Consider the following 53,008-nt stretch of genomic DNA (forward strand, 5'->3'; position numbering starts at 1 on the left):
CTTAATATGCTGTGAGTAGGGATGAGCGCCGGTGTGTTCGCATGCTCCACGTGCAGAGGTTGCCAGGAAGTCGGCGCAGCACTGCGCTAATCACAGGCAGTGAGACATTGCCCCGATGTGTGGCTGCAGAGATCGGGCAATGTCTCACTGCCTGTGATTAGCGCAGCACTACGCCGACTTCCTGGCGGGCTCTGCACGTGGAGTATGTGAACACGCCGGAGCTCAGCCCTAGTTGTGAGATGCATGATATTAAAGTAATTGGAATGGAAAAAAATGGTATTTAAAACAAATCCACAAACATGTCGTACTTTCAAAACATAGAGAGAGAGCAGCGCCATGTAAGTGCAGCAATGTGATGACATTTATTGCAAAGATGACAATTGAAAACTCGCAGGATAAAAAGGTAAGAGCGCAAGTGGAGTTGTATGATGGTTCCTCCACTCCTGGGGAGGACAAGCTGCAATCAGAAGACACAGTCACTGGTTCCATCTATGCTGGTGGTTTCCAGCTAGGGTTGCCACCTCATCCCTTTAAACCCGAACACATATGAATTACACAGATTCTGGGGCTAATTTAATGCAGATGAGGCACCACGTGAGTTTAATTACCACCTTAATCAGCCACAGAACCTGTGTAATTAATATTTGTTTGGTTATAAAGGGATGAGGTGGCAACCCTACTCCCAGGGCTTCCAGGGACTCAGATGAGCTCAGATGCAGTCGCTGACGTCTCATCCGGATGGATGGTGGAGTGGGGAGGTGCGCACATTCGGAGCATGCATTATCCTTCATCAGGCAGTCTGACTCCTAACACACACACCTCCCCACTGCATCCGGATGTGACGTCAGCGACTGCATCTGAGCTCATCTGAGTCCCTGGAAGCCACCAGCGTAGACGGAACCAGTGACTGTCTCTTCTCCTGATTGCAGCTTGTCCTCCCCGGGATTGGATGAACCACCATACAACTCCACGTGTGCTCTTACCTTTTTATCCTGTGAATTTTTAATTGTCATCTTTGGAATAAATGTCATCACATTGCTACACTTAGATGGTGCTGCTCTCTCTTTGTTTTGCATTTTCACAGATTTCCTTCTAGCTTGTATCCGAGCCTGCAGCCGTCCAATGTCGGCACCCCCTGGGATTGCCACTTGGTCCGGATTTGCATAAACCTCTATTTTACGGATTTTTTGTGACAGAGAGTTTAATTGCCCACTCTCTTTCCACTCAGCTGACAGTGCGCAAATGAGTGTTTGTTATTGCTAACATGTCATACTTACCTGCTCTGTGCAGTGGTTTTGCACAGAGCAGACATGATCTTTCTCTTCTCTGGTCCCCCCCCCCCCCACCAGCACTCTGGGCCCCTCCCCCTTGCTGAGAGCCCCATTGCAATCCGATTGCTGTGGGGGCACCGGTGCAAGCTCACTCCGAATTCGGCTCTTTGCATCCATAAAACACAGCGAGCATGGCTCAGCCCTGCGCCCCCCCGTCCCAGTCCCCCCTCATTGGCTGTGATTGACAGCAGCAGGAGCCATTAGCATCTCAGCCAGTCAGGAGGGAGAGACCTTGGGTCTCGTGCACATCAAGCTGGATCGAGATTGGGCTCAGATAAAAATTAGGGGGACTGAAGGGGGAGCTGCACACTCAAGGTTTTTTACCTTCATGCATAGAATGCATGAAGGTAAAAAAAAAAAAAAAAAACCCTCAGCCTTTACAGCCACTTTAAATAGCAATAAGACCCCATCCCAGCCAAAACTTTTTTCCTGGTTCTGAATAGAATGGGAAAAGTTAAAACCCCTGTTGGGCTTTTATTGATGTCTGTGTCTCCACTGGTAGGATTTTCTGTCACTTCCTGGGTGGTCATGAACAGCTATTTTTTTTTTTCTGGCAGTGGAAAAGTTGGAACAATTGTTTTATTGCGGTTTGTGGCTGTATCGTAAAGGTCCCCCATACATGTGTTTTTTTTTTTTTTTTTTTGTCAAAGCCTAATTGAATGAACAGAAGTTAGAAGCTGATTGGCTACCATGCACAGCTACACCAGATTTTGCACTCTAGAAAATCAACCCCACAGTTTGCCCTAACACTGTCTCAGAACCCTCACTCTTTTGCTCTAACAAAGTGGGCTTTCAGATGTGGGGAAGAATGCTCCAGAGCACTGTCACATGGGAGACAAATTTAACTTGGCATGTCGAGTATCACATGCAGCACCGCCTGTCAAACCTAGCCATTGAGGTCAATTGGACTACATAGCAACCACAAGCCAAGTACTTGGCTTGCAGTTGCAGTGCGATATTTCAATGCAAAATCCCACTTCAGCCAAGAAAAATAAAACAGCCAAAAAAAAAAAACTGGCATTCAGGAGGCAGCAGTATCACCTTCTGAATGCCTGCAAACTGTCTCTGAAAAGTCATCCACCATTGATGACTTTTCAGAGAGATGGTAGGGACGGCTGGTCGCGTGAAAGAGGCCTTAGGCTGGATTCACACCTATGCATTTTTTGTGCTTTTTTGCATTTTGCAGATTTGCACTACAGTCCATTTAACATGGTTTCCTATGGAACACGTTCTGTAGTGCAAATCTGCAAAATGCAAAAAGCACTAAAAATGCATAGGTGTGAATCCAGCCTTAGTGTAAGCTCTGACACTACCCGACACTGGAGCTTGCCCAGGGTGAATTCCTACAACAGGCAGCTAGAGGGAATAGGTAGGTGAGTATACTTGGTGCTGGTAAGGGTATGCATTATCAAGAGAAACTGTCACTATGCCCTAACAAGGCAGATGGCAATGGGGGTTATTTACTAAAGGCAAATCCACATTGCACTGCAAGTGCACTTGAAAGTACAATGAAAGTGAACTTGGAAGTAAAGTCGCTGTAGATCCGAGGGGGACATGCAAGGAAAATAAAAACCAGCATTTTAGCTTGCACATGATTGGATGATAAAATCAGCAGAGCTTCCATTCATTTCAGATCTACCCCTTAGATCAGGGATATGCAATTAGCGGACCTCCAGCTGTTGCAGAACTACAATTCCCATGAGACATAGCAAGACACTGACAGCCACAAGCATGACACCCAGAGGCAGAGGCATGATGGGACTTGTAGTTTTGCAACAGCTGGAGGTCCGCTAATTGCATATCCCTGCCTTAGATTAAAGCTACTTTCACACTGAGGCGTTGGGCGTGCTTTCAGTAAAGTGGCGCTATATTTAGTGGCGCTTTACCGTCGTTTTAGCTGTGCTTTTCGGCCGCTAGCGGGCAGTTTTACCCCCCGATAGCGGCCAAAAAAGGGGAAGGGGCGTTTTAGGAGCGGTAAATATACCGCTCCTACAGCGCTCCAAAGATGCAGCTTGCAGGAAATTTTTCAGCGTCCTGCAAGCGCACCACTCCAGTGTGAAAGCCCTCGGGCTTTCACACTGGAGATACAGCAGCGGCTGTTTGAAGGCGCTTTGCAGGCGCTATTTTTAGCACTCTAGCGCCTGCAAAGCACCTCAGTGTGAAAGGGGCACTTTCAAGTGCACTTGCAGTGCAAAGTGGATTTACCTTTCATAAATAACCCCCAATGTCTATTAAGTTACTTTAGCAGAGGTAGCAAACACCTGTTGTGGCTGCTGTAGCAACATGTACACGAAAGGGCTCGAAGCGCATACACTTAAGGGTTTGTGCCTGTGCACTAGAGATACAGCGCTTCCAGCCCTTTGTATGCATGTTGCTACAGTAGTGGTAGCAGAAGTTTGCTACCCCTGTTATAGCAACTTCACTCAAAGGGCTATAGAGATGTCTGCTGTTATTCTTAGGGGCTAAATAGATCCAAAGAAAATAATTCCTCCTTTCGCTGGACAAAATTCTCTCCTCTCTGGATGAATGCACATGGATCCTCACATGTCTCCTATCGCCGTCCTCATCCGGCCCACTTCAGTCCTACAGCCCTCCTTGGCTCTCCTGTGACTTGTCAGCCCACCTCCACACTCCCTGCCCTTCCTCCCCAGAGGGCAAACTAACAAAAGTGAGAAAAAAAATGTATGACTCCTGGGATACCTGACGAATATATCTTAGGCGTCCGCGTGAAGGAAGGAGACCATGTCATTCACCTGGGCATATTACAAGCAATTACATTTTTGCTTTTCAATGATAACACAGCAAGGGCAGAAGTTTTAATAGAAGAAAAGATAAAAAAAAAATAAGGTATAAGTAATGCCTTCAAAGTTTCTAGGGTTTTCTCTAGGGCAGGATCCCAAACCTTTGGTTAAGAAATGATGGAGCTCCCAGTACTGTATCTCCCCACAGTTCCATGTGACATCACTGAAGGTGTCTTCCCACAATTCCCTGTGACATCACTGAAGGTGTCTTCCCACAGTTCCCTGTGACATCACTAGCTGTAAGTCCATGTTTGGTACTAGTCCAAATATGGAGAGCATACCCTGCAACTCTAAAACCATTGTATGGCCATGATTGCCTTTCACTTTTCGTGTGTTCGGATCCTGCACTGAGCAAGACTCATGGTTGAAGGACATTTGATCCTGCTAAGTGTAAAGGATGAGTTAAAGCAGATGTTGCTTAAAAAAGCAAGGTTTGATTTGCTGATAGTTCCCACCCATCCCCGAAATAAAAAATGCTATCACCACAAGTCACTTCCAAAAAGACACCTGCTGTAAACATAAAAGACACTATTCTCACCTTTCAAGCATCTTGTGTCTTAAGATGCCATCATATAACTGCTTTCCAGCTGCAGCAGGTATTAACCTAGCCACGGGTCGAATACCTTCTAACTCTCCCCCCTTCTCATCTTGCACACAATTGTTCCTACCACCAGTGTGTACGCCCCATAGTGAAGTGCAAGTTGGCGGGTGGAGAAGGTATCCACCTGGAAATGTGCAATCTGTAAGCTGTAAACTATGGTTTCTTGCATGAAAATTTTAGCAAAAATAAAAGCTTTTGGTGAGTATGGTTTTAAGAATAACATACAATAATCCTCTTCTGTTCCTTTAGGATTATATTAAAGGACTATGCACCCCAGAGTTAACTGAGGACTTTAACTACCCACGTGAGATGCACTGCATCTTTGTTGGGGCTGGGGGTCTCTTCCTTGACTGCCTAATTAGAGCTACTTCAGCATGCGTCAAACCTCAAAGTCATGGACTGATTACAATCTCTGGCTTGGCCGAGGGAGTAGTAATGGCCCAAAGTCAAATTCATGCATTTTTAGATGTTTGTAACACCAAGCCAGAAGACCAAGAAACCTCTATTAAAAGGAATTTTAAGGCTTTGGTAGAAGAACATAATGACTTACATGCACTGGATCTTCTTATTCTTCCAACTTCCACCAAGGAACAGTTACTAGCTCTTGTAGAGGAGGACAAAGAGAGTAGACAGAAACAATCCACAAGCCACCAGAGGGAATGTGCTGCAACGAGAAAGCTTCCTCCCCTTCCTGCAGCAATGGAATATCCAAACCAGAGACTTGACAAACCTGTAATATCACAGCCAGTAGATATAACAAAGACTAGGCCCGTTAAAGGAGTTTTGCGTGAGAGGGCTTCTGAACCTCGTGAGCCAGGTAGGAACAAAATATGGGATCTGAAAAAACAGCCAGTACCACTTGGTGTACAGGAAAGTCCAGTGATGGGGTTAGATGAATGTGAGTCTTCAGGTTCTTATCTGAATGAAGAAACTGAACTGAATCAAAGGATGGAACCGCTAGTAAAAGATGATGAGGAATTCCAGCAAATATCTGGACTACTGGATACTATTATGAGGTGGGATGATGGAGAACCAGGCTCTCATCACAATTTTTCTTTAGCAACACAAAAAGAGTTTAACATGCTTTTAGACTTTTTCAAGACAATGGGTTATCAGGAATCTATTGTGCTTAAGGTGTTGTCAGAAAATGGGATCCAGGAGCCTTCTCAGATTCTGGACAAAGTTAAACAGGAACAATCTAGTCATAACCATAGTGACAGTAGCCAAGTACAAAGGCCTTCTACGCTTAAAAGTATGTCACGTGTTCTTTCTATTAATGATGATGACTACCTTTTAGAAGTAATGAAATCAGCTGCCAAAAATTGTGGCTATTCTCCCAGTGAAATTGTGGACATCGGAGATGGTTCTGTGGCTGGATTCCTAAGGAAACTCAATGAAAAAAATGATTCTGAAGATATTTTTCAAAGTGGGCCACAAAGAAAAGGACACGAAGAGAATGATTTGCAAATTCTGGAAAATCTTGTTCTAGAAAGGCCTGAGATAAACATTGTTAACCCAACTATGGGAATGGGTGATCTGCCGAGGAACAAACTAGTGGGTAATAATCACCCAGTTGAGGATATATTTCATGGTGGCCTCGAGCCAGAAAATATGAGCATAGAACAACCCAAAGGAACAACTGGTAAGGAAGAATCCAATGTACCTATTGTGACTGGAGCGCAGCGATTTAATGAAGCAATGCAGACTCCTTTCCAGCTTAACCTAAGAAATGAAAAAGGAAATGACCAACTGAGACATATCATTATAGATGGAAGTAATGTGGCCATGATGTAAGTAATGATTTCAATTCCAGTTCAATTCTATAAAATAAACATATATAATTGGGCGGATGTGTACTCAAGGCACCACATCCCTTATTTCTATAGAGAACCAAATGGTACAGTAAAATTTTGTATATGGGACTTTTTCGGTGCCTGGAAATCAAAAAGCAACATGTTTTTTTTGAATGTGCATAAATATAAGGTACCTTATTTGCAAATACTGTGGATACTGTATATGAAAAAGTTCATATAAATTATTAGGATTTTATCAGTTGTGGTAAACCTACATGTAGATGGGTTTTAATTGCCATAATACCTCCAAGCACTACATCATTTACAACCTGTGAAAAATTTCCATATGCATGTTTTTATGTGTAGCACTACCCCCAAAGAAGCTGCTTTGTAATTTGGGTTCTCCGTTTTGTGCCTCGAATTCAAGAACAGCCTCAGCCCCTCTGACACACTTGGTTGAATGAAAGTCACTGCAAGCACTTATAAGAACATGAGATACCTTTAATTTGGCTGTGAGTTAGTACCATGAAATAGACACAAGACTGTTTAGTGATAAATTATCTCAATGGAGGGCCATCTTAATAGCATCATGGGCCCCTGGGCAAAGTAATGCTCTGAGGCCCCCACAATGGAGACAGCGCAGGTAAACAGACATCAAATAGGTAAGAGGCAAACAAGTAGAGCATCCCCTTTTGGGTGGAGCTCTGCATTAACTACACGAACAAGGATTCTGAACAGCAAACAATCAGTGGGAAAATACTACATACAATCATGGCCGAAATTGTTGGCATCCTAAAAGTTTTTCCAGAAAATCAAGTATTTCTCCCAGAAATGTATTGCAGTAACATATGTTTTGCTATGCACATGTTTATTCCCTTTGTGTGTATTGAAACAAAACAAAAAAGGGAGGAAAAAAAGCAAATTGGACATAATGTCACACAAAACTCCAAAAATGGGCTGGTCAAAATTCTTGGCACCCTTAACTTATTATTTGGTTGCACACCCTTTGGAAAAAATAACTTAATCTGTCGCTTCCTATAACCATCAATAAGCTTCTTACACCTCTCATCCGGAATTTTGGACCACTCTTCCTTTGCAACCTGCTCCAGGTCTCTCTTATTGGAAGGGTGCCTTTTCCCAACAGCAATTTTAAGATCTTTCCACAGGTGTTCAATGGGATTTAGATCTGGGCTCATTGGTGGCCACTTTAGAACTCTCCAGCGATTTGTTGCCATCCATTTCTGGGTGCTTATTGATGTATGTTTGGGGTCATTGTCCTGCTGGAAGACCCAAAATCTCGGACGCAAACCCAGCTTTCTGACACTGGGCTCTACAGTACGACCCAAAATCCTTTGGTAATCCTCAGATTTCATGATGCCTTGCACACATTCAAGGCACCCAGTGCCAGAGGCAGCAAAACAACCCCAAAGCATCATTGAACCTCCACCATGTTTCACTATAGGTACTGTGTTCTTTTCTTTGTAGGCCTCATTCCGTTCTCGGTAAACAGTAGAATGATGTGCTTTACCGAAAAGCTCTATCTTGGTTTCATCTGTCCACAAGACGTTTTCCCAGAAGGATTTTGGCTTACTCAAGTACATTTTGGCAAGCACTGGTCTTGCTTTTATGTCTCTGTGTCAGCAGTGGGGTCTTCCTGGGTCTCCTGCCATAGCGTTTCATTTCATTTAAATGTCGACGGATAGTTCGCGTTGGCACTGATGCTCCCTGAGTCTGCAGGACAGCTTGAATTTCTTTGGAACTTGTTTGGGGCTGCTTATCCACCATCCGGACTATCCTGCGTTGCAACCTTTCATCAATTTATCTCTTCCATCCATGCCCAGAGAGATTAGCTACAGTGCCATGGGTTGCAAACTTCTTGATAATTTTGCACACTGTGGACAAAGGCAAATCTAGATCTCTGGAGATGTACTTGTAACCTTGAGATTGTTGATATTTTGCCACAATTTTGTTTCTCAAGTCCTCAGACAGTTCTCTTCTCCTCTTTCTGTTGCCCATGCTTAGTGTGGCACACACAGACACACAATGCAAAGACTAAGTGAACTTCTCTCCTTTTTATCTGCTTTCAGGTGTGATTTCTATATTGCCCACACCTGTTACTTGCCCCAGGTGAGTTTAAAGGAGCATCACATGCTTAAAACATCTTATGAATCCACAATTTTGAAAGGGTGCCAAGAATTTTGACCAGCCTATTTTTGGAATTTTGTTTGACATTATGTCCAATTTGCTTGTTTTCCTCCCTTTTTTGTTTTGTTTCAATACACACAAAGGGAATAAACATGTGTATAGCAAAATATGTGTTACTACAATACTTTTCTGTGAGAAATACTTGATTTTTTGGAAAAATCTCTGGGGTGCCAACAATTTAGGCCATGACTGTACATAAAGTAACAAAGCTGTCCTGAGCATATATCTGCTAGATTGATGCCTCCCCGGCAATATGGCCCCTCTATACCCTAGATATCCCCCCAGCACTCTGACCCCTCTACACCCCAAATATCCCCCCAGCACTCTGACTCCTCTACATCCCAGATATCCCCTCAGCACTCTGACCCCTCTACACCCTAGATATTCCCCCCAGCACTGTTATCATATATACCATGAGATACAACTTGTACTGTGACCCCACTACATCCCTGATATCCTCTACACTGTGGCCTCTCTACATCCCTGATACCTTTAGCACTATAGCCACCCAAGATACCCCAGATCCCCCCTCAGCATTATTTTCCCCCATACACCCTTGATATCTCCCAGCACCATTATTCCATCCATGTAGTACCACCTTTTCCAGTTGAGATACAGCGCATGTAAACTATGTGCCCACCTCCAGCACTGGACTTGCCTATACCGATCAAGCAGGCAGAAGGAGGGGCAAAAGGGGGGGGAGCATCCCTCCGGGCATTCCAAGCCCTTTGGTGCAAACAGTGCTGGACAGCTGGGTTCACTATGACACCATCCACAATGCTACTTACGCAGGCGGGCTCTCAGTGCTGCATACTCGGCAGCTCCCACTCCAGCTCCAACCCACAGCCTTCACGTCCCAAGCATTCAAACTGCATGGGGGGGGGGGGGGGTCAGAGCATCACTGGCGCTCCGGCCCTGCCCCTCCCTGCTAGCTGTGAAATAATGGGTATCGTTCTGCAGGGCACACCGCTGACAGCCTGCCTCCCCTGTGTATCCATCACTCTCAGTGCCATAATTGGGCCCCCAATTTTGGGGCAACTTGGGCCCTTTGGGGAATGTGCAGGGCCCCCCATGCAGCTGGAGCCCCTAGGCAGTGCCCAGGTGTGCTCACTCATTAAGACAGCTCTGACTCAATGGATTGGTAAATGGTGGCTTGAACATAAATGAACACACAGAAGGGTTTACAACCACTTTAACTTGTGAATCAGCAAAGTCTGAAATAGTGCATAAAAGCCTCAACTGCAATGTAAATAATAGTACTATAACTGGTGCAGCGTGCACTCTAAGAGAATGGCTAGGTTAGAGTGCAATGTCCCATGAGAGGTACCTCTTAGCATAGGCAATAGGTAGCGGTCTCTGTGTAGCACCTGTACAGGGGCAGGCTTTAGTCCTAACTCTTCAGCTGGCTAAGATTGGGGTCCCAGTTGTACTGTTGGTGCATGTGAGAATAGTCCCAGTCGAGCTTGCAGGCAGCAATAAGGCTACTAAATTACTGTATGGTCAGTTGCTAAAGGGCTCAGTCTCTCTAGCGGCAGATAGTAAATCTGCACAGCAGCAGCTTACCAGGCCCAACCAATACTGCAGCTTACCATCCATCTTGAGGCCTTCCTATTGGTTCAGGACTTTGAGTGCTGGCTGTCAGCACACCTGAACTCAGCACTCGAGTTCCTGCTCAGGCCACCATTATGCAATAAAATAGGCCACCCAGGCAAATACACCATACAAATAAAACCAGCGCTTATAAAGTCCTTAGTAGAATATTAATGCTTGTAAACTTGTTTTCCCGATTGTATATTAAAAATGCGGGTCAAAATAAAGCTCTGTTTCCAGATCGATTATGGTGCCTATTTTTTTATTTATTTAGTATCGTTCTTCACATCTCCAAGTTGGTAACCCAAAAGTGAAAGAAAAACTAGTGTAGTATGCACAAAGTCACCACATAATCAAAACGTTATAAAGTATTATGATCACATATATATGAAAGTACATGCCATACATCACCTGGTGCTCTATTCCTCCCACATGTCAATGTACTCTTACCAAACTATGTTATGTTCCTATCATTTATCAATTAAACATTGCTCTTCCTCCACTTTCAATAAATTCTCAGTGTTCCAATCCTTGTGATGCATGTATCCAAAGCAAAATAATTTTTAATAGTGTAATACAGTTACAACAAATATCACATTTCTAAAATAAATAACCTTGTGCATTCCTGTTCGCATAAGTCAACCCTCATGCCGATTGTCCTACGTCTCCACAAACTCCCTCAATTCCCTCAAATCTTTCTTTTGTTGGATACAAGGTATTCATATAAAAAATAAATATAAGTGACCATAATGCAGCAGAATTACATAAAAAGACATTTATTACAACACAGAGTGCTACCATGTAGTAAGACACATACTGTTGGATCAACTACTTCATCCCTTGATCAAGTCGAATGACGAAACACGTCAGTTGTGATGTCAGGCGCAGAGTGGTCGCATATCTGCGTGCATTAGTGCAAATACAACTGTGCCGAGAGCGTGCACCCTGCATGCTCCCAGCACAGTTATCGGCAACTAACGGAAAGCTCCCGATTGCTGCTTGCAATCGGGAGCTTTCCGATCATGTGACTGCTGTGACAGCTAATCATGGCAGTCACATGATCATAAAACCCGCCCCGCCTCCCAGCATCCTAAACCCCTAAAGGGTCAGGAGGAGCCAGCTCCAAGGGGTTAAAAGGATATCTAGATATGGAAGCTTACTGCAGTTGATGAAATCTTAATCATATGAACTTTCAAATGTTTTAATATATATTTGTACAATAAAGTACCATGAAAATGTGTCGCTCTTTGATGCCCAGGCACCCATATACAAATAATATTTGGTATAACAGTTAAATTCTGTGCTATGCTTTGTTCACCACAGAACTTATCATCTTACAAATAGTTTTCTTGGTCTTTACATTATCCAAACAATTTAAAATTGTATAAAATTTTTATGGCATAATATGATGAAAAGATAGGTTATCTAAAGATTTCAGTCTTTATCAGAAAGTAAACTGAATGCACTAAAATATATCTGACACGTACTGTGGGATGAAGAAATTGCACCAACATGCATTGTTTCTCCCTTCTTAGCGGAAGTGAACACTGATGGCTCTAGATAAGCCAATGAGCAACTGATGTTAATACAGTACAAAGCATCAAGGTCCAGTGCTTATAATGTGATTGTATGCCAGAAGCATAGATCCTAACACTATATTGCAGAATATTAAAGTTATATAAATGAACGCACTTGGATCATGCATACTAAAGCATTGACATATAAAACACACTTTCTAGCAAGCCCTCAGGGTTGCCACTTTTTCGTCAAGCCAAACCCGAACAATTTAGCGGCACCCAGCAAATTTTTTTTCTTCTAGTATACACTATGGGATTGTAACTGGGACACCTTTGGGCGCTCCAAAGAGAATAGTTATGCGGCACACATAGTGCCCCCTCAACCTCGTGTCAGGCCCTGTTTTGAGCCACATTCCTGTCTGAATAATGTGTCCGGGTTTGAAGTGGAGTAAAAGATGTACACATGATTCAAAAGCCGTACTGTCCGGGTGAATCCCAGACAGGTGGCAACCCTAGCCCTCATTCATCTCTGTATCTGTAAGCATTGTGGAAATATTTAATTTTCAGATCAGTTACCAACACAGTTAGGCTCCATTCATACTTTTGCATAGGGGGTCAAGCAATCCTGATTTTGTTGATTTTGTTGATCAGATGCACACAATTTTGCGTCTCATATAGGGCCAGCCTATTCCCTTAAATGGGCTGCCTTATGCACCGTTGTCGCCCGAAAAGAAGCTCCTGCTTCTTTTCAGGCGACAAACTTCACACGATTTTGAAAGGCAAGATTGACAACATTCACTGCATAATCACATCATGTTTGCGGTGCTATTAGAGGATAATGGCACCCAAATGCATGTTAAGCATTGTGCAACAATCACACACGATTTGGAATTGTGGGCAGAATTCTTCCCGCATTTTCAAATCGCAATATGTGAATGGAGCCTAAGGCCTCATGCATATGGACGTTTGCAGGCATTTGTGAATGCAAAACTTCTGCATTTAGGAAAATACATTGTGCGTAGGTAAATGCTGATGCACAAAAGCATCGGCATTTACATGAGTACAGAGTTATACAGTGATTTGCTTCTATGGCCGGCTGTATGGCCCACCTGCACCTTCCCTGGTGTGGGAAAAGGCACGTCACATATCCCAGGAGGCATAATGCTTCATTCCAAAAGAAGCAGGGGGCGTGCCTAGTGCCACATCATCGTGAGGCGTGCCTAGTGCCGCATCATCGGGAGGCGTGCCTAATGCTGCATCATCGGGAGGCGTGCCTAATGCCGCACCATCGGGAGGCGCGCCTAATGCCGCACCATCGGGAGGCGCGCCTAGTGCCACATCATTGGGAGGCGTGCCTAGTGCCACATCATTGGGAGGCATGCCTAGTGCCGCATCATCAGGAGAAGTGCCGGTTGAACTGGATAGAGTTTGAAGGCCTCACAATGATGTCACAATCAACATGGTGGTGCAGGACAGAGAGGTGGCAGAATACAAGAGGATCTCAGCTGGACAATGCTAGATTCCCTGGGTGGGGGAGTATGATATATGTGGGAGGCAATAATTTTACAATTTTGTGTGCCACATCCGAAATTGTAAACCAAAATTTTGGAATACCCCTAGTGGTGGACTTTTGAGGCACGTACAATAGATATCAGATTTTAAAGGTATAAAAAAAAATGTTTTATACCTTTTTAAAATCTGATATCTATTGTACGTGCCTCAAAATTCCACCACTAGGGGTATTCCAAAATTTTGGGTGGCCGAGTGTCGGAAATGTGCACAACAGAATGCCGGGTAAACAGGGGAAAAAGAAAGGGGGGGACGAAGATCCAGTGTATGTTAAGCCAAAAGCTTTTTTAGTGCTACATGGGGCTCTGTTGAAGAGATCCCACTTTGTATGCTGTTGACAATGGCTTCACCAGACAAGAAGTGAGGGAAAATCTACAACACTGACACAGACAGGAATAAAAAGCTGATGTCTGTGTATCTGTCCCCCTCATCACCATCATCAATCAAGCATAGTAACTCCAAGCCATATTCCTTCTTGGTAATGGGATTGTTTACATCTGACTGCTGAAAAATCTGCTACCTCAGCACTTTGTGTGCAGAGATGAAGCGTTCTTGGATTCCTATGACTGCATTCTTTGTCAATCATACCTAAACTGCTGCATGTACCTACAAGTCGGCGGACACACAGGGGGAGTTCAGTAAAGCCAAAGCTCCCAACTGTCCCTGATTTCGAGGGACTGTCTTTTATGCGACAAAGTCCCTCTTTCCTCCTCATTTGTCCCTCATTTTGGTCTGATCTATGTAATTGTATATAAAATGCACTATTTATCTATTAAAAAGTGTTTCCCTGCGCTAAACATTTCATCCAATTTCTAAATTGCTGCATTTGTTAATTCCAAAAGCAAACATAAAGCTATAGTAGTGGTGAAAAAAAGCACTTGTAGGTTTAACGGCAATTCTACTTTAAGGGGGGGGGTGTCCTATGCCTACATACTTTTGCTAATGGATGTCTATCATTCGCATCTTAGAAAGTTGGGAGGTATGGCAAAGCATAGCATGTGGTCTCTTAAAAAAAAACTTGCGCCTAAATCAGGAAAGCTTTGCGACTATTTTGTTATGGTTTCCACAGAATGAGGTTGCAACAGATTCAAAAAGAACTATCGCTAGTTTCTTAGATTAAGAACATTTTGTCATGACAAGTCAAGTGACAGTTTCCCCACACAGGGCTTGTGCGTTGCAAGGATGATAGCTGCCACTGGTGTCCTAGCAACCAATGACTCATTCCCTTCTGCCAGGGTTGCTAGGATAACAGCAGCCGCTGGTGTCATAGCAACCAGTGACTTATCTTCAGCAATAGCCATTTTTGTATAATGACAAGAATCTCTTGACCAACAACTGAATAAACCAGGGGTGAGTCATTAGTTATGTCACATTGACCGTGGATGAAGCCTGATGGGGGAACTTTGAATGAATAGTTCCCCATCAGGATCCCCTTGGCTTGTTAGTTATGACAGTGGGTGGATTCAATAACTGCTATTTAGTTTAATATTGACTATGGCATCCGTCCACTGTCTTCTGCTGTCAATCACAAGGGAGGCTCACATGATGGGGAAGTAGTCTGAGTTCCCTATCAGGCGCTGCTCCCATCAGAGAAAAACCTCTGTGATTTTATCAGACTCAGTGTCCGTGAGCTGTACTGAGGACAGGTGTCCAGTATCAACACTCTGGCCTCTGTGTCGGCCACCTCCTGCCATAAATGAATGTACTTGTTCTGGACAGGTACATGAATCTGTCAACATTTGTGATGTGGAGGTGCAAGGATTTCTGAAGAGTCTACAACAATTTATGAATTCAACCAACCATCAGAGAGCACTGCACATAACCGCATAGATTTCACAATGAATGGAATGTTCCAGTACTTGTTAATGGTTATCATGTAGTGCAAATTTGCATTTAATTGCTCACATCCGAAATAGAGTCGGTGGTCGTCAGTAGCTTTTGTCTTTTGGGTTGAGGAGATATTAGAGAATTTTCTAGACAGGTGCATATAGATTACATTACATACATACATACCTCCCAACATTTTGAGATGGGATTGAGGGACACCTACCAGCAAATGTATGTAAGCATAGGACACACCCCCTTAAAGGAGAATTAACAACAAAAAAAAGATGAAATAAATCCACAAGGACTCTTTTACCACTACCATTCCTTTATATTGGCTTTTAAAATGTACAAATGCAGCAATTTAGAAATAGAATGAAAGGTTTAGGACTGGGAAACACTTTTTGAAAGATAAAAAGTGCGTTTTATATACAACTATTTACATCAGACCAAAATGAGGGACAAATGAGGTGGAATGAGGGACAGAGGGACATTGCTCCAAATCAGGGACAGTTGGAAGCTATGTACATATGAATACAAAATGTTAGCAAAGCAGTTTTAGACATTTCCTGCCTTCGTCTTCCTTTCTCCCTAGAGCTAACCTAGTTCAGGCATTATCTAGGACAACATATTTGTCTTTCTATAAAAAGATGCTGTCCCTGACCTTTATATACAGGTTGTCACACAGAACTCAGTCCTTATGCTGTGGTCTCTCACTTTATGACAAATTTTAAAACTGAAAGGTCACAGTTACACACAGCTCAGTTCTTTTGCTGCCTCATACTAAGGCCCCTTTCACACTGGGGCGGTGGGTGCGTTGGGGGTAAAGCGGCGCTTTACCGTCAATCTTTTGCGGTGCTATTCAGCTGCTAACAGGGTGCTTTTACCCTCCGGTAGTGGCCGGGAAAGGGTTAAAACCACCGCAAAGCGTTGCTGCAGCAGCGGTATGCCGGCGGTATAGCCGTACTGCCCCACTGATTTCAATGGGCAGGAGCAGTTTAGGAGCGGTGTATACGCCGCTCCTTCACCGTTCTAAAGATGCTTCTTGCAGGAGTGTTTTTAATGTCCTGCATGTGCACCGTTCCAGTGTGAAAGCCTGAGTGCTGAGAGACAGGAGCGGCTCTTTACGGGAGCTATGCAGGCGCTATTTTTAGTGTTGTAGCGCCTGTAAAGCTCCCCAGTGTAAAAGGGGCCTATGTGGTCTGCTAGAAAATAATGAACATTCAGACCCTCGGAGGAAAGACTGAGGCCTGGAACCTAGGGTGGCTTTTTAACCATTTGCTGATTGCCCTATAGCAGTTTTACTGCTACAGGGTGGCGGCGCTGCGCAAGCTCACATATGTAGTGGTACCTCTGTAGGGGCTGCTGGATATTGTGGTCCACCTGTCACCCTGATCAGTCCGGCATTCACTACCCAGTCACTGTTGAAACAATGAACAGTTTGTATGTTTGTTTTGTGTTTTTATTAAGGTGTTTTGAACTTGGATAGGGTAAGGGGAAAATTATGGGATGGTCAGAATCAATTATGGAATTAATAAGATGATCAGTTGGAACCTCTATTTACACTTCCAGTCGAACTCCAGTACAACGCTTATTTGTAGACTTGTTTGTCTCTCTCCTGTACAATACTTGGTTCCTGGTACAGCTAGCACATGGTTAGGGCTGACTCTGGTTCCAGCCAGGCCTTAGCAACTGCCATTTGCAGGCAGAGACCTTGGGCCCCTTTAGTGTCGCAGCAAAAATAGGAAAGTCTGGACAGAGCAGGCACAGTCTCTCTGCTCCATCGATCACCCCGAGGGCCAATCCCCCGTGAGACTCCAGTCAGAAACCGGTGTCCACCAGTGTCCTTTCCTGCATCTCAGGCAACCACGTTAAGGTGGGTAGCAGCCAACCAGGGGCATTGCTAGGTCTGCAAACGATCTGGGGCTAGAGCCTAAAGCAGCAGTCACCAACCTTTTTTCTGGGACGGGGGTTGGCATACGGATGGTAAGCAATTTTTTGCTGGCAATGGCTGGTGTTGACGCTTCAATCATCACGGCATCATGGTTGATACGGTGTTAGGGAGCGCATTACTTCTATTGTTACATTGTAATATATAATGAAGAGGTTCAACTCACCATGCAGAATCAGGAGTAGCCCTTGGCGTGCCACTTGCACATCTCCTGCCACCAGATGTGGATTGTCACTTGCCACTGTCACCTGCCACCAGATGTGGATGATCGCTTGCCACATCACCTGCCACTATTTGCAAACTGTCACTTACCACCAGATGTGGATTGTCACTTGGCACTGTCACTTGCCACCGTCACCTGCCACGTGATGTGGATTGTCACTTGCCACTGTCACCTGCCACCATTTGCAAATTGTCACTTGCCACCGTCACCTGCCTCCAGATGTGGATGATTGATTGCCACGTCACCTGCCACTATTTGCAGATTGTCACTTGCCATGCCAGCGCCACCAAATGTGCATTATCGCTGCATTGGTGGCAGGCTGGCAGCACTTGCCCATTTAGCAGAGGCAGGTGCAGCTGTCGGTTCTGAGTGAGGGCAGGGGAACGCTGATGGGCAGGCAGTGAAAGATGATGTCATCTCTCTGCTCCCAGCAACACCTCTGACATTGGAGAGGCCCGTGCTGTGAGGGCAGAAGAGCGGTGATCTGGGGCGGGCAGAGAGACAGATGATGTAATCTCTGCTCGTCCGTCTGCTCGATTCTTCTCTCTTCTGCCTGCCTGGCTCTCTCATGCAGTCCGCCCGCCACACCCATGGCCCACCTGCAGAGAGGCCACGGCCCACTGGTTAGGCAGGGACCACTGTGGCAAGAGACTCAAGGCTATAGCCACCCCCTAGCGATGCCACTGCAGCTGGCTACCTTCCGCCATCTTCCTCTGCCTCGTGGTGTCTGCTGCTAGCAGGAAACTTTCGGTCTCCTCCAGGGTGTGACACCGCTCCCTTGCTTCCAAAATGGGCTGGCGCCTGTGGAACTGATAGGCAGACTCCTCCCTGGGCACGCTGCTGTAACCCCTTGTTAGACGTACTGAAGTTTTTAGGCATACTGATTCTAGCAGGACTTGTCCAGGCATGTCGCTCAGCACCGACTGTGCCCGAGCAACTGGGAATTGCTGACCTCTGACTTTTTCTGTGGTTGCTGGTAGCAACAATAAAGTTTGTAACCAATGTCTCACTGAAGGGTACTATCTGAGCACACTCCCACCCGCAGGTTGACCTCGATCACCATGGGCAACAGTAGACCCTTCCAGGCACACTTTACTGAATAATGCAGGAATTTGGAGCAAATGCAAAAGTCCATGGGTTGGACTTGTGTCTTTTTTCAACCCCACCCACCTCTTCTGTACAATACTTGGTTCCTGGTACAGCTAGCACATGGTTCCAGCTAGGCCTTAGCAACTGCCATTTGTAGGCAGGGACAGCGGGCCCCTTTAGTGTAGCAACAAAAATAGGAAAATCTTTGGTGCTAGCTGACCTTGGTGAACTACTGCTCCCAGTCAGTCCTCTTATCTTCAGGCCCTGCCACCCTCCCAGTTGCAGCTGCCCAACTCCACTGCCCATGACATCACAGTCTCTCCTGCTGGCTTTACATCCATCTCAGACTGCACACTCTCAGTCCGCTCTGACATGCCTTTCCAGGTCTCCCAACTGTGCCTGTTGCTTACCAGCCCTCCTGGCTGCACAACGGTAGATCCTTCCTGGAGACTTGCCTGGCAACACTAGCTCCCACTGTCTTTCTCAGTTCCTCTTTGTGCCTCTTGTCCAGAACCTGCTTATTTTTCTCAGCAAGGCTCAGACTTGCACCCAAACCCCTCAGCCCCAAGGTCACCTTCCCCAGACTGGGGAGTGACTGGGGAGTGCCTCAAAGGCCCTGGTGTTCCATCTTCAGCTTCTTCCACCCGACAACTCCTCCCCAGCTAGACTGACTCCAGGTATTTAAGGAGGCCTACCCCCTGCCAATCCAGGTTGGAGATTGGTCAGGGCTCCTTAGAACACCCCAGACAACTCCACCTCTCTTCCCCTTTTTCCTTCTAGAATCCTCTAGAAGTAGAAGGGAGGTAACTGAAATGATGCTATCTGTGAGTCACCAGCCTACTCTGAACCACTCCCAGCCCACACAGATAAAAACAAACAGGCTGATTAAATGTACCTGTACTTACAAAAACCTACTTCTCGCACTTACCAAAGGTAGATGTTGCTACACGTGTATATATATACATGATCCTGCATTTGTGGGGGGGGGGGGGGGGGGGGGGAGTGCAAGTGCATGTCACTGGCAGGTCCCTCCTGCTGTGATTCCACACAGACCCGATGTCTGCTGGCACCCACTGTTTGTTCAGGACACAGGCTGACCGACATTCTGCCTATGTAAACAGGACAGATTGCCATTTTGTCAGTAAAGAAAGCATGGATCCTGTGTTCCTGCAAAGCAGGGACATGAAGCCATGCCTTCCCCTAGTAAAAGCACCTTTCCCACAGTAGGAAAACACCAGCTAGGCAAACAATTAACCCCTTGATCGCCCCTGATGTTAACCCGTTCCCAACCAGTGTCATTAGTACAGTGAGAGTGTATATTTTTAGCACGATCACTGTATTAGTGTCACTGGTCCCCACAAAAGTGTCAATTAGTGTCCAATTTGTGTGCAGCAATATCGCAGTCCTGCTATAAGTCGCTGATCACTGCCATTACTAGTAATAAAAAAAATAAAAATGAAAAAAATCCATAAATATACCCTATAGTTTGTAGGTGCAAACCAATCAATATACGCTTATTGGGATTTTTTTTTTACCAAAAATATGTTATACAAACACAAAATGTTACTTATTTTTTTTTTTTTGGATATGATTTATAGCAGAAAGTAAAACTTTTTTTTTCACAATTGTCGGTTGTTTTTTGTTCAAAGTGCAAAAAATAAAAACCGCAGAGGTGATCAAATACCACTAAAAGAAAGCTCTATTTGTATGAAAAAAGGACAAAAATGTTATGTGTCGCACGACCGCACAATTGTCAAAGTAACACAGTGCTCTATCACAAAAAAATGGCCTGGTCAGGAAGGGGGCTAAATCTTCCGGAGGTCAGATGCTACACACCAGGAGGAGGAAGCCTGGCTACACACTGTCATGTTGGTGCTTTGAATGGTCCTGAAAGTGTTATTAGGCGTTACTATTTCCTCTAAAAAGAGGGAAGAAGTGATTTAGATACTGTTCTCTTTGTGTATTCTATATAAAGCAGCAGGCTTCCTCCACCTGGTGTGTAAAAGATGCTATATAGACTTCCCTTTCTGAATGCTTATTAAAACGCTGCCAATTTTCTGTTCTATCACTGCTGATCTGACACTTTAGAGTGTGTCGAACATTAACCACTTGCTTACCGGGCACTTAAACCCCCTTCCTGCCCAGACCAATTTTCAGCTTTCAGGACTGTCACTCTTGGAATGACAATTGTGCAGTCATGCTACAGTTTACCAAAATCAAAACGTTTATCTTTTTTTTTTTCACACAGATAGTGCATTCTTTTGGTGGTATTTAATTGCTGCTGGGTTTTTTATTTTTTGCCAAACAAAACAAAAAGGGACCGAAATAAAAAAAAAAAAAAATCCATCTGTGATGGATCAGAACACTGACAGGCAGCTCTACCATCCCCTAATCATTAAATATCTCCTTCCTTGCTCCTTCCATCCACCCCATCCATCCACCCACTCCATCCCATCCATCTACTCTATCCATCCACCCCCTGCATCCATCCATCCCATGCATCTACCCACCGCATCCATCCACCGCATCTACCGACCGCATTCATCCATCCACTCACCCATTTCATCCAGCCACCCTTCCATCCATCCCATCCACCCACCGGATCCATCCACCGCATCTACCGACCGCATTCATCCATCCACCCATTCCATCCACCCACCCATTTCATCCAACCACCCTTCCATCCATCCCATCCACCCACCGGATTCATCCACTGCATCCATCTATCCCATCCACCCACCCACCCATTCCATCCATTCATTCCATCCATCCACCACATCCATCCATCCACTACATTCATCCCATCCATCCATCCATCCATCCACCAACCCCATCCATCCACCAACCCCATCCATCCAGACAAGCTTCCTTCAACTGTACACTGATCTGTGATGGATCAGAACACTGACAGGCACATCTACCATCTCCTGATCATTAAATATATAATTCCTTGCTGCTTCCATCCATCACCCCATCCATCCATCCACCCCATCACCTATCCACCCACCTATCCATCCATCCATCCACCTATCCATCCCATCTATCCAACCACCTATCCATCCCATCCATCCACCCACCCAGTCCATCCACCCACACACTTATCCATCCATCCACCCACTTACTCTCCTACCTGTCCATCCATCCCTGCACACCCCTTCCTGCTGGTTGTGTATATTCTGGCTATCCCTCCTCTTTCCTATATGAAAGCAGTTTATTTCTTGTAATTTGTCCTAAAGCTGACCATACTCTGTCCAATCCCCTTTTTCATCAGACCATACACAATACAGTCTGTGCAATCTCCTATAGATCTGCCATCTACTATGTAGTGCAAGAGCCTGCCTTGGGAGGTGCGAGTGAGGGGGCCAGGTCTGTTTTGCACCCCCCCCTTTTGACCACCAGCCGCCACTGCATCCGGAGTGCGTTTCTATGGTGTGAACTGACCCTCAGAGCCTGGAAATATTCAAAACTAATATCACCTAATTATTAGGAGTGTAACAAACAGACGTTACACAGTTGCCTAGCAACAAACCACTAGTGGAAAAAAAATGATATGCCAAAGAGCAAGCTGATAAATACCAGACAGATTTGCAATTGCATATTGTTTAATGTCTCTTACGCTTCACAAGGACAAAGTTGCCTTGAGGTCTAGAGGTGGTGACTTTGTTCCACCTTAACTAGAGCATTGTCCCTCCATCCCTCTGTCCCACTTTGGTACATCCCAAGGACATTTCCATCCATTGTTTGGATGTTACAACAAAAAAAAGCGGGCAAGGAGAAAAGAAGGGGAGGGGTGGGAAACAGTGAAATGGGACTTTTGAGGCACAACATACAGTAGGGAAAATAATTATCTGATTTCCTGCAGATTTTGTAAGTTTGCCCACTTACAAAGAAATGAAGGGTCTATCATTTTTATCATAGGTGTATTTTAAATGATAGAGACAGAATATCAACCAAAAATCCAGAAAGAAAACACCTGATACAAACGTTATACATTAAGTTGCAGTTCAGTGAGTAAAATAAGTATTTGATGCTAACCAACAATAATTGTGGCTCCCACATTCTGGTTACAGTATGCCCTCATGTTGTACACAGATTAGTCCTGTAAATTTAAGAAGGTGCTCCTAACGACAACATCTTATGTGCGTAAAAGACACCTGTCCACAGATTATTTCTTCCGTGCAATCCTCATCATCATGGGCAAGACCAAAAGGTTGTCAAAGGATGTCAGGGACAAGATTGTACACCTGCACAAGGCTGGACATTTTGATTAGTGTGTGGCTGTCCCTACTCAACAGAAATTGATCATTTGCATCCATGAGACATGGAGGGTGCAGCTCAGACCCACCCCCCACTCACGCCTTACTGGCCATGATTGACAGCAACAGAAACCAATGGCTCCTGCAGCTACATCTCAGGAGGGAGAGACCCGGGAGAGCCTTGGGTCTCATGCACATCACTGGATCAAAATCATGCTTCACCACCCCCCCCCCCCCTTAATTTCATAAAATCTAACACCTTTCACACTGGGGCGTTTTTCAGGTGCTTTTGGGCTAAAAATAGCACCCGTAAGTGTCTACAAAACGGCTCCCCTGCAGTCTGCGTGAAAGCCTAAGTGCTTTCACACTGAAGCAATGTGCTGGCAGGATGTTAAAAAAAGCAAGCAACATCTTTGGAACGATGTATCCCGCTCTTCCACCACTCCTGCCCATTGAAATGAATGGGCACCACTGCCGAAGCGCCTGCAATGCGATTTGGCAGCAGTGTTAGCTGGGTTATAAGTGCCCCACTAGCAGCCACTAAAATGACGGTAAAGCGCTGCTAAAACTAGCAGTATTTTACCAGCAACGCCTGTCTGCTCCAGCGTGAAAGCAGCCTTAGACCCCTTTCACACTGGGGCGTTTTTCAGGCGCGTTAGTGTTAAAAAAAAAGCGCCTGTAAAGCACTTGAAAGAATCTGCAACTGCAATCCCAATGTAAAAGCCCAAGTGCTTTCACACTGAGATCCCTTCCCTTTCACACTGGGGCGTTTTTCAGGTGCTTTAGCTTTAAAAAAAAGCACCTGAAAGAAGCAGCAACTGCAATCAGCCTGAGTGCTTTCACACTGAGGCGCTGCGCTGGCAGGGCGCCAAAAAAAGTCCTGCAAGCAGCTTCTTTGCAGCACTTTTGGAGCAGTGAATACAACGCTCCTAAAGCGCCCCTTCCCATTGAAATCAACGCCTGAAAAGCGCTATCGGCAGCAGCATTTTGTGGGTGCTTTTAACCCTTTATTTGGCCACTAACAGGGGTTAAAAGCGCCCCAATAACGCTAGAAAAATGCTAGTAAAGCGCTGCTAGTTTAAGCTGCGCTTTACGAGCGTTTTTCAGGTGCTGACATTGTGAAAGGGCTCTTAAAGCACTTGGGCTTTCACATTGGGACTGCAGATGAGGCTTCTTTCAAGCGCTTTACAGGTGCTTTTTTTAACGCTAAAGCGCCTGAAAAACACCCCAGTGTGAAAGGGATCTTAAGTAATTAGTGATACAGAAAATTTCTTACATTTAAACATTTATTAAACAAAACAAACCTCCAATCAGTTCACTTGTATGTATAATTTAGATTAAAAAAAAAATAAAAAAAAATAACTATATATTAAATATACAAAAACAGGTAATTAAAACTTTTGGACGAAAAAAAAAAAAAAAATATATATATATATATATATATATATATATATATATATAATTTTTGGAGGTTCTACGTGATTTACTAACAGAAAATACAGGATTTTTACTTTTAAGCAACAAGTGTCAGAAAAGATTTAGTCTTTAAATGGTTAAACTGAGAACTCTACACACTGAGTTCAGTTCATTGAAGAAGAAGAAACATTGTATCTCTTTGATCTTTTCTTGGCAGACTGCCCAGGGAGGAGAAGTCTCAACTAATGCTAGGTTCACACAGTTCACTCAAGTCGCTCCGACTTAGAAAAAAGGTTCCTGTACTATTTTTGGGGCGACTTCAGGCGACTTGCATTGACTTCTATACAGAAGTCGTTTTGCAAGTCGCCGCTGAAGTCGTGTGCAGGTCACGTCTGTGAGTCACGCTGCAAGTCATGCCGCCCCTGTGTAAACCGAGCCTTAAGAATTCAGGCAACTTGTATTGACTTCTATTACAGAAGTCTTTTGCAAGTGCTGCTGAAGTTATAATCGGCCAACACCAAATATCGGATATATCGGTTGACCTCTACTCCTATTGTTTTAAGCCAAGGAAGCTGCCATCTTAGCCACTGTTTAATCTTCAACTGCCATGGTACTGCACACGTGATCAGTTTTGACACCAGCAATTGGATAGTTTGACAGTTTGGCTGAGAGCACAACCAATGTGACAGTTACATTCCCGGCATGTGCCGAAAATGTAGCTGTTTTTTGAAATGGTGAAATCAATGGGTTTACTTCCACTTTAATAAAATAGAAATGTAAATTGCAGCGCGAGCATTACAACTCTCCGGTTGCAAATTCCACCACCAGTGTCCACTTCCAGAAAGAATCAGAAAATGTACAAATGTAATTTGCAAAGCAGGATCCAAGCAGTTCAAACAATCAATGTAAAAGGAACACACCACGCCACCATAAAACACAAGGTGAACACTCGGCAAACAGCAGGACCTCATAAAAGAGATCAATACGTTTACGTATGTGTCAAATTCCTCGGTTCTCGTTCATCCACTGCTCCCAAACACCTGAAAATGTTGCAGACATTTTCCCATTTTAATAAAATACAAAAAGTGAGCTCTGATAGTGTAATAAAGTTTGATATTGTTTAATAAAACAGTCCACATAAAAGCTGGCTTAATCGCACAAAAAAAAAGCTGTTGGAACTTCCTAACAGATAGCGTATGACATCAGTGCGATAACTACTTCTCTCTTGGTGGCTGGACAGACCTGATCATCCCCAATGCTTAGCGGTGCCCCCCTTCACGGGGCACCCGTTGCATGAGTCATATGTGGCATACCCTAAATATACCACTGCTTTCAGTTTAAGGACAGTGACATTGTTACCTAACAAAATATGAAACTTTTTCATCAAGGGAAAGTCTGTTCTATTTTTACTATATAAGGGGTGCTTTCAGTACTGTTCCTTCAGTATTCCCCGCATTTTCTCATGTCTTCTTTCATGCTTGTATCACATCCTTTCCATGACTCATAATACCCCTTCACAAAGCATGATGCAACCAACTAAGGAACATCTGCACCCATTGTGTTAAAGTTTACAAGTGCGTCTAGTTTTTTTTTCTATGCCATTTATATATTTAAAATAATTATTTCTAGGTTACAAATAAGTCGACGTGTTATTTTGCAGTAGAAATGTTTGCAAATCATAAAATCTCGGGAAACCGTGAGTATTGAGGACTAGTGTCAGTGGGTTTTTGTTTACTTCAGAACTGCTTTGCTACCTATACAAGTGGTGGTGGTATTTTATTGGTGGTGGAGTTTTTATTTTTTATGTAGCACTTATCCCCGAAGGAGCTGCTGGTAATTAATTGGGCCTGTACTCTGCTTCTCCACCCCCAAAGAATTGGCGAAACCCACTTGGCACAGCTGTGTAATAGTGTTGGTGTGAAACCCAATAGCAAGGAACAACCCAACAATAGTATTATATATTGTACCTTTACCGTTACCTGGGTATCCATCACTCCACCTGCTATAGAAATAGACAACGTCTCACACCATTTGTACTTTAACCACACTAGGGCTGAAACGATTAATCGACATCATCGATAATAATCGATAATGAAAATCGTTGTCAGCGATTTTCATTATCGATTAGTTGGTCCGCACCATGCGATCCGCGGAGCTTCGGCCTAGCTCCGGAGCTGGCGGCCATCTTGGCACACCCGGCGGCGATGTTGTAAATTCTAACCCCATCACTTCTGGTGTGGCTCCGTCACTGAAACAGCTGACGGCGGCCCTTTACCGCGCATGCGCCACTTTAATGCTCTTAACAGCGCATGCGCAGGATATTTCTTTAGCGGCAGAGAAAACGTATGGACTGAAGCGGGCGGAGACTTGCGGGTGGGCGGAGTTGGACAGATGATAACAGAAAAAAGGGGGTTTGCGCTATGGATAAGCTGCAAAAAGGAACGGTGGATATAAGAGGGCTGCCACTACCCCAGGCTCGCAACAAAAAGTTGGAACAGTATACCAATGTTATAAATACAGGTAGTAAAAGCGCTCTTAAGAACAACTGCCGGACTTTCCGAACGAGCTACCTGCCCACACACGGTACTTTTGCGGAGGACTAAGTCCGCCGGACTATCCACCGTATTTTTGAAATGAACGGACTCGCCCACACACACACAGAGAAAAGTCTGCTCATTTTGAGCGTGGCTCCAGGAAACCGGGACCAGCGAAGGAGGCGTCGCTGGCCCCGTCACCTGGTATGGAGTTAAAGGGGAAGCCCTAAGCCGAAAAAACGGCGTGGGGGCCCCCCTCTAGGTCCATATCAGACCCTTATTCGAGCATGCTACCCGGCCGGTCAGGAAAGGGGGTGGGGACGAGCGAGCGAGCGCCCCCCCCCCCCCCAGCCGTACCAGGCCGCGTGCCCTCAACATGGGGGGGTGCTTTGGGGAAGGGGGGCCACGCGGCCCCCCCACCCTGAAGCACCTTGTCCCCATGTTGATGAGGACTATGGCCTCTTCCCGACAATCCTGGCCCTTGGTTGTCGGGGTCTGCGGGCGGGGGGCTTATCGGAATCCGGGAGCCCCCTTTAATAAGGGGACCCCGGATACCGGCCCCCCACCCTATGTGAATGAGTATGGGGTACAATGTACCCCTACCCATTCACCTGTGAAAAAAACGTAAAAAAAACACAACACACAAGGTTTAAAAATAATTTATTGCACTGCTCCGGGGGTCTTCCATCTTGGGGGGGTCTTCTCACCGGACTCCTCCGCTATCTTCTGCTAGCTCTTTTACTAGCGGAGGAGCCCGGCTTTCTTCTTCGTCGCTGTCCTCTTCTTCCAACTTCGGGGGTCTTGTCCCCCTCATCGGTTCTTCTTGCCGGGCCACCGCGCCTTCTTCTAGCTCTTTTACAAGCAGTGGCCCGGTCTTCTGTCGCCGCCTTCTGTTCTTCTCTTCCGTTCTTCTCTTCTTGAGCTGTTGCCTCGTCGCTGTCTCTGGTCACAATGACAGGCACGCGGTGTGTGGCGACTTATATAGGGACATCGCCGGATGATGTCCCCGCCCATTATGATGTCACAGTTCCACAGGATGCTGGCCCTTGTCCTCATCAACATGGGGACAAGGTGCTTTGGGGTGGGGGGCCACGCGGCCCCCCCTTCCCCAAAGCACCCCCCCATGTTGAGGGCACGCTCGGATAAGGATCTGATATGAATCTAGAGGGGGACCCCCACGCCGTTTTTTCGGCGTAGGGCTTCCCCTTTAACTCCATACCAGGTAACGGGGCCAGAAACGCCTCCTTCACTGGTCTCGGCTACCTGGAGACGCGCTCAAAATGAGCGGACTTTTCTCCGTGCGGGAAAAGTCAGTTAATTTCAAAAGTACGGCGGACTAGCACACACACGGCTGTATTGTCCGCTGAAATGCGAGTCCGGCGGACATATTTAGGTGCAAAACTACTTTCTTAGTCCGCCGGACGTTTGGAGCCCACACATGGGGGGGATTGTCTTTTCCACCGGATTGTTTGATCGTGTGTGTGTATGCGGCTTTAGTGATACTGCTGCAAATGCCTGCCTGAATTAAGCACAAGTAGTTCTTAAAGGGAGCTGCAGCCAAGAATTTGTTGTTAGGACTATTTTCAATTCCCCTGATTACTTCATAGGATTTTGACTTGTAAGCTTGCTGTGAGAAGTAACGAGGAAAGGCATGGCAGCAAGTGAATTCCCATAATGCTTGACATGCCAGGCAAAGGTTACTGTCCCACCACCGTGCACTTGCAGATAACGAACTGGAGTCCAGTGGTGGTAGTGAAGTGGTAGTAAATCTAAAAGCAAATATTTGTTATAGTCCAGCTTACTCATTCTTAGATGTGATGGCTGCATTTGTTTTCTTTTTTTAGGCTTTCTTTCTTCTATTTTAACCTGACGATCCTGCCAGTAAGTCGGTTGTTTTTCAACAGAACAAGCTGTCCTGACGTAGCATTGATGAGACAAACCATTTACCATTGAAAAGACTGTTACAATGATCCCAAAAGGGAAAAAAAATGCTTTGCTGTAACTGCTTATCAGATTTTAACTAGAGTTTGGCTTCAATTTGTTAGTGTATTTAAATCTGCTAGTCCATCCAACACTCCTCTCCCCAAAGACTGACAATTTTGCTACCTAAAGGTGCCCCTGTGCGCATTCATCCAAAGTGGGGGCTCTTTAATACAGGAATTATGTTACTGGCCAGATCACCAGGTGAAAACAGAGGGGAAAGCCGAAAGAAAATGAATGCAGCCACCACATTTAATGATTGGCAAGCTGCAATATATTAGATTGTTGGTTGCGGGTTTCATACTGATTTAATATCTGTAAAGTCAATTTTAGTTGTTTAAGCGGCGTTCCACCGTAAAGTGGAACTTCCACTCATCGGAAACCCCCCCCCCCTCTTTCAGGGGTGAGGGGGGTGCAGATACCTTCTGGGCATAGATATACGCAGAATCTACGGGTATTTACGCCACTTCCTGCGGGGCCCCCGCTGTCTGCTGGGAAACACATGCATGGATCTCAGAGACAGCAGTGACCGTCCTTATTGCGCAACGTGACTTGCGCAATGCGCAGTAGGGAACCGGGAAGTAAAGCCGCAAGCCCAAGATGGCGGCGGCAGCACCCGAGAGCTGATCGATAGATCGGCTTCAGGTGCCGACATTGTGGGCGCACTGTACGGGTAAGTGTCCATATTTTAAAAGTCAGCAGCTGCAGTATTTGTAGCTGCTGACTTAAAAAAAAAACAAAAAAAAAAAAACTGCAGAACTCCCGCTTTAAGGGAAAGCGGCATCTGGCGGTTTTACAAGCAGGCAAAATGTAAAGAGGTCTACATGTACTGGAAGATGTGTATTGCATATTAATGGGAGCAAATGTCTGATAGTTCCAAAAGTTACCAGTGTCTCCTAATTTTTCCTGCAGACATGGTCTTCATCGTTTTTTCTCTTGCCGTGGCATTGCGTTGGCTGTACAGTACTTTTGGGACAGAGGACATCGCAATATCACCGTCTTTGTCCCCCAGTGGAGGATGAAGAAGGACAGTAAAGCTAAAGGTATACTTACTTTGTTTAACAACTGTTCACCTGTAACACCATTTTAAAGCCTTAGCAATGTTATGTTTTCAAGTAGTTTACTAAACAGTGCATAAGTGTTATGTTTCCTACACATGGTCGGACTTTGTCGGAAAATGTGCGATCGGATCTTGTCAGAAAATCTGATCGTATGTGGGCTCCTTCAGACTTTTTCCATCGGAATTTCTGACACACAAAGTAGGATCTAAAATTTTCTGACAACAAAATCCGATCGTTTAAATTCCGATCGCGTGTAGACAATTCCGACGGACAAAGTGCCACGCATAAATTATGAGACGAAAGCTATTTGCTACTGGCCTCTTTATAACCCTGTCGTACACGTTCTACGTCACCGCTTTCTGAACAATCGGATTTTCTGACAACTTTGTGCGACCGTGTGTATGCAAGACAAGTTTGGGATGTCCGACCGTGTGTACAGGGCATTAGAAGCCTGTCTCTTGATACACCCTGTACCAGGTAAGTACCATTTTCTAATGTGTATAAGTCACCAACCGATGCCATTGGCTGAGGCTGTTTACTCTGAAGACCCACTGGCTAGGGTATTAATATAATCAAGTTCTAGAAATAATTGTTACCATCTACTATATATTTTATTTAGGGGATTTTTGCAGGCTTTTAAGCTTACTCTGGGTGCACATTTATACTAAGTTTACTGCAGGTAAATTGTTCCCTGTAATTTTAAACACATGCAACACTGCTTTATATGTATAATCCAATGGTGTTTACAAAAACAATGTCCTTATGCTTCTACCAATTTTCTTGCCATTTATCTTATTTTATTGTACTTGACCCTTGGATTTAGGGAAAAAAATGCTGGTGCAGGTGTAAATAGTGTGCATGATTCAAAGGTCAGTTCTTGAGTTGTATGTGTACAACTGACGTGTCTCCCTGGATCAGACATGTCATTAAACAGCAGGCTGAATCGGGGCCCTCTTAAGGAACAGGCACCCCTGGGCAGTGCCTAGGTGCCCCAGGTGCATGAGGGGCCCCTGCAGTTTCTGGTACTTTCTCCGGAAATTTGCACTTTGAACCCCAAACACTTTACCACTGCTGCTTCATATGTGGGCAGTACATGCTCCGATCACATGGAATGAATAGAAGAGGAGGATCGGAGCAGTACACACCACACCCACCCAGCAGTGGTAAGATCATGGGCAGATCTGGGGGGTACTGAAGTGATTTCAGTTGCGCTCCCTTAAAGCCCCCCCACCACCCCTGACGCTGTGCCAGCTGTCTCCCATCCCTGCTTGGTACACAGCCTGAGCACAGGCACTAAGATCATCTCCTCCCCACACAGTAGCCAGCTACACACTGCAGATTGTAACTGTGTGTAAGGGAATCGGATGTCCTCTCTCCAGGCAGTGGGGACTCCTGTCCTCTCTCCTGCCAATGATGATCCCTGTCCACTACCCTGCTGCCCTAATGTCCTCGCATCGTCTGCCCTTCTGACTAGCCTGTCTATTGTTTACTGCACCACGACATCAGACAGGCTAGATCCAGCCCTGAGTAAGATGCTCCTTCTCAGGGGGTCTTTCCTAACCCCTACAAAGTGTTGGATGAGCATCAAAAACTGCGGGGGGGGGGGGGGGGGGTTAGAGAGGGGAGAGATGTCGTTAGATTGTAGATTTTGGACAGGTGACTGGTAGACCGCAGTCTGGGCTTACTAACAATCCATTCCAGAGCATTAAACAGAGTGCAATGCAGAGGGACTACTTGTAAAATTGGAGCTGTAGTAGGGAGCAAGAACCCCATAAGCCGATGCCTCCTCTGTAGTGATAACTCCTGTCCCATGCACAGCAATACCAACTGCACTCCACCTCTTATTCCTGGCTAGCGGTCTCCAGAGTGGTGCCAGTAAGAGGAAAGAAGAGATCTTCAGGTCAGTGTGAAACAATACACTGGGCATAATGGTATAGGGCTACTTTCACACTGTGCATCTGCAACTTTCCTGGGTTTGCTGCTCTTAGCCATAGACTTCTATTATACCCTGTGGGTTTGGTTCACTTTGTGAAAGAGCACCAAAACTCCAGAATGCAGGAGTTTTGGTGAGCTTTCAGAAAGTGCACCACACCTGCAGGATAGAATAGAAGTCTATGGCAAAACGCAGCTAACCTAGAAAAGTTGCAGATGCACTGCGCTGCACCCGCAGTGTGGGTAAACTACAGTGCATCAGTGTGAAAGCAGCCTTATAGGAGACCCAGAACAGTAAGGGTTAATTTACATTTGCAGTTTGGCGGTGGTAAAACTCCCTAAATGGTTTTTCTGACCCCCTGCCCCAACCGCACCCCATTTAGCTTCAGTGGCCAGAGTTAGATGCCCGGTCATGGTTGGTGGGTGTAGCATCTGCCAAGCATGACCCATTCAAGTGAACGAGGCCGCTCTGCAAGTGCCCCACCACCTTGGGCACTACAGCAAACAAGAGTTTAAAGCAGGCAGTGTTGTTTTGCTTTCATATCCGCAACAGGGGGCTTAATTCTTGCTGTGCCTTGTGTACACTTTGGTAGTTGCGTCAGCAGCTAAAGGGTGTAGGGATCGGGGGTGGTAAGACCGCTACTCAACCACAGGATTTTACCACCCCCCAAATTACGTGTGAACGAGCCCTAAGGTTGCTGCTGCCAAATGCAACTAAGGGCTAATTTACAAGTGCAGGAGGCACTCCTACTCCTCTGAAAAGTGATCTTGGTGTGTTTGACAGATGGTGAGGAGGCAATATGTTGCCTTCTCACCACCTGATTTAAACCCATGATTGCCGTACAATGCACGTAATTATTGCACCACAGTAGTACAGCAATTTGAGGTTTAAATCAGGTGCGAGGAGGCAACACCATGCCCGGTGATCTTTGGCTTCTCTTATGTTGCTCAGGTAGATCTCCACCTCTTTAAGGTTACCTACCCCTGCTATACTGTATCCTCCTGACCTCCCCTGTACTGTGTCTTCTAACCCACCTATACTCCGTCTTCTGCTCCCTCGTACGGTGCTGTTTTGCTCGCCCTGTTTCGTGTACAGACATACATTTATACAGGCAGCTCCCTGGTAAGGGCTACAGTGTGTTACTTTGCCCAGGGGGCCCATAATGCTATTAAGATGGCACTAGGTTAAATTGAATGTAATAAATGGGCCATATTGTGTGAGGGCCACATCTACTTAAAGTGGTTATAAACCCCAGATTAAATATGAACAAAGCACAACCTTCTACACTGTGTACATTCCTCTATCCAAAGCACTGAGTGTGATTTCTCTCTGCTTCCTCTTTCCTCTGTTTTTTGCATGAATCACTTCTGTCGGCTTTTCCTGAAACCAAGTGATAATAAAAGTGATGGAGAGAGCTCCAGCACACAACTTGCGACTGATATCCACAGAAGTAAGATTTGTTTCATCTCTTTGTATCACCTGAGGCTAGTCATTTCACTGGGTATATGTGAGGGTTTTAAAGTGGTTGTAAACCCTTACAACACACTTTGACCTACAGGTAAGCCTAGATTAAGGCTTACCTGTAGGTCCAAGAAATATCTCCTAAACCTATACGGTTTAGGAGATATTTGCCCGAAGACAGGCACCGCTGTCTATGGCGCATGCGCCATAGACAGCGGCGCGCAGGCGCACTGAGCACGGCATCTTCAACGACGGAGATACCGCGTGTGTCGGCTCCCGTGCGCATGAGCGGGAGTGACGTCATCGCGGCTTCGCCGAATGACAGCTGCGGAGCTGCGAGACCCCACTGAGAAGATGGATGCGGCGGACTACAGGGGACAGCGGTGACTTCGCTGGCTCCTGTGTCAGGTAAGTGACACATAATGGACTACTATGCAATGCATAGTAGTCCATTATGCTTTGCCTTTGCAGGAAATGAAAGAGGAAGTAAACCCATTAGGGGTTTACTTCCTCTTTAACCACTTCCCACCCGGCCAATGCACATATACGGCCGGGTGGGAGCCGCCTACTCCTGATATGACGTTCAGGAACGTCATTCAGGAGTAGCGGGATCGCCCGCGCAGCGGCGCGATCCCGATGCGCCCGTGTCACCCGGACACGGCGCATCTCAGATCGGCAGGAGGGCTCTGTGATTGGCCCTCCTGATCACATGACGGCCGTGTCCAATCACGGCCGTCATGTGATGTAAACAAACAGCCGGTTGCTAGGCAATCGGCTCCTCCTCTCCTCACACAGAAGTCATCGCTGTGGAGAGGAGAGCAGATCGCTGCAGCCGGCTGCTGATCAGTGAGTATGAGCTGCTTTTTACAGCTTTTTACTCACTGATCACCAGTCTAGTGTACACAGTAAACACACCACACAGTAAACACATCACACAGTATAAACACAATGTCCCCACACATGTCCCCAAAACATACATGTCCCCAAATAATAAAAACACATGTCCCTAATAATAAAAACATGTCCCCCACATATGTCCCACTAAAATCACATGTCCCAATGATTATCTGCACACATATGTACGTGATCACCTGCACACATATGTACATGATCATTTGCGTACATATGTCCGTGATCACACAAACCAATTATTATACACTTAACGGATTTTTTTTTACCAAAAACATGTAGCAGAATACATTTTGGCTTAAATTTATGACAAAATTTGATTTTATTGGATTTTTATTGAAGTAGAAAAAAGAAAATATTGTTTTTTTTTCCAAATTTCCGCTTTTTTGCGCTTATATCGCAAAAAATAAAAAACGGAGTCGTGAATAAATACCACCAAAATAAAGCTCTATTTGTGCGAACAAAATGATAAAAATTTCATTTGGGTACAGTGTAGCATGACCGCGCAATTGTCACTGAAAGCGCTAGAGCGCTGAAAGCTGAAAATTGGGCTGGGAAGGAAGGGGGCGAAAGTGCCCTGTATTGAAGTGGTTAACAACTTTGAGTCTAAAAAGATTCTAGCACTATAGTATTAAATCAATACAGAGCAGGATGGAAAGTTTTTGGAGTTGGTGCAGTTTCTGCATGATTTTGGTCCCATAAACTTCAATGGAAACACATGAAAAACACATGTAAACTGCATGTACATGCGCTGTTTGTTAGGAACTGGTACCTGCTGGCATCCTAGCAACTTGAGACTCATCCCTGTTGTCAGCTGGGGATTCCTGGATGACAGCAGAATGTAAACAAAGGAGCCCATCATTAAAAATGAAAAAATAACAGTGTGGGGATCCCCCCACAATGGATTTTAAGGGGGACACTACGCCAAAAGGGAAAAAAAAGGCAAGTGATCCTCTCCAAAATCTATACCAGACTCTTATCCCAGCATTCAGCCTTAGTGTGCTTATATCCCCCGTCCCCCCTTCCCAAACCATACCAGGCCTCATGCCCTCAACATGGGGGGGGGGTACTTTGTTGGAGGACACCCCCTGGCAAATCACCTTGTCATCATGTTGATGAGGACAAGGGACTCTTCCCCACAGCTTTGGCTCTGTGGTTGTGGGGGTCTGCGGGCTGGAGGCTTTCTGAAATCTGGAAGCCCCCTTTACCAGTAAGGGTCCCCAGTTTTTGTCAATGTCCCAGGTTGTACATCGATCATCAACCTTGTCATCCAGTGATGCAAAATCCATGATGGCTACCGACCTTTTCAGTGCTGCTACTGTAGCTCCTGCTCTCTCAGTGCAGCTTCTCTGAACTTCCAGTATTCACAGGAAGGAAATAACAGTGGACAGTGCACTCTCCAGTCAGTCTGTTAGCTTGGAGGAAGAACAAGGCATGGGGGAGTGTCTTGCCCCACCCTAGGCTATGAAGCTGTCTTTTTCTATAGATGCATACAGTGTAGAGAGACATTGTAGTCCCAGCATGCAAGGAGGACTTTAAGGATGCTACAAAGGAAAGGAGCCACCCTGAAACTGAAAACCTGAGACAATGGTCATGGCACCAGCCTAAACAATAACCTTGACAGGATTAAAAGATGCACTGCATACTCAGTAAGTGAATAAATCAGCTGCTGGAAGTGCTTAAAACATTGAGGGTTTAATATCACTTTAACCACTTGCCCACTGGGCACTTAAACCCCCTTCCTAACCAGACCAATTTTCAGCTTTCAGTGCTCTCACAGTTTGAATGACAATTACTCAGTGATGCAACACTGTACCCATATGAATTTTTTGTTCTTTTTTTCATACAAATAGAGTTTCTTTTGGTGGTATTTAACCACTTCCCACCCGGCCGATGCATATATACGGCCGGGTGGGAGCCGTCTACTCCTGATAGGACGTTCAGGAACGTCATTCAGGAGTAGCGGGATCGCGCGCAGCGGCGCGTTTCCGATGTGCTCGTGTCACCCGGACACGGCACATCTCAGATCGGCAGGAGGGCTCTGTGATTGGCCCTCCTGATCACATGACGGCCGTGTCCAATCACGGCTGTCATGTGATGTAAACAAACAGCCGGTTGCTAGGCAATCGGCTCTCCTCTCCTCACACGGAAGTCACCGCTGAGGAGAGGAGAGCAGAACGCTGCAGCCGGCTGATGATCAGTGAGTATGGGCTGCTTTTTACAGCTTTTTACTCACTGATCATCAGTGTAGTGTAAACACACAACACACCACACAGTACAAACACATTCCCCACATATGTCCCCAAAACACACATGTCCCCAAAACATACATGTCCCCAAATAATAAAAACACATGTCCCTAATAATAAAAACATGTCCCCCACATATGTCCCACTAAAATCACATGTCCCAATGATTATCTGCACACATATGTACGTGATCACCTGCACACATATGTACATGATCATTTGCGTACATATGTCCGTGATCACACAAACCAATTATTATACACTTAACGGAATTTTTTTTACCAAAAACATGTAGCAGAATACATTTTGGCTTAAATTTATGACAAAATTTGATTTTATTGGATTTCTTTTCAAATAGAAAAAAGAAAATATTGTTTTTTTTCCAAATTTCCGCTATTTTTGCGCTTATATCGCAAAAAAAAAAAAACGGAGTCGTGAATAAATAACACCAAAATAAAGCTCTATTTGTGCGAACAAAATGATAACAATTTCATTTGGGTACAGTGTAGCATGACCGCGCAATTGTCACTGAAAGCGCTAGAGCGCTGAAAGCTGAAAATTGGGCTGGGAAGGAAGGGGGTGAAAGTGCCCTGTATTGTAGTGGTTAATCACCTCTGGGTTTTTTATTTTTTGCACTATAAATAAAAAAAGACCGAAAATTTTGTAAAAAAAAAAAAAAGCATTTTTCTTCGTTTCTGTTATAAAATTTTACCAATTGGTGATTTTACTTCAGAAATTTTGGCCAAAATGTATACTGCTACATATCTTTGGTAAAAATAACCCAAATAAGTGTATATTATTTGGTCTTTGTGAAAGTTATAGAGTCTACAAGCTGTGATGGCAATCATTGAAAATTGATCACATCTCATGTACTGACAGCCTAATTTCTTGAGACACTAATGCTGGCCATATACTATACGAAAATTCGTCCAAAATTTTGTCATTTGAACAGTTCGTTCATGTTTCGGCCAGCAAATGGGCACAAAATCGGTATTTGTTGTGACATTTTTGAGCCGAATAAATGAAGGACGAGTTAGTAAATTTTCTGCCGAACGAAGGATAAATTGAAAGGTTTAATGTGTTTCCTGTCCGAACTGTTGCACTAGGTATATGTAAAAAAAAAAAAAAAAAAAAAAAAAAATGTATTAATTTATGTCCACTAAATGATTTATCGGTCATTACATGATGGCACTATCGTTTGCTCTCGCGGCCGTATGTTCGTTTTTTCAAAAATGGGTTTTGCAGTTTTTTTTTTGTATAGTGTATGGCCAGCATAACAAGCCAGGGAAGTACAAATATCTCACAAATAAAGCTTTCTTTTGGTGGTATTTGATCACCTCTGTTTTTTTTTTATTTCTTATTTTTTTATTTTGCGCCATAAACAAAAAACGACAATTTTGAAAAAAAAGACCATCATTTTTTACTTTCTGCTATAAAACATATCCAATAAAAAAAATAGAAAAAAGACAATTTCTTCATAACTTTAGACCAATATGTATTCTGCTACATATTTTTGGAAAAGATAAATCCCAATAAGTATATGATTGGTTTGTGCAAAGGTTAGAGTGAAGTGGTTAGACACCACGCTTGGCTAGTAAAAAGTTCAAACATATTAAACATAAATGGGTGAATCAAACATAACACTTGTTATAATCGTCCCACTTTGTGAAATAAAGTGCTTGTGCGTAGATAAACAATCGGTGCTCCAATGCCCAGTGTTCAGACACAGGTACCCCACATGGATGTACACTCACCCCTAAATGTTGATCACCTATCGCTAGAGTGGGCGCTTGCGCTTTGTGGGGAATATAGAACCCTTAGATGGTTTATTCCAAGGTCAGCTGTACTTAGGATGATCCTCCATGGATGGGAAGAAAAAAATTACAGAAGGGGGGCTCCCATAGTGTAAAAACGTAATTTGTTAAAAGAATTCAAAGGAAAAAAATATAAGATGCATTCACATGGTTTGGTGCCTGTGCCTGGCACCCAGTGTGATCAGCATGTGTTTTAATGACGGGTAACGCTCGGTCCCCTGTATTTGTTTTTCGGGCGAATCTGGTGTCGCGATGATGCGATCAAGCCTCAACCCGTTATAGCCAATAGGAAGGGCCATCAGCAGGAAAGTTAGAGTGTCTACAAACTATTGCATATTTTTATTCATTTATTTATTTTACTTATAATGGCTACGATCAGCTTTTAGCAGGACTGTGATATTTTGGCGAACATTCTGACACTAACCGATACTTTTGAAAATTTTTGGGAACCAGTGACACTTATACAGTGATCTGTGCTAAAAATATGCACTGTCACTGTACTAATGACACTGGCTGGGAAGAGGTTAACAGGGGCGATCAAAAGGTTAACTGGGTGCCTAGCCAGTGTTTTACTATACTGTGTGGGGTGCTTTTTCTACGGGAAAAGATGGAATGTATTCCAAACTCCACCCCCCCCGTCAGAACAGTGATCTACTATTTATATAGGTAGATCACAGTTCTGTCTTGCTGCCATATGATCGGTGGGTGCTGGAGGACATTGAGTACCCTGCACCTGTCGATTGGCTTTCGCTATGTATAATGACAGCAGAAGCGAGCCTCCAGCAGTGCGCATGCGTGCCCCCTACCCGAACGTGTAAAATTGCTATAGAACAGACCTAAAGTGGTTAATACATGTAGAATAAAACTAATTTATATTATACTTTAACCGCTAGCCGACCAGCCACCGCAGTTATACTGTGGCAGGTTGGCACGGCCGCGCAAATTGCCATAGGTATACGGTGGTTCTTTAAGACACTATTACAGGCGAGCGCACGCAGCATGTCCTCGGAGCCAATGTGTGATGTCCGCCGGGCATCCGCGATCACTTGTGACAGAACGAGAATGGGGATGTTTGTGTGTGTGTGTGTGTGTGTGTGTGTAAACACACAAATCCTGGTTCTGAAAAGGGAGAGGAGACAGATTGTATGTTCCTCCTCTAGTCACTCCCATCCCCCCACAGTTAGAACACACAGGGAAGAAACACATATAACTCCCTAGTGTTAACCCCTTCCCTGCCAGTGGCATTTATACAGTAATCAGTGGATATTTTTAGTAGTTATCAGTAGATTTTCACGCTTTTCTCTGTCATTTAGGCACCACTGCCCTCTATTGCCGATTTCATTTGATACTATCCAAATGCAGTGGCGGCCCACCCATAGGGGGCGCAGGGGGGCGCAAGCTACTCATTATAAAAAAATACTGACGCTTTAAGTGTGAGCGGGACACCGGACACACAGGTGTATGGGAAGCATGATGTGCTGCAATCGCTGAAAAAATAATAATAAAAAAAAAGTATGTGTGCTGGACCAATGCAGGCGTTTGCCTTTCGTGCAAGCACGATGGGACAGGGTGCTTTACTTTTTATTAATTTCTACATTTTATTTATTTATTTGAGATTTTTATTTACATACTGTCATACCTCAGCCCTTGCTTGGACACCCCACACTCCGCACTTGGATTTTGATCTTCAGTAACCATTTAGAAATGTTGGGAGATGCTCCTTGATCTAACTACAACATTCAGACCCCCTCCCCTTAGAGAAATGCATGTATGTGGCTGTGTCTCTGCGGGTTCACATTACCTCAGCTCCTGAGACAGACACTCTCAGTGGCCCTCACAGTCTTTTTATACATATTGTGCATCCGCTCCTGAGGAAGTGGAGCGAATCCACAAAACGTGTAGAGCTTATAGCTTATGGCTTAGCAAGCCGTGTATTGAACCTCCACAAAGAGATCCCTGCTTGACCACAAAAAGCGAATGGTCCCACTTTGCAGCTTGATGGCAGAGGACAGGCTTTCTCCTCCTGTTGAGGTTGCTTTTTAAAGAAACAATACAGTAAGACTTTGCACATCTATTGCTTTAAAGCACATGGAATGTATTTAACTAATTTGAACTGGCGGTTCAATTGCGCTTTAATTCTGCTACTTATTCACCTTTCTCACCATTGCCGAAATGATGCTTCTCACTCAGGTTTCCAATGGCTACTAATTACTTGGGGAGTTCAGTTCAAACTACTAATTGTCACCTACAAAGCCCACTACAAAATAGTGCCTCTATATCAGTGATGGCGAACCTTGGCACCTCAGATGTTTTGGAACTACATTTCCCATGATGCTCAACTACACTGCAGAGTGCATGGGCATCATGGGAAATGTAGTTCCAAAACATCTGCTGTGCCAAGGTTCACCATCACTGCTCTATATACTTCCTTAGTAATTGAATTACCCTACCTTGTATACTCGATTCCTCCAAAACTTAGGCCAGCATTTCTGTTAAACATTGTTTTGCTTCATATTGCTAAACAGAGTCATTTTATAAGCATTCGTTGTACAACACAACATAAGATGTTGCTGAATAAAGACACTGAGCTTGATTTACTAAAGGAAAATAGATTTTGCATTTACTCCAGAGCTTAGTAAATGAGGTAAAGCTTCGCTTTGCAAAGAATACTCAATCACATGCAAGGAAAATAGAAAAAAAAAGTATTTTTGCTTGCACATGATTGGGATCATGGCAGTCAGCAGAGCTCCTCCTCATTTACTAAGCTCTGGAGAAACTGCACTTGCAAAATTCACAGTTTATTTGCCTTTAGTAAATCCATGTTATTGGGTGATTCCATCTGCCAATATCCCCCCATTACCAATAAATCAATATTGGGAGGAAAATCAAATCACAAGTACAGATATACTCCACCAAAATGTTTGCAATTTGAATCTAATATAAAAAAAAATAACGCTAATAGCAAAAGGTGTGGGTAATACTTGGTACCTCTTCTAGGCACAGAATTGTATCACTTAAGGCAGAGTTCCAGTCCCCCAAACAGGTTTTTTTTCTTTTTTAACCACTTCAGCCCTGGAAGATTTCCTCCCTTAATGAATAGGCCATTTTTTGGAATACAGCACTGCATCGCTTTAACTGACAATTGCGCGATCGTTATACCAAAACAAAATTGACATCCTTTTTTCCCTCAAATAGAACTTTCTTTTGGTGGTATTTGATCACCTCTGCATTTTTTATTTTTTGTGCTATAAACAAAAAAAGAGCAACAATTTAGAAAAAACAAACAAACAATATTTATTTACTTTTTGCTGTAATAAATAAATATCCAAAAAAAAACAAAAACAAATTTCTTCATCGGTTTAGGCCAATATGTATCCTTCTACATATTTTTGGTAAAAAAAAAATCGCAATAAGCGTATATTTATTGGTTTGCTCAAAAGTTACAAAATAGGGGATAGATTTATGGCATTTTTATTTATTTATTTATATTTTTAATAGTAATGGCGGCGATCTGTGATTTTTTTTTTAGCAGGACTGTGAGATTGCAGTGGACGGATCAGACAATTTTGACACTTTTTTGGGACCATTGACATTTATACAGCGATCAGTGCTATAAAAGTGCACTAGTGTGTAAATGTCACTGGCAGGGAAGGGGTTAACACTAGGGGGCAATCAAGTTGTTAAATGTGTTCCCTCAAGTGTGTTTATAACTGTGGGGGGGGGGACTGACTGGAGGAGGAGACAGATCGCTGTTCCTAATTACTAGGAACGAGGTCTCTCCTCTCCTGTCAGAACGGGGATTTGTGTGTTTACACGCACAAATCCCCGTTCTGGCTCTCGTGCCCGCGATTGCGGATGTCTGGAGGACATCAGGGCCGCAGGTTACGCACATTAGGTTCCCGGCTGTGCAGCAGGCATGCGCCTCCTGCGCGCCCACCTGCTATCGCTCATAAAAAAAGGAGCTAACATACCAGTACGACAATTTGCGTGAACAAGCTGACCTGCCGCCGTATAATAACGGTGGCTGGCCTGCAAGTGGTTAAAGACTGCTCTGTAATTGTCTAAACCTGTACATGAACATTTCTAATGTCATATCTTTATCACTTTCTTTAAAAATACTTTGTTACAGATCTCGGAAGCAGGCAGGTTCCATTTTAGCTATGGGCATCTGAAGCCTTCCTGTGTTCATTTCCTTCCTGGATTTCTGTGCAGCTGGATACCCAGCATGCACCTCCCAAAACTCATCCAGTAATGCCGCTGCACGGCTCTCCTTCTTCCAATAACGTGAGATTTTGGCAGTAGGCGATTCGCAAAGGGCTCCTGGGATACATGACGCCGCTATCCCAGGAACCCTTGCAAATCGCTTAGTGACGTAATCGCCTAGGCGGGGACGGGCAGAAGTAAAGGAGGATTAACACAGGAAAAGATACTTAGAAAAAATTGCTTTTGGAAAAGGATGAGCTTGGGGGTATACAATAGGGAAAAAGTTCAGAAAATGGGTGGAACACCGCTTTAAATAAGCATGTTAATTTAAATGTATTAGCAAGGCATGAAACCACTACTTCTTTTTAATCTGAGCTATAAATAATATACAGTTGTACAGAGAAGGAAGTGGTAAGGTATACACAAATAATTACATTTTTCTTTCTTTCTTTCTTTTTTTTTAATAGAGCAACATTTCTTGGCAGAGCTAAATGATCTAGGTCTTCTATCTTTCACCCCCTCAAGGACTGTGGAAGGCAAAAGAATAACATCTTATGATGACAGGTAACAGCATTATCACAAGAACATGACAAGCTCGTAAATAAATTCTATTTGGCACCATTTTACTCCAGATGACTAGCTCGCAATTCTCTTTCCCTGAGGTCAAATAAGCAGAATTCGCCATATAACTAAAGTAATGCCTTCTATTCAATAACTGAATTCAGTAGGTTTGGGAGACAATTACCGTAAGTCCTCTGTGGGGGTTATTATCATTGATTAGGGCAAAAAAATAAAAAATCCTGTCCTTTTGGTACCCTGGGAATTTCCAAGCAACAGCTCATTATTATTGACTTTCGGTAAGAAGATGGATTTGTCATTCACAACGGGCAGTTTTAGCGGTTGGATCATTTCCTACAACCAAGTATTTACTGCAGATGGGTAATGTAATGCAGACCAAAAGTGTAAAGTGCAAAGAAACTAGATAATATGCATACCGTATATACTCGAGTATAGGCCGACCCGAATATAAGCCGAGGCCCCCAATTTACCCCCAAAAAAACTGGCAAACTTATTGACTCGTGTATAAGCCGAGGGTGAGACATGCCTGTCCATCCCTGTGTGTGTGTCCGTCCATCCCTGTGTGTCCGTCCATCCCTGTGTGTCCGTCCTTCCCTGTGTGTCCGTCCATCCATCCCTGTGTGTGTGTGTGTCCATCCATCCATCCATCCCTGTGTGTGTGTGTCTCCATCCATCCATCCATCCATCCCTGTGTGTGTGTGTCTCCATCCATCCATCCATCCATCCCTGTGTGTGTGTGTCTCCATCCATCCATCCATCCCTGTGTGTGTGTGTATCCATCCATCCCTGTGTGTGTGTGTGTCTCCATCCATCCATCCATCCGTGTGTGTGTGTCTCCATCCGTGTGTGTGTGTGTGTGTGTGTGTGTGTGTGTGTGTGTGTGTGTGTGTGTGTGTGTGTGTGTGTGTGTGTCCAGCCTACCTGCACCTACACCCGCAGCAGATCGCAAAACGCAGTGCGGAAATGAATAGGGTTTGCAGTGTTAGCTGCATGGCAATATAGTGTGAACCAGGGCTGAGGACCCATTCACTTTGGCAGGGAAAAGGGAATAGTTGAGTCGCAGATTTATTCCCGCTGGCCACCCACACAGAGAAGACCATCCAGCAGCCACTTTGCGTCATAGCCACGACAAAAATCCCATCATGTTTAGTGGGCAGTACAGGTGTGTGTGTGTGTGTGTGTGTGTGTGTGTGTGTGTGTGTGTGTGTGTGTGTGTCCAGCCTACCTGTGTCCCGAGCCTTTGTCCCGAGCCTCCGTCCCGTGTCGTGCCTTGCCTTCGTCCCGTCCCGTCCCGTGCCGTGCCTTGCCTTGCCTCCGTCCCGTGCCCTCTTCGTCGGCGGCCATTGTAAAATTCAAAAGCCGCGCCTCCTCCTTCGCCTGTGATAGGCGGAACACTGAATTTCCCAGCAGCCTGTGTTCCGCCTATCACGGACGTCGTATCATCCTCGTCCGTAGTACGAGGATGAGACGATGCCCGTGATAGGCGGAACACAGGCTGCTGGGAAATTCAGTGTTCCGCCTATCACAGGCGAAGGCGGAGCCGGAGGCGCGGCTTTTGAATCATAGAATGGCCGCTGTCTGTCTGCTCGACACGCTGATCGAGCGGGCAGACAGCGATGACTCGAGTATAAGCCGAGGGGGGCACTTTCAGCCTCAAAAAAGAGGCTGAAAATCTCGGCTTATACTCGAGTATATACGGTAATCGGATCCCTGACACTTCCTGGTCACAAACAGCCCAGCCAGTTTATCTAATCTGTTAGGAGAAATTTCTGCAAAGACTGTCTCCCAAAGTGCTGGGGACACCAGTTTTGTTTTTATGTATCTTAAAGTTTCACTAAGGCCCCAGTCACACTTGTGCGACTTGTCTTGTGACTTGGGACTGCAAAGTCGCATGACAAGTTGTACCCCATGATTTCCAATGAGTGTTTATATCTGTGCGACTTTACTACTTTGGTTTGACTTTGATGTGACTTGAGGTCCATAGACTTCAAGATTACACAGGCAATGCTTCAAGTCGCGTCAAAGTCGTGGCAAAATGTTGTCAAAGTCACAGCAAAATCACAGAAAAAATTGAGACAAAGTCACGTGACTTTTAGGTCACACAAGTGTGAAAGGGGCCTAAGCTCACATCATAAAAAACTATCAATTAATGCTATATTACATGCTGTTCAAACTCACTCAGTCCTTATGAGATTGGTTTTCTGTATTTTGAAAAAAGACCCTGGTTGATCCTGCTGCTCTCTCTCGCCACCTTCTGTCCATGTCCCCAATTCGGCTAGGGATTTTGCAGCTGTGGTGAGTTTCTATGCCGAGCATTTCCTCCATATCACATCTGAGCAGCCCATGTGACTATAGAGTCGCGCGCGCGCGTGTGTGTGTGTGTGTGTGTGTGTGTGTGTGTGTGTGTGTGTGTACACAGTGGTAAATGACAGCCCACTCTCTCCCACCTCCTCCATGTCCACTAACCAGCTAAACACAGTGGGGGGGGGGGGGGTGGAATATTACATATAGATTGATGGAGGCATCGCCTACCTCTTATTATAAGACACAGGCTGGAGGGGCATGGCACAGCTTGTGACTAGCAGAAATCCACTCACACCATGTTATTTCCACAAATTAATACATATTTAATTTCAAATATATATTTGTATGGCAAATTAAAACAGTTTATTTATATTAATTATTTATTTTGACTCTGTATTCCAAAGGCTATATATTTATTTATTTTGAACATGTGACCAGCAGAAGAGGACTAGAAGCGCCTCCTGCTTATGTTTCCCTGCAAACAGGCTGGGAAAGAGCTGGGTCATGTGACAGCTGTATATCAACTAGGATTTTTTTTGATTCATTTTTGTTGATTAGTTGTTACTGGACTATTGAAATTAGGTCAAACTTATTTTCCAGTAACATTTTATTTGTCTGACTCTACACAGGTTCATGCTTCAGCTGGCCGAGAGGACAGATGGTGTCATAGTCACAAATGATCAGTTACGGGACATATTTGCAGAATCTCAAGCTTGGCAAAATATAATAAAGGACAGGTGCATAAATATTCAATTAAAAAGCCTAATCTCTCTAATATGGTAAACCTTTTATAACTGTTGTGCTTCTTTTCTTGTCTTTGGGGAATGTTACAGAGTGCTACAATTCACCTTTGTTGGAGACATATTTATGGTACCAGATGATCCCTTGGGGAGAAACGGGCCACCACTGGACCAGTTCCTGACCAAGAACTCGCTGCCCAAGTTAGTCTCATTGAAAAAAAATATTGATATTTCTCTTTTTTTATATATTTTGCTTGAAGTGGTTCTAAAGGCTCTAGGATTTTTACCTTCATGCATTCTATACATGAAGGTAAAAAAAACCTTCCTTGAGCAGCAGCCTCCCTAATACCCGAGCCCCATTGCAATCCATCAATGTGCAGGAGAGCCTCGGCTCTCTGGGGACTCTCCCTCCTCATTGACCATTGGTTCCCAAGCAAGCTGCTTTCTCTAGAGGCGCTTGGCAGGAGGGAGGGACCAGGAGCTCTGGCTGGGGACCCGAGAAAAGGAGGATTAGGGCTGCTCTGTGCAAAACCACTGTATATAACAGGTAACTATGACACGATATTTTAAAAAAATGCCTTTAATATCTCTTTAACACTAACATGTTTTCATTTAGATTCAAGGCAAAAGGCCACTCATTTGCTGGTAGAAAATCTCACACATCCCAAAGTCCACCAAGGCCATCAGCTCAGACAGAGGTCCTCAACCTCAGAGACAGAAAGCCAGGTGGACACAAGGGCAAAGAAGAGACAGAACTACGCTCCCACTGGGAAACTGAGAGACTAAGGAATGAGCTTCTAAGTATCTTTCCCCAACAAGATACCAAAGTGGACTTTGTCCTGCACAGAGAGCCATGTCTTAAAGATCTTAACAAGCTCTCAGACCTCATGATTAACCTCAAGTTTTGATCTGTGTGAAGCTGCAAAAGGGAGAAACACGTGTATTATCAGAGACTGCATAAACCACAGGCTGGTGTCTATGCATATTGTTTATAAAATGTTGAACACAAACTCTTTTAGAGTATTTAATATTTAAAAGCAATTATTTGCAGATTTGTTTTTTTTTATATATTTTTTAAAGATGTATGTATATGTTGCATTATTTAAATATGATTTTTTTTAAATGCTTTGTGTTGATAAAATTTAATTCCTTTTAATGCTGCTTGGCTTTTCCACTGCTTTAATTGTAATGTAACATTTAGGAAATTACAAGCTAGAACTGATTTTTTTTCTTTTCTAATTGCCAGCTACTACTATAGAACTTCTAGTCTGTATGATGTCACCCCACAACATTCTGTAAAGGAAATACATACAGACAGTCCAGCAAGAAGACAGCTGTATTTAAAGTAGGGTTCTGCTTACATTCTTGGACAGCAATCTGCTGTTTGAGCACAGCTGCAGAGGCTGTTGATAACTGATAATGTATCAGGTTTTAAAGGTTCTAATTCACCACCATAAACTGTAATGTGTGTAAATGTATGTATTTTCCTACAGGCTTATTGAATTCAAAATAAAAATATATTTTTAAGTTGTCAGCTTTTATATCTGATCCTGGCAGTCTGTTTCAGGTCACCACATACCTGAAGAGACACACTTTCACAGACTCTGAATTATTGACTATTGCACATGCTCACTCTAAGAAAAATCAGAATAAGCATATGTAAGATGTTGTCTTGCTTGGTTAAGGGGAATGAGATTCTATACTATACCAGGAACAGACCACCTGGCACCAAGCCTGGGTGCTTCTGCCAAAATATAGCTTCCTCAACTCTGGAATAAGGAGCAAGGTATTATAACTGATCATTGCACCCAAGAACTAGACAACACTAGCTTAGGTGCAAACTGGAACTGACCCTTATTGTAAACTCACACACAATATATACCACACAAAATCAGGTAAGAGCTTGATCACATTATTCTAAACGATGCAAGCAGTAATATCAGTACATCTAATGAACAGCTAAAATAAACATCCCACAATGGTTTGGTAACAAGGTAAAGTGGATACAATGCTAGTTACATCTCCAAGAGGATTTGCAGACAGACAGAAACAATTGGTGACTCAATTAACAATGGGAATTCACACCTAGGAGACACACAATGGGTAAATTATACTATGAGAGAGAGACACCCTAGTAAACAGATTATACTTAACAGCAGGAAACCCCAGCATCCAGTTGTTTAAAGCTGACTATAATACTCTGTTTAGAGTCTCTAAATCTAGAAAGGGGGTTGAAGTAATCAATGTTAATTTGGGCACAGAGGCCCTAAATCTGTATTCAGGTCCTAGGTTCCCACAGTCTGTGTGTTTTCAGGGAAACGTGGACTCGAATCTGAAGCAAAACTACTCCAAAGGTCCCCCAGGCACACACCACCCAAAGAATAGAGCCCCTTCAAAAGCCAGGGCCCATAGTAGGCAAAAGGCTACCCTGCACTCCAAAAGCCCCTGTCCCTGTTAGGTCTGTCATGTTACCCTTCTGAAAATCAGGGATTCTTAAGAGAGAAAAACTGGGTGACTGCTATTTTGCTTTATATCACCAAATGTTTACAGAAAGTAAAGGCCAAAGAAACCACAAAAATGAGAATGAAAATAGGAGAAGGGGAAATTGGATCTAGCTAAACTTAAAACTGCTCCCACCCCCCCTTCTAACTCCTATACCAGGGATATGCAATTAGCCGACCTCCAGCTGTTTCAAAACTACAAGTCCCATCATTCCTCTGCCTCTGGGTGTCATGCTTGTGGCTGTCAGAGTCTTGCTATGCCTCATGGGAGTTGTAGTTCTGCAACAGCTGGAGGTCCGCTAACTGCATATCCCTGTCCTATACTAACTGCCCTGTAGAAGCTATTCTCAGGGCACTCTAGTCTAGTGACATGATCAGCTCCCAGTAACTGACTTCAGGGGGAAAGAGAGAGTGCTGACAAGGGCTAAAGTACCTGGGCAGTGACATCACCCACAGGCTTACTCTATGGGGCATCCGATGTCCACTGTCCCTCTTCTTCCCTGCAGCCAGTCACTGGGAGATGATCATGTGATTGGACCAGATCGCCCTGAGAATAGGTAACTACAAACATCTTCCTTCTACAGAGTAGATAGAATAAGAGTTAGGAGGACGTAGGAGCTATTTTAAGCTTAGTAAGATCTAGCCTCGACTTCCACTTTAGGCCTGGAACAAACAGCAGACTTTCTAAGTAAACAGAGGCTTGAAAAGCTTTGGTGCATGCCAGATTACACAGTATTCGAGGCTATTCTAGACTAATAAACTAAGTGCAGACAGGTTTTGTTTAACTTATAATGGAGGTAACAAGTGGGGAACATTTAAGTGATATTTTACTTCAGTTTACACAGATACAGATGAAACTTTACCCCTCACCGTGCAAGTACTGTAGACAGAGCCACCAAGTTAAGGATAGGAGTTATGAAGTTTCTTGAATGCTGCAAGTATTGCCAAATCTGACTGCCCTTCATTCTACTCAAGACGGTTGATCCTTTATCAGTACTGAAAATATAGGGAGCCTACCAGTTGGTTAAGAGATTACAGTACCTACCACTGCTTTTACAGTGTTATATACGTCTCAGACAACACTCAAGTACAGGTTAAAAGAAGTATTTTGAATATTTGGGTTTTTAAATATACAATTTTGCAACGTATATGAATTTTTGTCATATTTTGTTGCATCCTATTGCTTATAAACCTTGTATACATACAGTCCATGCAGCCCAGTGATGGTTGAATTCCAGTGATGGGTTCCTCATGGTGTCTAACAGTAGATCATGCTTGTGTAGTGAAATGTCAATGATTTAGTGCTGCACTATAGCCAACAATATATAGTAAAAGTCCAAGAAGAAGTCCATCAAATAGACCATGTCTGTTTGATGTGTGTTCAAATAGCCGTTTATGCATTAGTCAATGCAGGGGTACAAGCAGAAGACAGGGACAGAATTTTGTCACCCTATAACTGGTAGTGCCTGAACAAGGACCTTCATAGCAGGATCATTAGGTATTACATTAATACAAGCTATAGATTATTAACACGATAAAGCTTCTATGAGGTTTACACATACTGTAAAGGGCAACTATCACAAAACATATCAGAGCATTCCTTTGATTCTTGGAACATGTGTGAATATACACAATTAGCCAAGCAAACAGGGACATGAATGAAGAGATGCACTTGAACATGCAAACTGTAATGAAGATGGATAAGAGCCCTTAAAGATGCAAATTGAGACATGCATAACTGGGAGCACTTGACCATGCAATTTCCATTTTTGTAGACAAATACAATCCAATTATGAAAAATCTACTAGAATGTAAATGGTAATCTACTGATCAGGGCTATGACTAGTGGTGATTGAAACTTTAATAGGGGCTCGCCACTCTGTGATAAGTAATATTTCATTTACAACTGCTGTCTAAGGGAGGCCATACATAAATCTTTTTTTTCTTTTCCATTCAACCATTGAACAAAAAAAAAAAAAATGAACCAATTCCCCTATCCACAGATTTTATGTGGATGGGGGAAGCCTCCTGTTGAGCTATTGTATTTAGCTGGCAGGGATTTTTCCCCTCCGGCAGAATACAATGATCAGTGTTGCCAGCTATAGCCGGCGGCGCTGATCATTTTGGAAAAAAACCTAGATAGATCAACTTGTGTACAACCAGATTGTCCCTACATGGATTGAAATTTGGCCAGTCCCACTCAAACCCGCTAAATTTCAATCCATGTATGGCCGGCTTAAAACAGTAATCTCTTGGAGAAAATAGAATAAAACACAGACAACAAGCGTTAAAGAAAAAGAGTATACATTAAATGTAAACAAAAGCAATGTTGAATTAGTGAATGATATTAAGACATTTTGTTAAACGTTCTAAATAACGACCTTGCCAGGAAATCCCTTCCCAAAGCATCCCTATATGAGGGGATGGGAGACAATTTTGGGACAGGACTCTAGATATGTGGAGGATCTTGACTCAGGCCCACAGGAATTCTATTTGCACGCATAATAAAGAAAATGCTTATCCAATTGTCATTAATTGGTATTATACCCTAAAGGGTTGCACTCTATGTATCTAGCTAATAACAATCACTGGAGATGTAATTCAGAGGTTGGTTTTCTGTACCACCTGTGGGCCTGTCTGAACATTTCACCCTACTGGCAGAATGTCAATACATGCTTTTTAAACTGACAGACTGCAAGCTGGACTTACAGTAAGTCTAGTACACACTGTTAGCTTTTCTTTTTTTTCCCGTTAAACTCAGCAGGCTGGACGAAGAAAAAAAAAAAACAAGAGCTCGGGAGGAACCGCTGTACTATGCAATGTTAGTACAGTGATCTCTCCTGTCCAGTGATGTGTTTTGGTTTTGCTGGTTTTTGCTGCCCTAGGCAAGCCTAAAATGGGGCGCCCCCCCCATCTAAATTTGTCCCACCCCAGCCATGGTATACCATTCTTGTCTTAGCCCTTGTACACATGGTCGGAGATTCCGACGGAATGTGTCCGATCGGAGCGTTTTGTCGGATATTCCGACTGTGTGTGGTATGCATCGGACTGTTTCCGTCGGAATATCCGTTGGACCAAATTTTCCAACTTGCTGGAAATATTTTCCGACAAACTGCTCCGATCGGACATAGTCCGATCATGTGTAGAGAATTCCAATGGGACAAAGTGCCGCGCATGCTCAGATCAAATTCCTACATCAAAGCTATTGGCTACTAGCCTGAACGTAGTCCCATCGTAACGAAATTACGTCATCACGTTCTGAAAGATCGGATTTCTGACCGTGTGTATGCAGCAGTTTCGGACAAGATCCGTCAGACAAAATCCGACGGATTTGGTTGCCGGAATCTCCGACCGTGTGTACAAGGGCTTAGTGTCTGATGAGAAAGATGCAGCCATTCACAGTGAACAGCTGCTGCTTCCTCATCAGACCCTGAGAGATGTTTTGTCCAAGTACCACATATGTGGTCAATATTGCAGGATAAGCAGGACATAGGACAGGGTCAGCAGGGCAGAGGATGAGGCAACACTGATAAAGCTGCACTGATATGTGGCACTGATTGGCAGCACTGATTGGCACGCTGTGACAGTGTGAGGAAAGGAATGTCGATAATAACCATCAAGTGTGTTTACATTGTGAGCAGCTATGATTGGACACATCTGATCACATGTTAAAGAGCTGCTGTGATTGGCTCCGAAGGACACAGTGATAACAGAGCACGCCGGGTGGGCACTGCAGTGGGTGCGTAGGGTTCTGGGAGGATGTTAATAGATGCCCTCCCAGAACCAGGCGACCATTCTGTAGCCGTCATTTGGCTAAAATGTGGTTGCCTGGGGGGCGACGCCGCCCCCATGAAAAATGCCACCCAAGGAAAATGCCTTGTTTGCCTCACAGTAGACACGCCCCTGCCCCCACCTAGGTATTGTGTTCTGACAAGGGGATGCCCCCCCCCCCCCCACCAGAAGACGCTTGTCAGCACTCTCAGCCATTGGCTACCAGTGCTGATCAGATTCCGATCAGCAGACCTTTTTTGGTCCAGCTGTTCTGTTGGACTGGTTGCCGTACACACGGGCCGAATGTTGGTTGGTTTCTATTGAACCGGTCAATGTCGCCCAATATTTGGCCGTGTGTACGGCCATTTAGATGCACCTGCTTGGATTTCCATTTTGTAGAGTGGAAAGGAACTTGAAAAAACTCTCCCGTGTTCAGAGAAACACGCTGTCTAATTACAGCTAAACTAAAACAGCAAATTCTGCACATTCTACAAGATGTCTTTGAATAAATTAAAGCGGTGAAAAAAAAAATAACTTACGTGCATTCAAATTTTTTTTCTAAATTTCTCTTTCGGAGTTCGCTTTTTTAAATTATTCCTTGACCACATACGCATTCCCAACAGGACCTATAGAGTCTTTTGTGAGTGTCCACAATGTTCATAGTGTCACTCTGTATTAAAACTCTATGTGCAGTCCTTCAGACCAACCTTTTGGAGTGGAGCGAATTCGCTGTTTCCATTTAGGAAGACATTTTGAAAAAATCAGTTACATTATTTTTATCTGATTTATGTAAAATACTACCG

General features: G+C 44.2%; 1 protein-coding gene across 1 annotated transcript; it reads left to right on the forward strand.

Moving 5' to 3' along the window:
* Positions 1-4,982: 4,982 nt before the first annotated feature.
* Positions 4,983-47,460, forward strand: LOC143927409 (protein KHNYN-like; the record flags this gene model as incomplete). Its single annotated transcript, XM_077451886.1, is given in 6 exon segments — positions 4,983-6,523; positions 29,593-29,723; positions 42,778-42,874; positions 45,823-45,930; positions 46,027-46,134; positions 46,550-47,460. Coding segments are annotated over 6 exon segments (2,277 nt in total), but the record flags the coding sequence as incomplete, so codon positions are not given.
* Positions 47,461-53,008: the final 5,548 nt, after the last annotated feature.

The sequence above is a fragment of the Lithobates pipiens genome, unplaced genomic scaffold (genome assembly GCF_037356315.1).
Source record: "Lithobates pipiens isolate NorthernLeopardFrog02 unplaced genomic scaffold, aLitPip1_a1.2 Scaffold_1, whole genome shotgun sequence".
NCBI classification, from domain to species: domain Eukaryota; kingdom Metazoa; phylum Chordata; class Amphibia; order Anura; family Ranidae; genus Lithobates; species Lithobates pipiens.